Here is a 70,902-nt window from a genome sequence, read left to right on the forward strand (position 1 = left end):
CACATATTTTTTGTTTGAGTTTTTGGCATTAATTTTTTGGCCACAACTTTATTTAAATACAATTTTAAAATGTGAGTGTTGGCTTAGGCATTGGTTAATCTTCTGTCCCCCGCTTGGGACAGGACCAGCTCTGACTTCCCTATCCGTATAGGGAAGTCAAGTAAACACCTCATGGGAGAGAAAGTAGCTGTTTTCCAGGCACTCTCCCCTCGACCAGAAAGCAGTAGGCAAAAACCAAATGGCAACAGCCAATCAGCCAAATGGCAAAATTCCTACTGGGCCCCTGCAAAAGGCGACCCTAGAGAGGCAAAGCAATGTCAGGCTAAACCTTCAGAAAAAGTGGCGGGCGGGAGGGAGATTCAAACACTTTGCAAAAGTGAAACTGAACTGCAAGACGCTGAGAATATAATGGGCACCTCCTGTCAATCAAAAATGGCAACATACTTTCCCCCCAGCAACCAAAAAGCCCCCAATCACTCACGCTCTTACATACACTAGACCCTCCCCCACCCAGAGGAATATCTTTTGGCCCGGCTGCAACCCTCGCTCCCCCTGATAGGAGAACACACTTTTTCTAGATAACGAGGGGCTGGAACGCATCATGAACTCACCTTTTACTCTTATAATGGCAAAGACACTGACCTGAGAAGTGCCAGAACTCAATTCCGGCTGGGGGGGGGGGGAGCCCTAGACAAAGCACACCTCAACCACACACCTCCACACACAAAGTTTAATGGTTGAAAGGCATGGTGTATGTTTTTGTTTCAGTGATGTAGGTTGAGATACAAATTGTTTTAATTAGCTAATAATTAATAAGGAAAATCAAAGCTATTCAGCAGTTCCAATATACATATGTAACTTTTAACTTGGAACATCAATAAACTTTGGCTAGAATTGGAGTTATGTGCTATGTCTGACAAGAGAGTTAAACCACTGAGCCTAGGGTTTGCTGATCACAAGGTTGGCGGTTCGAATCCCTGTGATGGGGTGAGCTCCCGTTGCTTGGTCTCAGCTCCTGCCAACCTAGCAGTTCGAAAGCACGTCAAAATGCAAGTAGATAAATAGGAACCGCTACAGCGGGAAGGTAAACGGCGTTTCCATGTGCTGCTCTGGTTTGCCAGAAGCGGCTTTGTCATACTGGCCACATGACCTGGAAGCTATACGCCGACTCCCTCGGCCAATAATGCGAGATGAGCGCGCAACCCCAGAGTCGGTCACGACTGGACCTAATGGTCAGGGGTCCCTTTACCTTACTAAAGAGATTTGTCTGTGAATTCAAAAGATCAAAAGATATAAACCCCATTTGGTGTACCTCCAGGCCTTCTTAAGAATTGCTGATAGCAAATACAGGTAGTGACTTGCTATATTGTATTCCTTGGCCTGAATATGATTACTATAATGAATTCTCACCACTTCCCTGGTGGGCATTTGTCACAGATCCTAACCCTCAGCCTCCTTCCTGGCCAGCCAGACCTGCCTGGTCTCTGGCCAGTGGGGAATTTCCCTTGGTCATGGCAACCATGGGGGTGTTACCTCCCAGTCAAAGGCCATGTTGAAATGGGCCAATATGGGCCCAGGTCTTGGGGAGTTCCTTTGCTGGTGGCTGGGCATTGGCCACAGCCATGACCAGCCATGGCATCAGTAATGCCCCAGTATTGAAAGACTTGCTATCCTGTCTTACTGCTCTGTGCACATGTTGACCTGACCCCATTCTCCCCACCACCTTGAGAGAGTTACAGAGGAGCCAATACAATCAACATAGGGAAGACATGAACACTGGCTCCACACCTGAAACAATTCTTCCCTAAGTACCATCTATTTGGACTACTCAGATCTATACCCACACAGCTGGCTTGCTGTCTATGAGCCACCCACTGTCTTGATATTCTCACAAATTTGGTTTATTGGTTTTTAATATCAAAGGTCTATGCCACCAATTCATATATTATCTTCTTTTTTAAAAAAATTCAATGCAAAATTACAACATAAATTATACATATAAAACCAAAAAGAAAAAACAAAAAAAACAAAGAAAAACCGTAACATTCACAATACATAACAAAACATACATAGACTTTGACTTGCTTCCACTGTTTTGGGACTTCAAATTTTCAGTCTTCTTAATTGTTGTATTATATCTATATTGCTTCTAGCTTTATACTTATTACGACCATTTCTTCATTTCTTTGACCCTGCAGAACTTCACTCATTACATACCGATATTTTTACTCCAGAACAATGTTTTTTCATATATTATCATAGGATGGCGTACAATATATACCATGAAATTTCAAACACCATAACAGCAAGGACTTGTGTAAACATCAGGTGGGAATTTTTCTACCCATCCACCTTTACTGATCAGTAAACTTGATCTATAATTTAAAATCAGTAGCATTGGAAAATAGAAATGGGGAGGGGAGGGAGGGAGGGAGGGAGGGAGGGAGGGGGAGTTCCGAGCCCTCCTGGTTTCCCACCCTGCCCCACTCTTAATCTCTCTCCTTTAGGTATTATGTCTAAGTAGACATGTGGTGAATTACCCTAGATCTGATCACTGAAACAGTTGCAGATGAAAGATACAATTTTAAAAGTGGGTGAAGAAAAGCAAATGGATGAATTCCATGAATAATAAGGTGAGGGGGTCACAGAGCAATGGCATTGCAGGGCCAGCCATTCACAGGAAGAAGTGCATACGCCGTTTTTATAGATGATATAGGTATAGAAATATATTTATCTATTTTTAGAGGAATGCCCAAAATCTAAGAGTTTCCACAAAGCAGTCTTGATTTCTTTGTTTCTCATGCTATAGATGAATGGATTCAACATGGGAGGAATTACAGTATAGATCACAGCAAAAGCTATATCCAGATCAGAAGAAGCATTCGTGGGAGGCCTTGCATAGGCAAAGAGTGCAGTGCCCATAAACAAAGAGACAACAGTGAGGTGGGGAAGGCAGGTGGAGAGGGCTTTTTTCTGACCATGTACTGAAGGAATTCTGCGCACTGTAGCAAACAGCTGCATGTATGTTATGATAATGAACATGAAGCATCCTAGTCCCAGGCAACACCCTAACACAATAACCCCTACTTCGACAAGGTAGATATCAGAGCAGGAGAGCTTCAGTAATGTGGGAACTTCGCAGAAGAACTGTTGGACCTCATTTGAACAGAAGGTAATTGCAAAAGTGCTACAAGTGTGTAACGTGGCAAAAAGAAGGCTAGCAATCAACACAATGACGGTTATCTGAATACAAGCTCCTTTGTGCATAATTGCCTCATACTGTAATGGGTTGCAGATGGCGACATAGCGATCATGTGCCATTACTGTTAGAATGGCAAAATCTGCTGCTACAAAGAACATATAGAAGAAAACCTGGGCCACACACCCAGAGTAAGAAATAGACCTGCTGTTCATGATGGAATTGGCTAAGGATTTGGGCATCATGACAGAAGCAGAGCCCATGTCCATCATTGCCAAATTAGTTAGGAAAAGGTACATTGGTGTATGGAGGTGATGGTCTAGCACTATTGCAGCAATAATGAGAAGATTCCCAGTCATGGTGGTCAAGTACAATCCTAGGAACAGAAAGTAATGTAAGATCTGTAGTTCTCGTACACCTGAGAATTCCCACAGCAGAAAGGTAGACATGGAAGTAAGATTGCTCATTTTTCTTCAGTATTTGCATTCTCTCTGTTGGAGGAAGAAGCTAAAAAGTGTTAATACTGATTAATGGGATATATTATATTATATTATATATTATTTATACCCCACCCATCCGGCTAGGTTTCCCCAGCCACTCTGGGAGGCTCCCAACAGATTAAAAACAGAATAAAGCATCAAACTTTTTTTTAATGCTTCCTGAAATTTCATTATATATTCCACATTATTTTGCTAATCAAGTAGTGTAAAAACAATTGAGATTAAATATTATGCCAAAATAGCCCATTTGTAAATTGCAGCTTGCATATCTGTTACTATATAAAGTATCTAAAGTATCTCAAACACTTACTTCACTCCAAAATTTATATATTAACTCATATTTTCTATTTCTGTTCAGTCTGCATGCTTGGGGGACTCTAAGTAATCTTACAATAACATGAAGCTATCTGGGGGCTTTTTAACTGCTTCCTTTAGTTACCTTGCCCCACAAAGGAAGCTGCTATTAATGTCACTTGGAAAGTTGACCCATCTCCTGTGGCCTAATTCAAACCCTCGTCTGCTATAGTAATCTTTGAAAAATAAGCATGATATTAAACATATAATTTTATATGGCATTTAGATAGCCTATCACTTGAAAAAGATTGTGTTGGACTGGCAGCTGCCAAACCAGAAACCATCTGTCAATATATATATGGAAATGTCAGGTATTCTGCCAGCATGAATTGTCTTGTCATCACTCTTTTATTCTTCTGACATGGGGGGAAAAACCTACTGCAAATTATCCAGTTACTTGGGGGGGGGGGAAGCTGTGGCCTTGAATGGGATCTTTCTTCCAGCACACAGACTGAATGGATCTGAACACAGCCCAATTCCATCATACACGCAGTTATGAATTATACAATATAGCCCCATCAGCTACATCTATTTGCCTTTGGAACATTAATTAGGAATGTGTTTAACATACCAGGTGGTCATTGTTCATTTTAAAGTTGAGCACTCTAATAAGGACTGGTATTAGCATTCAAGAGTATGTAAGACCCCTTTAAAACTGATAGATGAGAAGAAAATAAAATGCTGATTGACACATCTAGATTACATCAGAGAAAAAAGGAAACTACCAAACCACCTTAAAATGTTTTAAAATACCTTTGGTGATAAGATTCAATTTCCTCTCCAGCTACTTTAGGGTATGGTATGATAAAGATGTCAGAATCCAAGCATCTTCTCAACCAAGCTCTTTCAGCCTTCTTGCAGCACTTGCCACAGGACATGTAACTGTTTCCCCAGCCTTTAAATAGACTGCATATATGAGGATAATAGTCACTATATTAGCACCAGTAGACATGGGAAGAATCATTCTTTTAAGTCTTATTTGTCATCTTGGGATCTTACTCCCAAGAGTCCAGCACAAATGATCTGAAAACATTGTTGAAAGTTACTGCTTCAAATTTCACAGAAGAGGAGGAGGAGGAGGAGGAGGAGGAGGAGGAGGAGGAGGAGGAGGAGAGAAGAAGAAGAAGAAGAAGAAGAAGAAGAAGAAGAAGAAGAAGAAGAAGAAGAAGAAGAAGAAGAAGAAGAAGAAGAAGAAGAAGAAGAATTTATGTAGAAATTATACAAGAGTGGGGCCCAAAATCAATCTTGTTTTACACCCCTTGGGAAAACTATTGAATCTGAAAGGAAGCCCACAAGTCCATGCAAAATTTTAGTGCAAGGATCAGAGGAGAGCTAGAGTATAACAAACATTTATCCAGCGAAGTGACAATGGCCACTTACCCTTCTTCCACGGTGAGTTGCGGTTGCGGCCTGCCACGGTGCCTCCCTAAGCCCCTGGAGACTCGCCAGGTTGACCTGACTGTTGAGTTCCTCCCCGGCCACTGCGGAGCATGTTGGGCACTGTCAGGCCCTCCGTTTGAATTCTGCCAATCCGTGGTGGCCTGGGGGGTGGAGTTTGGGGGAGCAGACCTGAGTTTTGCAGACTTCACTCAGGTCCACTCCCCGGACTTATAATTAGGCTGACGCAACTCACTGTCAGCCTTGTAGTGTCACCCACCCTGCCCACCCTTTAGCATTGCTGTTATTTGTCTGCTTTTCTTCTAACATTTTCCTTTCCAGCTTAGTGGGCTTCCCTATGATTCCCTACAGTTGCTGTTTTTCGAGGAATTTTCCCTGATTGTCAGGTTTTGCCTTCCCGGTAGCACTAGTCACAATTTTGGCGGGTTAGTCCTTGGGCAGGATCCTTTAGTCTAACTTCTGACTTGGGGGGTGGAGTGGTGATCCACCCCCCCCCCCACACAGCAGCAGGACCTACAGGGTACCCTGTTAAAAGAGCCAGAAGCGGTTGGCCAGTGGGCCATAGAGCTCCCCCCAACATTTGGGTTGCTCCATCTCTGAACTGCCCTGAGATCTCTGGGTATAGGGTGGTATATAGAGGAGGAGGAGGAGGAGGAGGAGGAGGAGGAGGAGGAGGAGGAGGAGGAGGAGGAGGAGGAGTGTTTTGCTATGGACCCTTCCTCCCATGCATACCCTGTCATGCCTCGGTTCCCCACCGGGGGCTGAGAGGGATACACGCCCAATGCCTATGCCAGGGTTTACCTACATCTGAAATTGATAAAGTTGTGGCCTTTTAATCCCATTACAGTTGTCATGTCTATTCATTCATACCACCAGTCAGCTAGGCTCCCTGGGCACAGGTACTCCGTGGCTGGGCACACAACTAGTCCTCCAATCACAGCCATAGACATTGTTGGTTAATGGAGTCAAAGGCAAATGAGAGTGAGACCAATTAATACAGCACCCAGGTTGTTTTTGTGTGTTTTTTCGTTTTGTTTTTTGCTAAAACACTTTTGAATAAGATAAGGAAAAACAACCCATTGATCAAATGTGCTATATCTACTGTGGATACCAGCTACACCTTAAGCAAAGCACCTTAGATACCAACTAAGTTTGCCATTGGTATGAGCTTTCGTGTGAGCTTTCTTTGGTATCTGAAGAAGTGTGCATGCACACGAAAGCTCATACCAATGGCAAACTTAGTTGGTATCTAAGGTGCTTCTGGAAGGGATTTTTTTTATTTTGTTTCGACTACGTCAGACCAACACAGCCACCTACCTGTAACTATGGTTAAAGGAGAACACTGGTTCTAAGGCAATTCTGCAGAGGGGAAGAATCTGCATTCTCCATGAAGCCTAACCTACCTTGCAGGCCTTTTCTAAGAATAAGGTGGAGTAATCCACCTCCCCCATTTTCCCCATTGGGATAGACGGAAAACAGTGCAACTGGGCAACCCTAGGTTTCTTTCTAAAACTTATGCAACAGAGTGCAGCATAGGAAATGACCTGCCTCCATGAGGCATAGAGATGTCACCTTTCTCCAACCCTGCCAACAAACTGATTTTGATGCACTGGCTCCAGTTTCCCACCTCAGATACACCATATCATTTTTACAGCAATTTTCATGGGGGGGGGGGGAATGTGTACCATTTTAGCTCAGACCTACACAGGAGTAAGGGAACAGTAGCGCAGGAGGAGGAACAAAACAACTACTAACACCCTTGTTTGAACCATATCACAAGGTGTGCTTCCACATGGCAGTTTATTGTGGACTTGGTGCTCCTCATGCTCAGAAAGTTGAATATACAATCCCATTTTTTAAAAAACCCTCAAAATATATTTTTAGAAGAATGCCGAATAAGAGTTTCCACATAGCAGTTTTTATTTCTTTGTTACTCATACTGTAGATGAATGGATTCAATGTGGGAGGAATGATGGTATAGACCACAGCAAAAGCTATGTCCACATTAGAAGCAGCATCTGTGGGGGGGCTTTGCATAAGCAAATACTCCAGTGAACATAAACACATGAGGTGGGGAAGGCAAGTAGAAAGGGCCTTTTTCTGACCATGAACAGAAGGGATTCTACGCACTGTAGAAAAGATTTGAACGTATGTTATGATGATGAAAATGAAACAACCGAGCCCTATACTCCATCCTAGCACAAGAAACCCAACTTCAACTAAGTAAAAGTCTGTGCAGGAAAGCTTCAGTAACCTTGGGATTTCACAGAAGAATTGATTGACAGCATTTGAACAGAAGGTGTTTGCAAAGGTGCAACCAGCATGTAAAGTGGCATTAAGGAGGCGCATAATCCATACAATGGCTACCAGCCACATACAGGCTCCTCTGTTCATAATTAACTCATATTGGAGTGGGTTGCAAATAGCAACATAGCGGTCATGTGCCATTATAGTTAGGAGGGCAAGATCTGATGTTCCAAAAAAATATGAAAAAAAGACTTGAGCAACACATCCAGAATAAGACATGAACCTGCTGTTTAAAAGGGAAACGGCCATCGATTTGGGTACCATGACAGAAATTGTTCCAAGGTCCATCATGGCCAAATTCATGAGAAAGAAGTATATGGGGGTGTGAAGGTGGTGATCGAAGACAACTACTACAATAATGCGAAAATTCCCCATTATTGCCAACAACAACATATGTTTAAACTAATTACAAGTTCTATATACTGATTCATTAGGCAACACAATCCTTAAGATAGGGCCGATGACTACGAGCTCAATTAGACCGACGAGGTATTATTGGAGAGGCAGCCGGGCTAAGTGAGCTTGAGGAACTGCCCGCCACAGGAGCTGCAGGTGAATGGTTTGAGTCTGAGGCTTCTGCGTCAGCTATTGCAATGGTAGCTTCAGTCTGTGGTTGTACAGGAGGCTCCGTCCGGGGTGCTGGTGAAGGTGAATCTGAAGAAGTGTGCATGCACACGAAAGCTCATACCAACGGCAAACTTATTGGTCTCTAAGGTGCTTCTGGAATGAATTTTTATTTTATTTTGTTGCATATGTGGTTAGAGTGTGCAATTACAACTAGTTACTGGATACTGGATACAGAGAGCATGGTTGTGGCGATCAGTTTAAAAATTAGCCAGGCTGTAGAGGGTTAACCCTGTTAGAACCCTAAGAACCCAAGGGGGAGGGCTCTGGGGGAATATAAAAACCCCAACCCTGGAGTCAGTTGTTGTTGAAGGGAGTTGTTGGTTGAAGTCAGTCAGGTTAGAGTTGGTGTGAAGATAAGAGCTGGTTAATATTGAGGTGGTTGTTAAACAGGGAGATAGACAGGATACAGTGTGATGAGAATAGTGATAGATAATATTAGTTATTTTTAGAGGTAATAGGCCGGTAATTCAGATTTAGAGGTATTAGGCCGGTATAGGAACCATCTGTTATTTGAACCCGTTTAAGCTTTGTACCGTAACCATCACGCATAAGAACATTCAAATAAACTATCTTGTTTTATTTTAAGATATCCTGGTCTGAGGTGTGTGAGTGACTGAACGTATTTGTTTGTCGTAGGCACATCACCAATAGACCGTCAAACGTCCGGGGGTGATGTGCAGGTCAGAGTGACCGCGACAATGGTCTATGATAATATTTTATTATTTTCCTAATTGTGCTGTTTTAAATGTGCATTTTGCATTTGATTTCCTTTGGTGGTGTTTTATTTTGAAATCTTTTAGATAATATTTTAGTTTCCTGTTAATTATGTTAGCCTGAAAGTAACTGCAAGGGTTTTTGACAGCAGTATCTCTTAGAGTGGGGAATGGCACTATTTAGTGGGAAGAAATCCCAATGGATTGAGCCAGAGGTAGATCCTAAGAACTCCAGAGGTAGAGGCAGTCTCCAGGGTGACTGATGGGAAGATGGAATATGGCAAGGGAAATGTTTCTAGCAATGAATATTATCATCGTAAGAGAAGGAAGATTGCAACATCATAGATTTTTTAATCAAAAGTAAGTTTTGTAATTTAGAATTGTCACAATCAAAATGTCTGATTCTCTCTACAGTAAAACTGAAAATTCTGATGGGAAAATGACACAGGTTGGCTATATTTATGTCAGCTGTAAGTGAAATAAACAATTTTAAAAATAGGGTGAAATGACAATGAATAACATGGAGAATTTTGTGGGGAAACCGGGGGGGGGGGGCAGAGGGATTATGTATCACAGAATTAGGAGCACGGTAAACTGTCTTCAGACAGTTCAGAGGCAGGGTATCATTCCTGCCTCTATCTGGAGATGCCAGGGTTAAACTGAGAACCTTCTGCATCCAAAGCTGATGCTCCATCCCTGGAGATGTCAGGGATTATCAACATGCAAAGCAGATGTTCTACCAAAAGCTTATAGTGCAAGGTAAAAAATGGCAGAGCCAAATATCAACACACCGAAATTGCAATATTCTGAATGAGAATAGTTACAGGTAGGTAGCCGTGTTGGTCTGACATAGTCAAAACAAAATTTAAAAAATCCTTCCAGTAGCACCTTAGAGACCAACTAAGTTTGTCATAGGTATGAGCTTTCGTGTGCATGCGTATCTGAAGAAGTGTGCATGCACACGAAAGCTCATACCTATGACAAACTTAGTTGTTCTCTTAGGTGCTACTGGAAGGGTTTTTTTTATTTTGTTCTGAATGAGAATATTTGTCCATTTAGCTCTGTAATGCCTACAATGGCTTTCAGTGGCTCTCTAGGGCTTGAGACAGGAAACAATTCCTTCACATGCCTTTTGAATTAAAAGGATTTATTTTACCAAAAGTTATAATTCTGGGTTTAAAAAATTGCATATTAAAAGGGTATGAAGGGTATAGAATTGCAGTTTTATAGAACTCTAAATAGAGTTTTAAAAGGTAAAGGTAAAGGGGCCCCTGATCATCAGGTCCAGTCGTGTCCAACTCTGGGGTTGCGGTGCTCATCTCGCTCTATAGGCCGAGGGAGCTGGCGTTTGTCCACAGACAGCTTCCGGGTCATGTGGCCAGCATAACAAAGCTGCTTCTGGCGAACCAGAGCAGCACACAGAAATGCCGTTTACCTTCCCGCTGGAGCGGTCCCTATTTATCTATTTGCACCTTGATGTGCTTTCGAACTGCTAGATGGGCAGGAGTTGGGACCAAGCAACGGGAGCTCACACCGTTGCAGGGATTCGAACCGCCGACCTTCTGATCAGCAAGCCCTAAACTCACAGCGCCACCTGGGTCCCTTAAAATATAGTTTTAGAAGGCCCGAAATCTAAGAGTTTCCACAATGCAGTCTTGATTTCTTTGTTTCTCATGCTGTAGATGAATGGATTCAGTGTGGGAGGAATAATGGTATATATTCCAGCAAAAGCAATATCAAGATCAGAAGAAGCGTCATTTGGAGGCTTTGCGTAACCAAAGATCGAAGTGAATATGAGCACACATACAACCGTGAGGTGGGGAAGGCAAGTGGAGAGGAGTTTTTTCTGACCCTGAACAGAAGGGATTCTGAGCACTGTGGAAAAGATCTGCATGTATGTTATGATAATGAATATGAAACAACCTGTTCCTATACTAAAGGTTAGAACAAGAAGCCAAACCTCAACTAAATAAAAGTCAGAGCAGGAGATCTTCAGTAATTTTGGGATTTCACAGAAGAACTGATTGACATCATTAGAACAGAAGGTGTTGGCAAAGGTGCTGCTAGCATGCAATATGGCTGCAAAAAGGCCTACAATCCACCCAATGGCTACCATCTGTAGGCAGGCTCCTTTGTGCATAATGGTCTCATAGTGGAGTGGGTTGCAAATAGCAACATAGCGATCATGTGCCATGATAGTTAGCAGAGCAAAATCTGATAGTCCAAATAAATATAAAAAGAAAACTTGAGCAACGCATCCAAAATATGAAATATACCTGCTGCCTGAGAGGGAAATAGCCATTGATTTGGGTACCATGACGGAAATTGTTCCAACATCCAGCATAGCCAAATTCAGTAGAAAGAAGTACATGGGTGTGTGAAGGTGGTGATCAAGGAGAATTGCAGCAACAATGAGGAGATTCCCTATGATTGCTATCATGTATAATGCTAGGAACACAAAGAAGTGTAAGATCTGTATTTCTCGAATATCTGAGAATCCCAGTAGCAGAAAAGTAAGATTGTGCATTTTGTTCATAGGCCTTATTAACATGCTACCTGTAAAAGGAAGAAGATAAGAGTTGTTAGGGTACAAATATTGATTTACCGGATAGATTTAAGAACAGTGCCTTTTATCTAACAATCAAATCTAGTGGTATTCTTTGCTCAATTGATTAATGTGGAAATGTTGTGACGGCCCTTTTACCCCCTCAGTTTTAGAACCATAGAACAATAGAATTGTAGAGTTGGAAGCGACCCCAACCCCCTGCAATGGAAGTATCTTTTACCCAACATGGAGCTCAAACCCATGACCGAGGTTAAGAGTCTCAAGTTCTACCAACTGAGCTATCCCTGCATGGATATTGTCCTGAGAGTATCTAAGTCCATTCATATATTATTATTTATTATTATTATTATTATCATCCTGAGAAAAAATCTCAGAGTGGTGTACAGCACATCAAACATCAAATAAAACAATCAAGAATAAAACATTTTTAAAGAATGGCAAATATAAAGTATATAGTCAAGGCAACATGATTAACAGGAAACTGAAATATTAGCTTAAAGCTTTCAAAATATACCATTGCAAAGAAAGTCAACTGCAGAATACATATCAGTATTTAACACAAACCAAGTTAACAAATAGCTTAAACATTTCCAAAGAAAACATTGCTAAAGGATGTCAAATATAAAATGCACCTTTAAGACAACATAATTAACAAGAGAATTAAACATTGTCATAGGCATAGAACACATCTGCTGCTGTTGCTGCCAGTCCTGCCTCTACATCTCTCAAATGTGTGCAGAATGGTGTGAGACTATCCCCCTCCACCCTTCACTTACAGTTATGCATTCAATGGAACATCAGACAGGGAAACCTATGTTCACACATTTATATGTGTGTAAGAGCTCACCACACAGTTGTTGGCCCCAATCATGAAGGGTTCTGATTAAGGTGCACCGACTACATGCACAAAACTACATGCTTCTCTTCTGGTGTTTGGGTTGGACATGCAGATGTCAGGGAGAAGGATGGAAGATATGCACAGAAGTTACTCATTGTAGGGGTGTGGAACAGATGTAGTTTAAAAGGGAGCCCAAAGAAGAAAGTTTGAGAACCACTGCTTTAGTTCAATAGTCCTAATGAAATAATGAATGGTCATGGCTAAAATGGTTAAAGGAGAATACTGGTTCAACAGCAATTCTGCAGAGGGGGAGGGGATCTGCATTCTCCATGAAGCCTAACCTACCTTGCAGGCCTTTTCTAAGAATAAGGTGGAGTAATCCACCTCCCCCATTGTCCCCATTGGGATAGACGGAAAACAGTGCAACTGGGCAACCCTAGGTTTCTTTCTAAAACTTATGCAACAGAGTGTAGCATAGGAAATGACCTGCCTCCATGAGGCAGAGAGATGTCACATTTCTCCAACCCTGCCGACAAACTGATTAGGATGCACTGGCTCCAGTTTCCATCCTCAGATACACTATATCATTTTTACAGCAATTTTCATGGGGGCGGGGGGCGGGGAGAGATTTGTACCATTTTAGCTCAGACCTACACAGGAGTAAGGGAACAGTAGCGCAGGAGGAGGAACTAAACAACTACTCACACCCTTGTTTGAAGCATATCACAAGGTGTGCTTCCACATGGCAGTTTATTGTGGAATTGGTGCTGCTCATGCTCAGAAAGTTCTCACATCATCCACACAATTTTGTCATCATCAAAATTCCAGCCTATACTTTTTCTTCCTTTAACCTGGGTTATCTGCGCTAAGGTCTAAAAAGAAACAACTCACCGTGCATCTGCTTTCAATGCTGGTGTGGAAACTCCTAAGCACATTTTTGTTGTGAAGGAAATGAATGGGCTGTTTTTCTCCTGGGTGGTGACTTTTCAGTAAGCAGCCTTTATTCCCACAACCCCACTTCAATTGGCTTCTTTCATGAACAGTTTTCAAAAGATATGTAATCATGAAAATCAATGCTTGGGGCTGCTTGCTCTGATCACAGAGCTGGCTCTGTGCTATGTGATCTGCCCTGGAGCTCCTAAGAGCTAGTCTACCACCCTATTGTGTAGTAAGATTCTGTCCTATCCTCAGTCATTTAGTGGGGGGTAGAGTTGGGATTCAATGTGGTAGGGGATTTCGTTTTGGTTGTTGCTGTTACAGGAATGATAAAATATTTATGCCATCATTTATAACCTGGTTTATGCACTGCCTTTTTAGCCACAATTCCCCATTAAATGTGGTGTACCAGAATTCACAAATATGAAACATACTGGGTTGGATCCATATTTAGTCCTACTTGCAGGAGACCTGCTTAAATCAATGGGTCTGTTCCAAATGTCACCAAGTCTGGACCCAGCCTAACAAAATGACAATCCAGTTAGAAAGAAACTAGACATTTTAAAAAGTAGAGCAGTGTAATGATTGCTTCATTGTTTCATGTATGTATGTATGTATGCATGTATGTATGTATGTATGTGACCCCTTGAAAACTGATAGATGACCATAAGATAAAAAAAAATGGCAAACACCTTGAGATTGCATAAAAGTAATAGGAAACTACTGAACCCCTTACATCAATTTGAAATACCTTTAATTGGGAGCTTCGGTTTCCCCTCCAGCTGTTTTAAGGTAAGATGCAGTTCATATGTGAGACCCGATGCATCTTCTTTCAATCTTTCTGTGGAACTTACCACTGAAGATGTAGCTGTTTCCCCCATTTTAAAAAGGTTGCATATGTGAGAATAATGGTCACTAAAGGTTGCATCAGGTATTAGTGCCAGCAGACATGGCAGGGAGAGTTATTTTAAGCCTGTTTTGCCGTCTTGAGATCTTACTCCCCAGAGTAAACACAACTGATCACACTCCTCAAATACATGTTGGTGGTACTTTGGTAGCAGACACAAGAAAATAGCAGATACAACATGTACTTCAATGCATGAAAAATGATCACACATGTGGTTAAATTCATGGCCATCGATTTGGGTACCATGACAGAAATTGTTCCAAGGTCCATCATGGCCAAATTCATGAGAAAGAAGTACATGGGGGTGTGGAGGTGGTGATCGCAGACAACTACTACAATAATGAGAAAATTCCCCATTATTGCCATTAATTACAACACCAGGAAAACAACAAAATGCAAGATCTGTAGTTCTCGGGTGTCTGAGAATCCCAACAGCAAAAATGTAGACATGAAGGTAAGATTGGACATTTTATTCACAGGACGTCTTCACACATTTCGGTAACTGTACAAGGAAGAAGATAGGATTGTTTGCATACCAATATTGATCAACCAGCTTAATTTAAACACAGTTCCTTTAAACAATCAAATCCACCATACATTCTATGCTTTCCTCCTCAGTATTGTCACTGAAAATTCACTGCCCACACATTCCCATCCCCACCCTCTTGCACATATGTCAAATGTGTGCATGATGTGGGGAAGCTAGCATAGCCTTCAAGTGTCGCAATTTTCCCACGACACTCCTGGAATTACAGAAGCCATTTTGGCTTCTTGTTTTATCCAGGATTGTCCCAATTCCTCCCGCCAATCACTGTTTTGCAACTTGCATTGTGAGCTTCTTCCAGAGCAGTTTTGTTTACACAGAATGATCTGCAGGTCCTTGCATGTGACCTATACAATATTAAGAGTCTGCTCCTGAGTCTGGCAGTGGCTTGCAGCAGCACCTGGGTAAGAACTGGAACTGGAGGTCGTATAAACTGACTGTTATCACTATGCACACATGCACATGCTTTTAATTTGGGATAATTTGCAGCAGGCCTGCACAAGTTGGGTAACCTCAGTAAATTGAAGACAGCACACGTTGTAGTATGAACAGAGGCTCCCTAAAGGTTTTTAGGCCGGTTTCTGCAAAAATAAGGGGTGGGAAACTCAAATATTTCACTCTTAATTTTCTGGCTTATTATATCATGAGTTCATACCCTCCCTTCCTATTGACTTGTGCCTTGTCCTGTGTGTACAGGCATTTAGGCAAAGCAGTGAAGACCGTTGTGTTTAATGCTACCTTTAACTGAGATCATAATTGGGTTTTACTTCTTCTTAAAGTATACCTTTATATCTTGCCTTGCTCTTGATTGCATGTCATAGTTTGAGGGCATGGTCCTAAACAGCTTCTAAGAATACAATGGGTAGGGTAGGGTAGGGTAGGGTGTAGAATGTTGTCCAATTATCCAATTGGTAAACAACAATAAACACAACCCTGTGAGACAGAAGGATAGCAGAGAATCGATCTGCCTACGACAACTATTAGCTGTGTTGTAGAAGCGTTGCAAAAAATACTCAGCCCAGTACGCTTCCAAATATCAAGCCTTGTTTCTAAACGTCCCGGAATTTTCCTTCCCAGTTTAGATAACAGTCCGTAGCAGCGAAAGTCTTATCCAGCTTTCTATGCCTGTGTAAATAAACTCACGTTGACTCCTTGTTCATTAAAACAAAGAAGATTTATTAACTTAGGGCAACTCAGCCGGGAGAGTTCAAACCCATCTCGCTGCAGCTGCGACGAACAGCAGAACAACAGACAGAATGCAAACAGACAGTGTCATATATTACAGAATACACAACAACAACAGGTACTACTTCCTGCGTCCTGTTTACATGACACGTCACAGACCCCATGATCCAGGACGACTGCTGAGCTATTAACCCTCTCAGCCCAGGGGGAGTTCTGAGCCCTCCTGGTTTCCCACCCTGCCCCACTCTTAATGTCTCTCCTTTAGGTATTATGTCTAAGTAGACATGTGGTGAATTACCGTAGATCTGATCATTGAAACAGTTGCAGATGAAAGATACAATTTTAAAAGTGGGTGAAGAAAAGCAAAAGCAGAACAATGGCATTGCAGGGCCAACCATTCACAGGAAGAAGTGTATATGCCATTTTTATAGATGATATAGATATAGATATAGATGTTATAGATATAGATATATATTTATTCCCAGAGACAAGAGGTACTGTAGATGTTCTCTGAATGTGCCAGATACTGTAGAGCATATTCTCTTGTCCACTCCACAGCATGCTGCGTGAACGTGTGTTGTCCCCCCTTCTGGGTGCTCAGCATGGTGGAAATGTTGGATTCTGCCTGTCTTACATTGACCATAAGGTGACTGCGGGAGTAGCTGAGTTCTTGGCAGCAGTGTCTCAAGGAGTAGTTTGATAGGAAGAAATCTCGGCAAGGCCCCAGGACCAGATGGACTTTCAGCAAAATATTACAAAGTATTAAATGGGCAATTGATACCAGTTTTAGTTGAAGTGATGAATAATATACTTGCAGGAGGAAGGATCCCAAACACTTGGAAAGATGCATATATAACATTGATTCCGAAACCAGGTTCAGATGGACTCGATGTAAAAAATTATAGACCAATCTAATTACTGAATAATGACTATAAGCTTTTTGCAGATATAATGGCAAGAAGATTGAAAGAGATTTTGAATGAGATAATACACAAAGATCAAGCTGGATTTCTCCCTGGTCGACAGTTAAAAGATAATGTGAGACATATTATAGATGTAATAGAATATCTGGAGACCAGGATAGATAAACCTGCAACATTAATGTTCATAGATGCAGAAAAAGCATTTGATAATATTTCCTGGCAGTTTATGAAGAATAACCTGGAATTGATGGGAGTGGGAGGATCCTTCCTGAATGGAATTGAAGCGATATATTCTGAGCAAAGAGCGAAATTGATAATAAATAATGTTTTAACAGAATATTTCGAAATCACAAAAGGTACTAGACAAGGATGCCCGTTATCACCGTTACTGTTCATCACGGTCCTGGAGGTATTGTTGAATAGAATAAGAGAAATCCCAACAATTAAAGGAATCAAAGTAGGTGCAAAAGAATTTAAATTGAAGGCCTTTGCGGACGATTTAGTTCTAACTTTGGAAAACCCCAATGAAAGCGTTGCAGAAGCTATAGAAGAGATGGAGAAATTTGGACAGCTGGCAGGATTTAAGTCAAACAAACAAAAATGGTGGTTAAAAATATGAAGATGGAGGAAAAGGAGGAATTACAACAGAGACATGGCATCGTAGTGGCGAAAAAAGTACAGTATCTGGGAAAATGGATGACAGCAAAAAATATCAATTTATTCAATGACAATTATGAACCAGTGTGGAAGGAGATAAAGAAGGACTTAGAAACTTGGAATAGAATGAAGTTGTCATTCCTCGGAAGAATAGCTGCAATCAAGATGAATGTATTACCCAAAATGTTATTCCTATTTCAAGCATTACCTATAATAAAATGAATAGGACAATTCAGAGAATGGCAAAAAGTTTTATAGAGATTCGTCTGGCAGGAAAAAAAAAACAAGAATAAAATATAAAATTTTAGTGGATAGAAAAGAAAGAGGTGGATTCTCCATGCCAGACTTGAGGATATATTATGAGGCGTCCTGTCTTTATTGGATAAGAGAATGGATAACATTGGGAAATACAGATCTTTTGGACCTGGAAGGATATGACAACAGATTTGGTTGGCATGCATATCTTTGGTATGATAAAAAAGAGTTCATAAGGGTTTTACAAATCATGTGATAAGGAGATCATTATATGAAGTATGGGAGAGAAATAAATCACTGTTAGAAACTAAGACCCCATGGTGGGTTTCACCAGTGGAGGTATTGACGGTTAAAAAGATAAATATGGAGGGGAGGAGGGCCACCTACTAGGAGATATTGATGAAAACAGAAAAGGGATGGAAGTTGAAACCGTATGATGAAATTAAAGATTCACTGACTGGATGGTTACAATATCAGCAAGTAAATGATGTGTTTACAAATGATAAAAAAATAGGTTTTGAAGAAAAAAGGTCCAAATTTCAAATAGAACTGTTGGAAGGCAGAACAAAGCTGTTGTCAAAAATGTATGACTTATTGTTAGAATGGTATACGAAAGATGAACTGACAAAAGATGTGATGATAAAATGGGCAAAAGATTTTGCGTATAATATTGAATATGATGCGTGGTTGAAATTGTGGAATCAAACATTGAAATTTACTGCATGTACTGCCCTGAAAGAGAATGTTTTGAAGATGATGTATAGATGGTATTTAACACCAGTAAAATTGGCTAAGATGTATAGGATGAGTAGTAAAACATGCTGGAAATGTAAAGAGAAGGATGGTGAATTTTATATGTGGTGGACATGCGAAAAAATTAAAAGATTTTGGGAAATGATATATAATGAACTGAAAAAGATTTTTAAATACACCTTTCCCAAAAAAGGAGGCGTTTTTATTAGGAATTATAGGACAAGAGATAGTAAAAGGAGACCAAGTATTATTTATGTATGCAACAACCGCGGCTAGGACTTTGTTAGCCCCAAAATGGAAAACTCAGGAGTTACCGACGCTTGAAGAGTGGCAGACGAAAATGATGGACTATGTGGAACTAGCAAGACTGACTAGCAGGATCCGAAACCAGGGAGAATCAAGGTTCCAAAAGGATTGGAGTAAATTTGTGGACTATATGGAGAAGAACTGTAGAAGTCTAAAGACACTTGCAGGACTGAAAAAAATCCTACGAACTGACTTTAAGTAAAAGGAATACAGGAACTGGGAGATAGGAGTGGACAAGAAAACCGAAGGGGGGGAAGGAGGGAAGTCAAAGCTCGGCAGAGCAAAGTAAATTGTAATAATTGATTAGATGTTAAAAAGAGGAAATTTTGTGTTTATTATATGTTGTTGGGTGTGTGGTTGAATGTTTTGTTTTTGTTTAATGTGTTAAATTCCTATCTTTTAAAAAAAGATAGGAAGAAATCTCAGATTATACACACACACACACACACACACACACACACACAAAAACACACACACACAATTAGTGTATGCAGTTTACTGTTGCCTCTTTGTATGCATTTTAAATACTTTTTTATGTGACTCTTTTTCTTGCGGTTCTATTTGTAAAATGCCTAATAAAGGTTTGATAGTCAAAGAAAATATTTATCTATTTTTAGAGGAATGCCCAAAATGTAAGAGTTTCCACAAAGCAGTCTTGATTTCTTTGTTTCTCATGCTATAGATGAATGGATTCAACATGGAAGGAATTACAGTATAGATCACAGCAAAAGCTATATCCAGATCAGAAGAAGCATTCGTGGGAGGCCTTGCATAGGCAAAGAGTGCAGTGCCCATAAACAAAGAGACAACAGTGAGGTGGGGAAGGCAGGTGGAGAGGGCTTTTTTCTGACCATGTACTGAAGGAATTCTGCGCACTGTAGCAAACAGCTGCATGTATGTTATGATAATGAACATGAAGCATCCTAGTCCCAGGCAACACCCTAACACAATAACCCCTACTTCGACAAGGTAGATATCAGAGCAGGAGAGCTTCAGTAATGTTGGAACTTCACAGAAGAACTGTTGGACCTCATTTGAACAGAAGGTGATTGCAAAAGTGCTACAAGCGTGTAACGTGGCATAGAGAAGACTAGCAATCAACACAATGACGGTTATCTGAATACAAGCTCCTTTGTGCATAATTGCCTCATACTGTAATGGGTTGCAGATGGCGACATAGCGATCATGTGCCATTACTGTTAGAATGGCAAAATCTGCTGCTACAAAGAACATATAGAAGAAAACCTGGGCCACACACCCAGAGTAAGAAATAGACCTGCTGTTCATGATGGAATTGGCTAAGGATTTGGGCATCATGACAGAAGCAGAGCCCATGTCCATCATTGCCAAATTAGTTAGGAAAAAGCACATTGGTGTATGGAGGTGATGGTCTAGCACTATTGCAGCAATAATGAGAAGATTCCCAGTCATGGTGGTCAAGTACAATCCTAGGAACAGAAAGAAATGTAAGATCTGTAGTTCTCGTACACCTGAGAATTCCCACAGCAGAAATGTAGACATGGAAGTAAGATTGCTCATTTTTCTTCAGTATTTGCATTCTCTCTGTTGGAGGAAGAAGCTAAAAAGTGTTAATACTGATTAATGGGATATATTATATTATATTCTTTATACCCCACCCATCCAGCTAGGTTTCCCCAGCCACTCTGGGAGGCTCCCAACAGATTAAAAACAGAATAAAGCATCAAACTTTTTTTTTAATGCTTCCTGAAATTTCATTATATATTCCACATTATTTTGCTAATCAAGTAGTGTAAAAACAATTGAGATTAAATATTATGCCAAAATAGCCCATTTGTAAATTGCAGCTTGCATATCTGTTACTATATAAAGTATCTAAAGTATCTCAATCACTTACTTCACTCCAAAATTTATATTTTAACTCATATTTTCTATTTCTGTTCAGTCTGCGTGCTTGGGGGACTCTAAGTAATCTTACAATAACATGAAGCTATCTGGGGGCTTTTTAACTGCTTCCTTTAGTTACCTTGCCCCACAAAGGAAGCTGCTATTAATGTCACTTGGAAAGTTGACCGATCTCCTGCGACCTAATTCAAACCCCCGTCTGCTATAGTAATCTTTGAAGAGATAAGCATGATATTAAACATATAATGTTTATGGCATTTAGATAGCCCATCACTTGAAGAAGACAGTGTTGGACTGGCAGCTCCCAAACCTGAAACCATCTGTCAATATATATATGGAAATGTCAGGTATTGAAATTGGAAACTATAACATACTCCTATCGTGAGGTATAGGTGCTCTTGGTTTTTCAAAACTAAGTAATAGAGTATACATGTGTTTGCGAATAAGACAGAATTCTAAGGCAACAGCCTATTTTGAATGTAGTCACAAATCTACTTCTGCCAGCATGAATTTTCATGTCATCACTCTTTTATTCTTCTGACATGGGGGGGGGGAACCTACTGCAAATTATCCAGTTATTTGGGGGGGGGGGAGCTGTGGCCTTGAATGGGATCTTTCTTCCAGCACACAGACTGAATGGATCTGAACACAGCCCAGTTCCATCATAAACGCATCACAAACGGACCACACAGTTGAATGATAAAATATAGCTCCATCAGCTACATCTACTTGACTTTGGAACATTAATTAGGAATGTGTTTAACATACCAGGTGGTCATTGTTCATTTTAAAGTTGAGCACTCTAATAAGGACTGGTATTAGCATTCAAGAGTATGTAAGACCCCTTGGAAATTGATAGATGGGAAGAAAATAAAATGCTGACAGACACATCTAGATTACATCAGAGTAAAAGGAAAGTACCAAACCACCCTAAATTGTTTTAAAATACCTTTGATGATAAGATTAAAATACCTTTGATGATAAGATTAAAATACCTTTGATGATAAGATTCAATTTCCTCTCCAGCTACTGACATCTTTATATGATAAAGATGTCAGAATCCAAGTATCTTTCAACCAAACTCTTTCAGCCTTCTTGCAGCACTTGCCACAGGACATGTAACTGTTTCCCCAGCCTTTAAATAGACTGCATATATGAGGATAATAGTCACTAAATTAGCACCAGTAGACATGGGAAGAATAATTCTTTCAAGTCTTATTAGTCATCTTGGGATCTTACTCCCAAGAGCCCAGCACAAATGATCTGAAAACATTGTTGAAAGTTACTGCTTCAAATTTCACAGAGGAGGAGGAGGAGGAGGAGGAGGAGGAGGAGGAGGAGGAGGAGGAGGAGGAGGAGAAGGAGAAGAAGAAGAAGAAGAAGAAGAAGAAGAAGAAGAAGAAGAAGAAGAAGAAGAAGAAGAAGAAGAAGAAGAAGAAGAAGAATTTATGTAGAAATTATACAAGAGTGGGGCCCAAAATCAATCTTGTTTTACACCCCTTGGGAAAACTATTGAATCTGAAAGGAAGCCCACAAGTCCATGCAAAATTTTAGTGCAAGGATCAGAGGAGAGCTAGAGTATAACAAACATTTATCCAGCGAAGTGACAATGGCCACTTACCCTTCTTCCACGGTGAGTTGCGGTTGCGGCCTGCCACGGTGCCTCCCTAAGCCCCTGGAGACTCGCCAGGTTGACCTGACTGTTGAGTTCCTCCCCGGCCACTGCGGAGCATGTTGGGCACTGTCAGGCCCTCCGTTTGAATTCTGCCAATCCGTGGTGGCCTGGGGGGTGGAGTTTGGGGGAGCAGACCTGAGTTTTGCAGACTTCACTCAGGTCCACTCCCCGGACTTATAATTAGGCTGACGCAACTCACTGTCAGCCTTGTAGTGTCACCCACCCTGCCCACCCTTTAGCATTGCTGTTATTTGTCTGCTTTTCTTCTAACATTTTCCTTTCCAGCTTAGTGGGCTTCCCTATGATTCCCTACAGTTGCTGTTTTTCGAGGAATTTTCCCTGATTGTCAGGTTTTGCCTTCCCGGTAGCACTAGTCACAATTTTGGCGGGTTAGTCCTTGGGCAGGATCCTTTAGTCTAACTTCTGACTTGGGGGGTGGAGTGGTGATCCACCCCCCCCCCCACAGCAGCAGGACCTACAGGATACCCTGTTAAAAGAGCCAGAAGCGGTTGGCCAGTGGGCCATAAAGCTCCCCCCAACATTTGGGTTGCTCCATCTCTGAACTGCCCTGAGATCTCTGGGTATAGGGTGGTATATAGAGGAGGAGGAGGAGGAGGAGGAGGAGGAGGAGGAGGAGGAGGAGGAGGAGGAGGAGGAGGAGGAGGAGGAGTGTTTTGCTATGGACCCTTCCTCCCATGCATACCCTGTCATGCCTCGGTTCCCCACCGGGGGCTGAGAGGGATACACGCCCAATGCCTATGCCAGGGTTTACCTACATCTGAAATTGATAAAGTTGTGGCCTTTTAATCCCATTACAGTTGCCATGTCTATTCATTCATACCACCAGTCAGCTAGGCTCCCTGGGCACAGGTACTCCGTGGCTGGGCACACAACTAGTCCTCCAATCACAGCCATAGACATTGTTGGTTAATGGAGTCAAAGGCAAATGAGAGTGAGACCAATTAATACAGCACCCAGGTTGTCGTTGTTTTTTGGTTTGTTGCTAAAATACTTTTGAATAAGATAAGGAAAAACAACACATTGATCAAATGTGCTATATCTACTGTGGAAACCAGTTACAGATAGGACCTGCCTCTCTTTGATCCATTTGCTTTCTTCCATATTGCAGGTTTGACATTTTCTTGCTCAGCTTCACGACAACCCCCTCCCCCTCCCACCTGGCCTCACCCCGTACGTAATATGGTTTTGAATATAACAGGCTCTGACAGTGGCAGTTGGTGCTCACTGGACCTGGTGAGGCTGGCAGAAGGTCATGAAGGGGTGACCAAAGAGCAATGTAGCTGTGATAAGTATGTACAGGGTAGCAAACTGAATGGGTGAATCTTAAAAGTGCTACATAGGACTGCTAACAAGAAACCCAATACATTTCCAGACCTATAGGGAAAGATTATCCCCTTCACCCAGCTTATTCACTTCTACATCCTTTTTCCAAAATGTGTAAAAAGTTGTAGAGATATTAAGTAGACTACCGAGAGACGAAGGTTAAACTCAGCCATGAAACTCAATGAGTGGCTTTGGGCCAGTCACAGTCTCTCAGTCTAATGTACATTGCTGTGATGGTATGATTGATTGAGTGATTGATTGATTGATTTAGTTAGTTAGTTAGTTAGTTGATAACCTTTGCGTATTTGACCATAATGTGCAAACTGGATATTAGGATTACCTGTATCAAAAGTGCTGGGGGGGAAATGCAAAGGTGAGAGTGTGTGTGAACGGGAAGTGGGGGCAGAATATCACATTCCATGATGGATTCTTTCATGGAAGAATCAACTATGATAAATTGGTTCATCAGGGAATGCACATTGTTAAGAAGTGTGCATGCACACGAAAGCTCATACCAATGGCAAACTTAGTTGGTATCTAAGGTGCTTCTGGAAGGAATTTTTTTTATTTTGTTGCATATGTGGTTAGAGTGTGCAATTACAACTAGCTGCTGGATACTGGATACAGAGAGCATGGTCTATGATAATATTTTATTATCTTCCTAATTGTGCTGTTTTAAATGTGCATTTTGCATTTGATTTCCTTTGGTAATATTTTATTTTGAAATCTTTAAGATAATATTTTAGTTTCCTGTTAATTATGTTAGCCTGAAAGTAACTGCAAGGGTTTTTGACAGCAGTATCTCTTAGAGTGGGGAATGGCACTATTTAGTGGGAAGAAATCCCAATGGACTGAGCCAGAGGTAGATCCTAAGAACTCCAGAGGTAGAGGCAGTCTCCAGGGTGACTGATGGGAAGATGGAATATGGCAAGGGAAATGTTTCTAGCAATGAATATTATCAAAATAAGAGAAGGAAGGTTGCAACATCATAGATTTTTTTAATCAAAAGTAAGTTTTGTAGTTTAGAATGGTCACAATCAAAATGTCTGATTCTGTCTACAGTAAAACTGAAAATTCTGATGGGAAAATGACACATTTTCCAACACTTTTTCTTTTTAGAATGAATATTTGTTACATTTGATTTTTCTATACTGTATAGGCAACCCTTATTAAGTGGGGGTTACATTCTAAGGCACTGCATGTTTAAGTGAAATAATGTGTATTTGAAACACTTCGTTCCACCCCTTTCTGTGACATTTTTAGGTCACTTCTTGGTTCAGTGTGATGCACTTTTGTGCAATTGCACACATATTGAAAATCTGTAAATGGCAGGTTGGCTGTATTTATGTCAGTTGTAAGTGAAATAAACAATTTTAAAAAATAGGGTGGAATGACAATGAATGACATGGAGAATTTTGTGGGGAAACCCAGGGGAGGGATTATGTATCACAGAATTAGGAGCACGGTAAACTGTCTTCAGATAGGGTATCATTCCTGCCTCTATCTGGACATGCCAGGGTTAAATTGAGAACCTTCTGCATCCAAAGCAGATTATCCATCCCTGGAGATGTCATGTCAGGGATTATCAACATGCAAAGCAGATGTTCTACCAAAAGCTTATAGTGCAAGGTAAAAAATGGCAGAGCCAAATATCAACACACCGAAACTCCAATATTCTGAATGAGAATATTTGTCAATTTAGCTCTGTAATGCCTACAATGGCTTTCAGTGGCTCTCTAGGGCTTGAGACAGTAAACAGTTCCTTCCCATGCCTTTTGAGTTAAAAGGATTTATTTTATCAAACGTTATAATTCTGGGTTAAAACAATTGCATATTAAAACATTCACACATTGAAGGGTATAGAATTGCAGTTTTATAGAACTCTAAATAGAGTTTTAGAAGGCCCCAAATCTAAGAGTTTCCACAATGCAGTCTTGATTTCTTTGTTTCTCATGCTGTAGATGAATGGATTCAGTGTGGGAGGAATAATGGTATATATTCCAGCAAAAGCAATATCCAGATCAGAAGAAGCATCATTTGGAGGCTTTGCATAAGCAAAGATCCCAGTGAATATAAGCACAGATACAACTGTGAGGTGGGGAAGGCAAGTGGAGAGGAGTTTTTTCTGACCCTGAACTGAAGGGATTCTGAGCACTGCGGAAAAGATCTGCATGTATGTTATGATAATGAATATGAAACATCCTGTTCCTATACTAAAGGTTAGAACAAGAAGCCAAACCTCAACTAAATAAAAGTCAGAGCAGGAGATCTTCAGTAATTTTGGGATTTCACAGAAGAACTGATTGACATCATTAGAACAGAAGGTGTTGGCAAAGGTGCTGCCAGCATGCAATATGGCCGCAAAAAGGCCTACAACCCACCCAATAGCTACCATCTGTAGGCAGGCTCCTTTGTGCATAATGGTCTCATAGTGGAGTGGGTTGCAAATAGCAACATAGCGATCATGTGCCATGATAGTTAGCAGAGCAAAATCTGATGTTCCAAATAAATATAAAAAGAAAACTTGAGCAACGCATCCAAAATATGAAATATACCTGCTGCCTGAGAGGGAAATAGCCATTGATTTGGGTACCATGACGGAAATTGTTCCAACATCCAGCATAGCCAAATTCAGTAGAAAGAAGTACATGGGTGTGTGAAGGTGGTGATCAAGGAGAATTGCAGCAACAATGAGGAGATTCCCTATGATTGCTATCATGTATAATGCTAGGAATACAAAGAAGTGTAAGATCTGTAGTTCTCGAATGTCTGAGAATCCCAGCAGCAGAAAAGTAAGATTGTGCATTTTGTTCATAGGCCTTATTAACATGCTACCTGTAAAAGGAAGAAGATAAGAGTTGTTAGGGTACAAATATTGACTTACCGGATAGATTGAAGCACAGTGCCTTTTATCTAACAATCAAATCTAGTGGTATTCTTTGCTTAATTGATTAATGGGCAAATTTTGTGATGGCCCTTTTGCCCCCTCGGTTTTACAACCATAGAACAATAGAATTGCAGAGTTGGAAGGGACCCCAACCCCCTGCAATACAAGTATATTTTACCCAACATGGAGCTCAAACCCATGACCGAGGTTAAGAGTCTCAAGGTCTACCAATTGAGCTATCCCAGCAATGGATATTTTCCTGAGAGTATCTGTCTAGATTCATATATTATTATTATTATTATTATTATTATTATTATTATTATTATTATATTATTATTATTATTGTCAACTACAGAATACATATCAGTATTTAACACAAACCAAGTTAACGAAAAAGTTTAAACATTTCAAAAGAAACATTGCTAAATGATGTCAAATATAAAATGCACCTTTAAGACAACATAATTAACAAGAGAATAAAACATTGTCATAGGCATAGAACATATCTGCTGCTGTTGCTGCCAGTCCTGCCTCTACATCTCTCAAATGTGTGCAGAATGGTGTGAGATTATCTCTCTACACCCTTCACTTACAGTTATGCATTCAATGGAACATCAGACAGGGAAACCTATGTTCACACATTTATATGTGTGTAAGAGCTCACCACACAGTTGTTGGCCCCAATCATGAAGGGTTTTGATTAAGGTGCAGCGACTACATGCACAAAACTACATGCTTCTCTTCTGGTGTTTGGGTTGGACATGCAGATGTCAGGGAGAAGGATGGAAGATATGCACAGAAGTTACTCATTGTAGGGGTGTGGAACAGATGTAGTTTAAAAGGGAGCCCAAAGAAGAAAGTTTGAGAACCACTGCTTTAGTTCAATAGTCCTAATGAAATAATGAATGGTCATGGCTAAAATGGTTAAAGGAGAATACTGGTTCAACAGCAATTCTGCAGAGGGGGAGGGGATCTGCATTCTCCATGAAGCCTAACCTACCTTGCAGGCCTTTTCTAAGAATAAGGTGGAGTAATCCACCTCCCCCATTGTCCCCATTGGGATAGACGGAAAACAGTGCAACTGGGCAACCCTAGGTTTCTTTCTAAAACTTATGCAACAGAGTGCAGCATAGGAAATGACCTGCCTCCATGAGGCAGAGAGATGTCACCTTTCTCCAACCCTGCCGACAAACTGATTTGGATGCACTGGCTCCAGTTTCCATCCTCAGATACACTATATCATTTTTACAGCAATTTTCATGGGGGCGGGGGGCGGGGAGAAATTTGTACCATTTTAGCTCAGACCTACACAGGAGTAAGGGAACAGTAGCGCAGGAGGAGGAACAAAACAACTACTCTCACCCTTGTTTGAAGCATATCACAAGGTGTGCTTCCACATGGCAGTTTATTGTGGACTTGGTGCTGCTCATGCTCAGAAAGTTCTCACATCATCCACACAATTTTGTCATCATCAAAATTCCAGCCTATACTTTTTCTTCCTTTAACCTGGATTATCTGCGCTAAGGTCTAAAAAAAAAACAACTCACCGTGCATATGCTTTCAATGCTGGTGTGGAAACTCCTAAGCACATTTTTGTTGTGAAGGAAATGAATGGGCTGTTTTTCAGCTGGGTGGTGACTTTTCAGTAAGCAGCCTTTATTCCCACAACCCCACTTCAATTGGCTTCTTTCATGAACAGTTTTCAAAAGATATGTAATCGTGAAAATCAATGCTTGGGGCTGCTTGCTCTGATCACAGAGCTGGCTCTGTGCTATGTGATCTGCCCTGGAGCTCCTAAGAGCTAGTCTACCACCCTATTGTGTAGTAAGATTCTGTCCTATCCTCAGTCATTTAGTGGGGGGTAGAGTTGGGTTTCAATGTGGTACCGTAGGGGATTTCGTTTTGGTTGTTGCTGTTACAGGAATGATAAAATATTCATGCCATCATTTATAACCTGGTTTATGCACTGCCTTTTTAGCCACAGTTCTCATTAAATGTGGTGCACCAGAATTCACAAATATGAAACATACTGGGTTGGATCCATATTTAGTCCTACTTGCAGGAGACCTGCTGAAATCAATGGTTCTATTCCAAATGTCACCGTCTGGACCCAGCCTCACAAAATGATGATCCAGTTAGAAAGAAACTAGACATTTTAAAAAAGTAGAGCAGTGCAATGATGGCTTCATTGTTTCAAGTATGTATGGATTAGACCCCTTGAAAACTGATAGATGACCAAAAGACAAAACAAATTGGCAAACACGTAGAGATTACATAAAAATAATAGGAAATTGCTGAACCCCTTACATCAATTTGAAATACCTTTAATTGGGAGATTCGGTTTCCCCTCCAGCTGTTTTAAGGTAAGATACAGTTCATATGTGATAGCCCATGCATCTTCTTTCAATCTTTCTGCTAAACTTACCACTGAATATGTAGCTGTTTTCCCCATTTTAAAAAGGTTGCATATGTGAGAATAATGGTCACTAAAGGTTGCATCAGGTATTACTGCCAGCAGTCATGGCAGGGAGAGTTATTTTAAGCCTGTTTTGCCGTCTTGAGATCTTACTCCCCAGAGTAAGCACAACTGATCACACTCCTCAGGTACATGTTGGTAGTACTTTGTAGCAGACACAAAGAAATAGCAGATACAACATGTACTTCAGTGCATGAAAAATGATCACACATGTGGTGAAATCCATGGCTAATTTATTTCACAATATTCAAATACTGTATCCATTTATAGATAGAGATAGATTTCCATAGCAATCCATGTTGAATTGTGGTATTGCATTATACATAGGGCTGCCCTTCAGAAGCCTCAGTTAACGCAGAAACTGTCTGCAGTATTTATAACTGAAGTGGTATGACGGATAGTGACACCCCCAACCTTTTTGGAGTCTTAATGCTTTGAAACCCTCCAATGTAGCCTCAAGTTGTATTTATGTGTAAATAAAGCATATATCATAAAGACACCACAGTCTCTGTTGTCCCTCATTCCAAAGGAAACACAAACCTTGGGTAAATTTCTGGAACCCCTGGAATCTCACACCACCCAGAGATTGGAGTGGCAAGCAAAAATATAATAAAATTGATATTTATTTTGGGGACATACATTTTATCCTTTTGAACTTTCATTTTCTCACTAAAGGCATTGGAAATAGTATTTGCTGATACAGTTATATCTAATTGTACTCTACTTGTATCAGTAGCAAGTAAAAAACATTGTTTGAGAGGAGATGGGTGAAGAGGATGAATAAATGGCAATGAATAGTATGAAGAATAAGGTGAATAAATTGTAAGACTATTTGCATTGCAGAGTGAGGATCACAGGAAGTTACTTTACAGTGAATCAGCCCATTGTTCCATTTAACTCAGTATTGTTGACACTGATTGGTAGTGGCTCCTTATAGCTTCAGATATGGAATCTTTCATTCCTCTACCTGAAGATGCCAGGAAACTTCTACAGCAGGAACTTCCTACATGCAAAGCAAATGTCCACCCCAAGGTTCTAGTGCTAGGTTAAAAATTGTATACCCAAAGATTCACATTGAATATACAATCCCATTTTTAAAAACCTCAAAATATATTTTTAGAAGAATGCCGATAATCTAAGAGTTTCCACATAGCAATTTTTATTTCTTTGTTTCTCATACTGTAGATGAATGGATTCAGTGTGGGAGGAATGATGGTATAGACCACAGCAAAAGCTATGTCCACATTAGAAGCAGCATCTGTGGGGGGCTTTGCATAAGCAAATACTCCAGTGAACATAAACACAGAGACAACCATGAGGTGGGGAAGGCAAGTAGAAAGGGCCTTTTTCTGACCATGAACAGAAGGGATTCTACGCACTGTAGAAAAGATTTGAACGTATGTTATGATGATGAAAATGAAACAACCGAGCCCTATACTCCATCCTAGCACAAGAAACCCAACTTCAACTAAGTAAAAGTCTGTGCAGGAAAGCTTCAGTAACCTTGGGATTTCACAGAAGAATTGATTGACAGCATTTGAACAGAAGGTGTTTGCAAAGGTGCAACCAGCATGTAAAGTGGCATTAAGGAGGCTGATAATCCATACAATGGCTACCATCCGCATACAGGCTCCTCTGTTCATAATTAACTCATATTGGAGTGGGTTGCAAATAGCAACGTAGCGGTCATGTGCCATTATAGTTAGGAGGGCAAGATCTGATGTTCCAAAAAAATATGAAAAAAAGACTTGAGCAATGCATCCAGAATAAGACATGAACCTACTGTTTAAAAGGGAAACGGCCATCGATTTGGGTACCATGACAGAAATTGTTCCAAGGTCCATCATGGCCAAATTCATGAGAAAGAAGTACATGGGGGTGTGGAGGTGGTGATCGCAGACAACTACTACAATAATGAGAAAATTCCCCATTATTGCCATCAAGTACAACACCAGGAAAACAAAAAAATGCAAGATCTGTAGTTCTCGGATGTCTGAGAATCCCAACAGCAGAAATGTAGACATGGAGGTAAGATTGGACATTTTATTCACAGGACGTCTTCACACATTACGGTAACTGTACAAGGAAGAAGATAGGATTGTTTGCGTACCAATATTGATCAATCAGCTTAATTTAAACACAGTTCCTTTAAACAATCAAATCCGCCATACATTCTATGCTTTCCTCCTCAGTATTGTCACTGAAAATTCACTGCCCACAAATTCCCATCCCCACCCTCTTGCACATATTTCAAATGTGTGCATGATGTGGGGAAGCTAGCATAGCCTTCAAGTGTCGCAATTTTCCCAGGACACTCCTGGAATTACAGAAGCCATTTTGGCTTCTTGTTTTATCCAGGATTGTCCCAATTCCTCCCGCCAATCACTGATTTGCAACTTGCATTGTGAGCTTCTTCCAGAGCAGTTTTGTTTACACAGAATGATCTGCAGGTCCTTGCATGTGACCTATACAATATTAAGAGTCTGCTCCTGAGTCTGGCAATGGCTTGCAGCAGCAACTGGGTAAGAACTGGAACTGGAGGTCGTATAAACTGACTGTTATCACTATGCACACATGCACATGCTTTTAATTTGGGATACTTTGCAGCAGGCCTGCACAAGTTGGGTAACCTCAGTAAATTGAAGACAGCACACTTAGTATGAACAGAGGCTCCCTAAAGGTTTTGTAGGCTGGTTTCTGCTTGGGACTGCAAAAATAAGGGGTGGGAAACTCAAATATTTCACTGTTAATTTTCTGGCTTATTATATCCATGAGCTCATACCCTCCCTTTCTATTGACTTGTGCCTTGTCCTGTGTGTACACTCATTTATGCAAGCAGTGAAGACCGTTGTGTTTAATGCTACCTTTAACTGAGATCATAATTGGGTTTTACTTCTTCTTAAAGTATGTTGTATATTTGCTCATGTACCGGTAGCTATTCTACCTTCATATCTTGCCTTGCTCTTGTTTGTATGTCATATTTTGAGGGCATGGTCCTAAACAGCTTCTAAGAATACAATAAATTAATAGAGGGCAAGGCACCTTGTACACACAGCCCTAACCTCCCAACCTCACTGCCACTTCCCCAACCCCCAGCATTTGCTGCCTGAGGTGGTCACTTAGGGTTGCCAGACTCAATAGAGGACAGGACTTCTGTGCCTTTAATTGCCCTGCTCTCTTTTGAGTTTGGAAACCTTAAAGAGAAACCAGCAGACTCTTTGCTTGGAAATTAAACAAAGGGTCTGCTGGTTTCTCTTTAAGGTTTCCAGACTCAAAAGAGAGCAGGGCAATTAAAGGCACAGAAGTCCTGTCCTCTATTGAGTCTGGCAACCCTACGGTCACTTGACTTGGCCTAATGGGCATGTGGGTTAGGGAGGAATGATACTGATGTAGAATAGAATGTCCCTATTTTCATGTGAGGAATGTTGGAGGGTATAGGCTATATCCCCACAATCCTTCTAACATCTGTGCATTTGATGGAACATCCAAAGAAGAAGCCTATATGCACATACTGTACATGTACATAAGAACTCACCACACAGTATTGGTTTTGCTGTTATTACTGCCACATGAATAATAAAATACTTATATCAACTTTCATCACTTGCTTTGTGCACTTCCATTTTTGTCATAATTTCCCTTTCAATGTGGTGTACCAGATTTCGCAATTATACAACTATGATCAAACATATTGGGCTTGGGCTGGACTCACATCTAGGCATATACTTGCAACAGACCCTCTGCAATCAATGGGTCTACTAATAGCATCACCAAGTCTGGATTTAATTGAACAAAATTATAATCCAGTTAGAAATTATAATCCAGTTAGGAAAAGCTGGCAAGCAATTGAAATACCTTCAATTGTAAGATTCATAGCAGATGATATGCTTCAGATGCGAAATCTCATGCACCTTCTCAGCCAAGCACTTTCAACCTTACCTTGGCACTCATGCCCAAACATGTAACCGAGTAATTTCCCCCCTTTTAAAAGATAGCATATTTAAAGGAAATAGTCACTAAATGTAGCATCAGCTTGTTAGTGCCAGCAGGCAAGGGAGGAAGTGTTAGTTAATTCTGTATAGGTATCTTGGGATCCTACTCCCAAGAATGCAGCAGAGCTGAACTGAATCCTCAAGGCAATTTTGCTGCTTCGACTTTGGTAGCAGAAATGAACAACAACAACAACAACAACAGATACAACATGTGCTTCAGTAAATGAAAAATGATCACTCTATGGCTATTTATTTAGTTATATCCAAATACTGCAGCCATTTCAAGATAGAGACAGAAGAATAGTTTGGATTTGATATCCCACTTTATCCCTGCCCTAAGGAGTCTCAAAGCGGCTAACATTCTCCTTTCCCTTCCTCCCCCACAACAAACACTCTGTGAGGTGAGTGGGGCTGAGAGACTTCAAAGAAGTGTGACTAGCCCAAGGTCACCCAGCAGCTGCATGTGGAGGAGCGGAGACACGAACCCGGTTCCCCAGATTACAAATCCACAGCTCTTAACCACTACACCACACTGGCTCTCACAAACTATCCATTTCCTGGTAAGATCCTGGCTGAATTCCTATATTATACAGTCGTGCCTTGGGTTACAGCCGCTTCAGGTTGTGTCTTTTCGGGTTGCGCTCCCGGCTGAACTTGGAAGTATTTCCAGGTTTCGGTGTGCACACATGCACAGAAGTGCTAAATCATGCTTTGCACATGCGCAGAAGCGCCGAATCATGACCCACGCGTGCGCAGACGTGGGTTGTGAACACTGTGGGTGTGAGCGTGCCTTCTGCACAGATCACTTTCGCAACCCGAGCGCCCACTGTACATGGGGCTGCCCTTCAATATGACTCCTTTAGTGCAGAACCTGGCTGCAATAATTCTAACTGAAGAGAATTCTAACTACCATTCCATTTTTATTGTTTGTTTGTTTGTTTGTTTGTTTGTTTGTTTGTTTGTTTGCCCTCATGTTTTAAAGGGTCACATGCCTCTATCTGCAGTACATTTCCAGACCTATCAGAAAAGATTGTTTCCATCCCCCAGTTTACTCCCTTCTAAATCATTTTTCCAGAATGTGGGGGAAATATTAAGTGGAGTAGGTCCTGAGAGACCATGGTTAAAATCAGTCATAAAACATACTGTGTGTCTTTGGGATAGTCATTGTCTCCCAGACTGTCCTATCTGACACGGTTGCTGTGGGAATAACCTCTGTTTATTGGTTTCATTTAACAAAGTTTATATACCACTTGATTGTAATAAAGCCTCCACATGGCTAACAAGAAATATATAAATATTAATAAAAACAGTTTAAAACAATTGAGCTCTCTTTTTTTAAGTCCTAAATTATGTGGCACCTGTAACATTGCCAGTTCCACAGACAAAAACAGTCAGATGGGCATAAAAGGGGTATAGCAAGCCTACAACTAAACTGATCTCAAGCCTTCACAGTATAGTCCATGGGTAGGCAAACTAAGCCCCAGGGGCTGGATCCGGCCAAATCGCCTTCTAAATCTGGCCTGTGGATAGTCCAGGAATCAGCGTGTTTTTACATGAGTAGATTGTGTCCTTTTATTTAAAATGCATTTCTGGGTTATTTGTGGGGCCTGCCTGGTGTTTTTACATGAGTGGAATGTGTGCTTTTCTTTAAAATGCATCTCTGGGTTATTTGTGGGGCATAGGAATTCGTTCATATTTTTTCCCAAAATATAGTCCGGCCCCACCACAACCTGCTGAAAAGGTTTGCTGACCCCTGGACTATAGTACATGTGGAATGGCTATAAATGTATAAATTTAAATGTATAAATGAAAAGAGTGGAGATGCTAAAGATTTGTTGTGTTAATGTTCTGGTTGGTTGTAAATGTTATGCATATCTCTGTCATAATAGCCTATAATGATATAAGATTATGCTTAGTAATTTCTGAATGTATAAATTTTATCACATTGCCACATGCCATCCCAATTTCAAAGTAGTGCAAGATTAATCTCCTCCCAGTCCTGCGCTGTGATGTGTGAAAATTTGCTCCGCACAAGTTTTATAATTTTGTAGAATGATCAAGTACAAAATGCCCCACAATGTCATGTTCTGTTCAGAACATTTGGGGAAAATGATACATTTTATGTTCTTCAACTTTCTTTTTCTAAGCAAATGTTTACATCGAATATTTGTTAATATGGTTACATACATTGTTGTATAAATGTATCGTTTGTAAGTGAAATACACTGCCTTGAAAAGATGGTGAAATCAATGCATGATCACGATGAATGATATGCAAAATAAGGTTGAGGAATTATGGAATGATTTGTATCCCAAATTCAGGAACAGAACAAGCTGGGTCACACTTATTTCACTGGATCCATTTAGTTCAGTATTGTCAGCACTGACTGGCAGTAACCCTCTATGACTTCAGACATGGAATCATTCTCCCCCAGCCAGGAGATGCCAAGGGTAAAGGCAGGAACCTCCTGTATGGAAAGCAGATGGTCTACAAAAAGTTATGTTGCTGGGTTAAAAATGGCATTGCCAAACTTTAACATATAGAAGAGTATACAACACAATTTTTATAGAACAGTTTCCACAAAGCAGTCTTAATTTCTTTGTTTCTCATACTGTAAATAAATGGATTTAATGTGGGAGGAATTATGGTATAAATCACAGCAAAAACTATATCTAGATCAGAAGAAGAATCAGTGGGAGGCCTCGCGTAGGCAAAGGCACCAGTGAACATAAGCAAAGAGACAACAGTGAGGTGGGGAATGCAAGTGGAGAGGGCTTTTTTCTGACCATCTAAAGAAGGTATTCTGAGCACTGTAGAAAAGATCTGCATGTATGTTATGATGATGAAAACAAAGCATCCTACTGATATAATAAAGGCTATCACAAGAACTCGAACTTCAACTAAGTAAAAGTCAGAGCAAGAGATCTTCAGTAATTTTGAGATTTCACAGAAGAACTGATTGACAGAATTAGCACAGAAGGTATTGCCAAAGGTGCTCCCAGTATGTACCACGGCAGCAAGAAAGCCTGTGATCCACCCAATGGCTACCATCCTTATACACGCTCCTTTGTGCATAATTGTCTCATATTGCAGTGGTCTGCAAATAGCAACATAACGGTCATGTGCCATTATAGTTAGGAGAGCAAAATCTGATATTCCAAAGAAATGTAAAAAGAAAACCTGAGCAACACATCCAAAATAAGAAATTAACCTGTTGTTGTAAAGGGAAATAGCCATTGACTTGGGCACCATCACTGAAACTGTTCCAAGATCCATGATGGCCAAATTCATTAGAAAGAGATACATAGGGGTGTGAAGGTGGTGATCAAAGACAATCACAATGACAATTAGAAGATTCCCTATTATTGCCATCAAGTACAAGGTTAGGAACACAAATAAGTGCAAGATCTGTAGTTCTCGAATATCTGAGAATCCCAGCAGCAGAAATGCAGGCATGGAGGTAAGATTGTGCATTATGGTCACCGCACTTATCCACATGTTACCTGTACAAGTAAGAGAAAATGAGCATTAGTGTACAATTATTGATTCATCAATTTAATTTCAACTGAGCTCCTTTGATCTAGAAATCAAGAAGAAGAAGAAGAAGAAGAAGAAGAAGAAGAAGAAGAAGAAGAAGAAGAAGAAGAAGAAGAAGAAGAAGAAGAAGAGGAGCAACAAACACTCTGTGAGGTGAGTGGGGCTGAGAGACTTCAAAGAAGTGTGACCAGGGCCGTCTCAAGCAGGTCAGGCGCCCTGGTGCCGAGGCGCCGAGATCGCTACCGATTACGAGTCTACAGCTCTTAACCACTACACCACACTGGCTCCACACAAATCCACCAAATATTCCTTTGCATAGTCAGCAATCTTGTGATGAGCTCTTTGTCCCCTCTGTTTTCTCATCAGATAATCCCTGTCCACTTGTGCTCCCTACACCTCTTGCAAATGTGGGCAAGGTGTGGTGAGTCTATGCTCCCTAAAATTCTTCCCCTGGCATCTATGTATTCGGTGAAGCACCAGAAAGGGGAGTTACATTTATATGTACATAGGAGCTCAACAATCTGTTGCTGACCCCAATTATGCAGGGTGCCAGATAAGGTGGACAGACTAAAGACACACAATGTACACAATATATTTTGACTGGGTGGAAGTCCTAGTTTAATCTGGATTAAAAAAACAACAACTGGTGCAAACATTTCTCCAGCCAGCTAATTTCCACAAATCTGCCTATGCCCTGTGAGCAATATACTGTTGGGAGACTGAAGTTAATCTGAGACCACTTCTTCCCTGGGTGGGTAGGTGGAATAACAATTTGCAGTATTCTTAGATTTGTCATGTTTCCAGTTTAAATGTACAAAGATACTTTAGTGTTACCACCTTATCTTCCGAGTCTGATTCTGATACGTTCCACAGATATAGAAATGCCGGTTAATGTAACATGCTTTGTTTTTTTCCCCTTTTCAATTTATTAACCTCAATGTCTGAGAAATCGTTTAGGTCAAAATGCAGTGTAAGCAGTGCATTTTTCTTAAAAAAAAATGTTTGGGTACTCTCATTTTCCTGCTCATATTGAAATACTGCCCCTCAAGGAGGCCAAACTTAGATTCGCAAAATGTTTAGGGGTATGCGTACCCCCGCCCCCCCCAAAAAAAGCATGGAGTGTAAGAGTAACATGCAGAAATATATAGGTGTGGTGATGAATAATGATGAGAAGAAATAAGGAGTTACAGTTTTCTCACCACAGGTACCGTTAAGTTCACAGCTTAAAAAAAAAGCCCAACCACTTACCTATTCCTTTTAAAACAGTTTCAGCTTGGCTAAGTGAAGTTTTTCATTTCACTACTATAGGCCATGACTGGTCAGACATTCATTGAGACATCTGAGATGATTTCTTCTTCTTCTGGCACATGCCAGAATATTGTATAACAGATGTATTTATAAACCGGTTTTTAAAAGATGTGTGAGTTAGAAGGAACTTAATTGGATATGTGCTTTGGCGTGGCAAATTGCTCCCATGAGTCCAGAACAGTTTATCAGAACCAGAACTCCCCAATTATTGTTTTCTCTGTCTCTGTCACAAACATAAGCAACTAATATATGTTCACTGTCTTGCAGAGGATTCCAGATCGCACTGCGTTTACAGAAAATTTTTCCATTTTGCCCCTTGCAGACCTATGTGCACATTGGAACATGAATATGTGGAGTTATCTGCATATCTACGAATCAATCCATACATGGGTTCCACAACAGTACTTAGGAAGATGTCAGATGACTGTCTTCTTTCTTTCCATGTCTTTTTTTAAAAAAAGTTTATTGGATTGCCTAGTAAATTACCCACCATACAGATAAAACTTATTGTTATAAAAGTTGGGTGCCTCCCTCTCTATCTCTGCTGAGCGGTGGCAGGAGCCCATGCGATTCCAGGCATTCACTCAGGATCTGTGACCACTTATCCCTTAAAGTGGGAATAAATTAAATTCAAGACATGTTTTAAACAAAACTGGTATTTTATTTATACACACCCAATGACAGTTACAACTTAATGATCATTTTGGTAAAGTACAAGCTTGATCAGTGTAAGAACTTTACTTATGACTTTAATAGTGTTCCTAAATAAACTGATTTATCCTAGAATGTCTCTTTGTCCTACCATGTAGTAAAACACATTCACCCCCCTTTTATGATATAATATGTTATAATTGTTTTATGAAATAATCTGGTTTACCCTGCCTAGCAAACCCCTAGCTGGCCAGCTAATCTCCCATCCAAGCCTGGTTTTACTCTTTACCTTTCCACTCCCTCCTGATTGTCTGACACTTCACGTAGCTGTGATTGGCTCCTGGAGGGTACCCAGGAGGGTGATCAAAGGACTGTCCACTACACACAGCTTTTCCTGACCTCACTGAGAAAAGTTCAGTAAAATAATCTTCATCCTCATTATGAAGCTTCCAACCATGGGGTTCAACCTTTTTTTTTTTTTTTTTACAATCCGATGCCCCCACACAAAGGCCCAACTGTGCAACTTTGCCCAACTTCTTACAAATCCCTGACAGGGAGCCATCCAACCTCGCCTCCAATGAAGAATAGTCCATCACCATCTCAGCCTCTGGAAAGCAGACGACTAGCCTGTCAGCCCACACTGCAAAAGGGCAGGAGGATGAGTGCTGAATAAAGAAGAGGTAATAGTGCAGGGCAGAGCAAGCTTAAATAGCCTGTCACCACCTTGCCCCATTGGACAAAATCGCCCATCAGGCCATAACATTCTCCCCTAGGCAGATAGAACCTCTCCTCTTCTTCCAGGGGAGGAGGGGTGTGGCAAAGCCTCTCCTCTTCGCTGAAGGGAGGGGTTATGAGTGGGACTCACTTTCCCGCAGTTCACAGGGGGGAGGCGCGGTTAGGCCCCCTGCATCATAGGGATCTCGGCATAGCTGCCAAGTTTTCCCTTTTCTCGCGAGGAAGCCTATTCAGCATAAGGGAAAATCCCTTTAAAAAAGGGATAACTTGGCAGCTATGGATCTCGGTCCTGCATCACGCCTTCAGCCAGCCAATCAGGCTGGCTGGAGGGGGCGTGGTTTGCCACATTTAAGCGGCCACGGGACCGGCGCTCAGCCCGTTTGCTTCCTGCACACACAGATCTCCCTTCCTCCCTCCCTCCCTCTATTTTCATGCATTCATCACCTGACCTTGCTATGGACCTCAGTTGGTCGCTGAAGGGGCCTGGTAGGATTTTTTTTCCACTTGGCAGATTAGTTTTTCTCCTACCTCATAGCAAATCATCACAACTTTATAAGATTTGGCAGTTAGGCATTGGAAAATGCATTGTGTGTTGGAGGGGAGGTTGTGGCCATCACCTACCCCTCCCCTTGAAGGGTATTCCGTAAAAGGAATCCGGTGGTTGTGTTTCGTGTCTGAAACCCAGGTGGTGGCTAGGGCCATAGCACAACCATCTGATGACTCTAAGGGGAGCTTCCATTCATGTGCATCAAGCTCCCCCTATAGGTGGTTAACCCTTGTGAGACTCCCTGCATGGCAGGCAGGAGTCAGATATAGTTGGTTCGGATCCAGTGCCTATGCCAATGCCAATACCACTCACATTCTGTAACCAATAAAGTTGTGGCCATTTTTAGCCCATTAACCAAAATTACTGGTGTCCACATGTCTTATTTCATCAGGAAGCAGGAGGCAGGGCCTTGACTCGCAAATATGCCCCTTCCAAAAATGGTGGGAACAGCATTGTATGAATAGCAATACACTTGTTTTTGTTTAGGGTCATTTTATTTCTATGCATACCTGTAACCTTGGAATGAAAGCCAAGTGATAAGGAATCGTTCTAGTCAACATGTTATTCCTCTTCTTTTCCATGATCATATGTTTCTCATGAATTCCCTCTGAGAAGATGTGTCTGGCACCATTTACATGTCAGGTTTGCTTGCAAAATTCATTCCTTCTTCTCCTGCTCATTATACCTTCACCATTCTCAGTTTAACAGCCTAGTTGAAAGATCTGCTACAATGAATTTAAAGAGCAGCGGTAATTCATGCAACCGTCCTCCACATTAATATTGTGGGAAGTGTGCATGGCTGGAATTTGCAGGTGAGCTATGAGACTTCACAATGCTGGAATAAGGCACTATGGGGAAAGCTTTACCAGGATCATTTTCAGCGGTACAGAAATGATGCTAATCAATAAATCATTGAAATATTATTGTTCTTAAAAAGGGGGGGGGGAAATAAGGAAAAAGATTCTATTTCTGCATTAGAAATTGGGATTGAATAATTTTAGGTTTTATGTAGTCAAAGTACTCAAGATGCACAGGAAAGCAACAAACGACACTGAAGGAGAACAGAGAGAAATTCATTTATAAAAATGTTTGCTGAAAAGTGAACTGTGTATAGCACTATGTTAAAAAGTACATCCACATACATAAAAGCATGCAAACTTACTTTTAAATAATAACTCTGGAAAACGTTTTAAATGAATGTCCAAGATCTAAGAGTTTCCACAAAGCAGCCTTGATTTCCTTGTTTCTCATACTGTAGATGAATGGATTCAATGTGGGAGGAATGATGGTATATATCACAGCAAAAGAGATATCTGTATAAGAAGAAGCATCACTGGGAGGCCTTGCATAGGCAAAGACTCCACTGAACAGAACCACAGAGACAACAGTGAGGTGGGGAAGGCAAGTGGAGAGGGCTTTTTTCTGACCATGAACTGAAGGGATTTTGAGCACTGTAGAAAAAATCTGAATGTATGTTATGATGATGAAAATGAAACAACCTAGTCCCATACTCCAGCTTAGTACCAGGAATCCAACTTCAACTAAGTAGTAATCAGAGCAGGAGAGCTTCAGTAATGTTGGGACTTCACAAAAGAACTGATTGACAGCATTAGAACAGAAAGTGTTTGCAAAGATGCTACCTGTATGTAACATGGCAAAAAGAAGGCTCGCAATCCACAGAATGGCTACCATCTGATTACAGGCTCCTTTGTGCATAATTGTCTCATAGTGGAGTGGGTTGCAAATAGCAACATTGCGGTCATGTGCCATTATTGTTAGGAGAAAAAAATCTGACGTTCCAAATAAGAAATAAAAGAAAACTTGAGCAACACACCCAGAGTAAGAAATTGACCTGCTGTTTAGGAGGGAAATAGCCATTGATTTGGGTACGACAACTGAAATTGTTCCAATGTCCATCATGGCTAAATTCATCAGAAAGAAGTACATGGGTGTGTGAAGGTGGTGATCAAGGACAAATGCAATGATAATGAGAAGATTTCCTATTATTGCCATCAAGTACAAGGCTAGAAACACAAAGAAGTGTAAGATCTGCAGTTCTCGAATGTCCGAGAATCCTAGCAGGAGAAATGCAGGCATGGAGGTAAGATTGTGCATTATGCTCACAGGATGCGTTCAGATGCTTGCTGTGAAAATAAGAAGGAAATCACTATTAATATACAAATGTTTGATTCATGGTTTATTTTAACCAAGATTCCTTTAATCTAGCAGTCACATATACCAGATAGGCAAATGTTATTATGGGCTCTTTGTTCCCTTGGTATTGTCACGAGAGTACTACTGTCCTTTCATTTTCCCTTTCCACTTTCATGTTTGTTGAAAGAAGCTGTCCCATCCGCAGTCTTTAAGTGGTTAATAGGGTGGGGACAACTCAGCTTTCACCTCAGCCATCAAAATGTTTTGGATCAACCCTGGTTGACTGGGTTGCAATTGTAACCTGATCTGGATTTGTGTCCCCCAAATACAACAGAAATAAACTGATCCAATAATATTTCTTCAGTCAACTAAGTCCCCAAAATAATTCATTACCAGAGTGTCTACTCCTGTGAGCAGTATACAGCTGGAGGACTGAATGTAATGTGAGGTGACTTCTTACCTTTCTTTTTTCTTCTTCTGTTTGTCATGTTTCTTGGTCAGGTGTACTTGTGGTGTTACTTCCACATCTTCGAATTCTAATCCTGGTGTTTTCCACAGATATGATAATGTCCCAGTTAATGCAAGATGCTGTTTTTTATTATACTTTCAATTCATTGACTTCACTGCGAGAAAAATTTCTAACGGAGAAATGTAGTGTAAGAGTAACAGTCAGAGAGGGTTGTAGGCTGAGAGAAAGGGATTGATGAGAAGAAAGAAAAAATAGTCATAGTTGTTTCCTCCCCCCCCCCATCATGGGTAGTGTTAGATTCACAGTTTAAAAATAAAATAAAATTTACCTTGCTCCTTTGAAAGCAGTTGGGTTTCAGTGTGGGTAAATGAAGTATTTCATTTAGCTGCTGCACAAGCACTTTCCAGAATATTGTCTAGCAGTTTTATATCCAAACTGATTTTTCAAGCTCTCTGTGTAGGAAGGAAGTTAATTGTATATCTACTTTGGCATTTTGGCAAATTGCTCCCATGAGTCCAAAACAACTTATCAGACCCAGAACTCCCTCACCTCAATTATTACTTAATCTGTGTCACAAACATAAACAAATAACTAATATGGGCGCACTGAGAATGAGAGGAGCAGGGCAGGGGCATAGCAAGGGGGGCGATGGGGGCGGTCCGCCCCGGGTGCCACCCTGGGGGGTGACACTCGGCGCACCCCTCCCCTGGCTTGCCCCTGGCTTCCGCCCACACAGGCGCAGTCCGTACAAGCTGCCACTGGCGCGTGGTAGTTTGCAGGGTGCCACGCGAGCAGCACCCCATTAAGGGCTGCCGCTCTTGCACAGTACCCCGTTACGGGCTGCCGTGTGCCATTGGTGGTCCGTACGGACTGCGTCTATGCGGTGCCCCGTGCAGACTGCACGCACGTGGAATGCCGCATGAGCACAGTCCGTACGGGGTGCCGCACAGGTGCCACACCCGGTACCAGCTGGGCTAGGAACTCCACTGGAGGAGGGTTCATTCCTGTGCGATACAAGGCATTCTCATGCAAGTGTCTTCCCTCCAGGGAATGTGTTTGCAAAGGAGCGTCCCAGAGAAATGAATCCCAAATATCTCGCAAGCAGACCTCCTCATGACCAATTCCCCGAGTCCCATTGCCATGGAAACCACCCAGGCTTACATCCAGGCATAGTACACTCTCTACAGAAGGACTCTGCTAGCTGTGGCTCCCAGCGTGCTTTCAGTCATCATCTGACCGGCTGGCCACCTGCAGTAGAGCAATGTCTGTTGGTAGGACCAGGTGGTTCCCGTGTCAATTGTGCCTTGGAAATGGGCTGTGAGAAAGCTAGGGGTCAGAGTTTGGATTATGCAGGACATCTTTACAAGCAAAGGAGCACAATGACAAAGGAGCCCCCTGCTCCCCAGAGGGTCAATTGAAGTTGGATAATGGAAGATCCAGTCCTGCTTGACTGTGCTTGGAATAAATGCACATTTAAGCTCCCGACCCCCCATACCTGTGGAACGTGCTCCCATCAGATGTCAAAGAGAAAAACAGCTACCAGATTTTTAGAAGAAATCTGAAGGCAGCCCTGTTTAGGGAGGCTTTTAATGTTTAATAGATTATTTTATTTTATTTTTCGGTTGGAAGCCGCCCAGAGTGGCTGGGGAAACCCAGACAGATGGGTGGGGTAAAAATAATATATTATTATTATTATTATTATTATTATTATTATTATTATTATTATTATTATACAGGGTTTAAAATATATCTACTCTATGCATTCAGCATTTTGATTTATACTTGGAAAGTGTCTAAAAGCTATGTAGTGTATCCAAGTACCCAGAGAAGGACCGCACATAAGTCTTTAAAGTCAAACTACATAATTTAGTCTATTATGCCCTCATAAATTTTATGTTGCTGCAAGTCTAAGACACAGTTCATCTGAAGTTTGCAATTTTATATATACTTACTTTGGAGGCAATCTCTTTGAGGTCAGTAGGGTTGGCTTCCAATAAGACACGCACAGGATTGAACTGTGAGTGTATTTGATTGAAAGGTCCCCTAGCTGACTGCAATGTTGGTTGTTTTCTCCTTGCAAAATGCAGTGTTAATAATAATAAAGAGAAGTGTCTCTGCCTGTAAAGACAAAGCTGAAGTCACTAGGGTGTTCTATACCTGTAGATGTTTCCAGGACATTAAATCAGGCAGATAAGAATGCAGTCAAGACTTAAGCATGTGTGTGCGTGCGCGCGTGCGCCTTATGTGCCTGCAATTAAGTGCAGTGGTACCTCTGGGTAAGAACTTAACTTGTTCCGGAGGTCCGTTCTTAACCTGAAACTGTTCTTAACCTGAAGTACCACTTTAGCTAATTGGGGACTCCCGCTGCCACTAACCCCAAGTACTATTTCTGGGTTTGCAGAGTCTGTAACCTGAAGCGTCTGTAACCCGAGGTACCACTGTACATTCCTCCATGGTAGGTCCAGCAGGCTGTTCCGTGTGCTCCTTGAATCAAAACATGTTGTCATAGATCTGGCACTTCAGAGGGACATCTTGGGAAAGATCTTGAGATTTTATCTGATCTCATTAATGTCAAAAAATTCTGCAAAGGATGTGCTGATATTTTTAAACAATATGTTGCAATTACATTAACGCAAAAAACGTCTATAAGAGATTATGTCATAAATTTGTCAGTGCCCCTTGTTTAGAGATGGGGGGGTTTTCTGGCTGGGATGGCTGGATCTATCCCTGCCCACCCCCCCGCACAACCCCCCCCCAACACCACACTGTACTATTATGATTGGAGTTGGGTTAAAGGAACTAAGGCTGTATTGATATGGGGGTTATTGAGGCAAAACAGGTATTGCCAGCTCCTGGCCCACCGTGAATAGCCCCCAGATAATATGTAGTGATGACACATAATGCTCTCTGCTCCATTGGTACAAGGAGAGGCATGTAAAGTACTGAACTGGTGTCCAGACTCTTGATGTGGGCCCAGACAATGAAATGAAATCAAGGCAAGATGGAGTTGTTCTGGGCATGTGGTTCCTAAGTCTGGGAGTTGGAAAAACAATATGTCCTGTCTAGTGTTCCACTCTCCTTAAATGAGCAGGTTCATAACCAAGCTTCAACTGGTGCACAACTTATGCCAAGCTTCAACTGGTGCACAACTATTGTCTTTAATGGACAGGGATAGCTTGGCTACCATCACTCACACTCTGGTAACCTCCAATTGTGCTATTGTCCAAGAAATAAGAAATAAAATCCCACCATATTATGTAGAAACACTCTGGGTCCTCCATCCTCCTGGAGACCTGCAATTTATGTGATATTTGTCTTGTAACAGAGCATGGATTACTTCATATTAAAGATGTGTGCAGTGAATTCAGACAAATATCAAAGTCATCCTGAGCCAAAGTAGGGTGTCTTGAGGGAGGCAGCAGGGTGGGTTCTGGACTTCCTCAAGTTGACATGGGATCTGTATGATGCTTCCCAAGTCAAAGCATGGCCTTCCTGCTGTTCCACACTGCAATTGCTGGCAGTCAGAAAGCTCCACAAACAGAAAGGAATGTGCCTTCCCTTTTCCTCAGCACCTCTTGTTAGAGCTATTAGAGTGGAATTCCCTGATCTGGATCTTGTGCAACATTAGAAGTGAATAAGCTCCACCGCAAGAATGAATTCCAAAAAGTTTTACTGCAAAACTGTTTAAAACTAGTTACAAAATAAAACGTTACAAAATGCAAAGTAACACATTTCTCTAAACAAACTAGCAATAAGTTACAGTCTTCTTTAAAAACCTTGACATTGTCCAAAAACCATTCTCGCTCTGGTCCCAGAGAAAAATCCTATCTTAGTTGTGCATTTTTCAAACCATAAATTTAATTCTCCATAATTTTTTTTGCAGCAATTTGCTATTAAAAATAAAAATCTCATGACATTTCATCAGCATTTCAGTGTGCATACCTTCTAATAAATATGTTTTATGTGCAGTTTTTACTAATGCACACATTTTTCAAGCATTTTTGTGTTAGTTTCCCTAATATATCCATTTATTTACATAAATTCCCTGAATATATGGATTTTTCTAAACATTGGTTTATGGGCAAACATCATAGGAAAATTCAGAGAACTGAATTTGTGGTTAAGTTCACATATTGAAAGTGTGAATTTGATAGATTCAGATTAAATTGAGAGTTGAGGTGAAATTCTCACCCATTGCTATTGGTAGTAGCAAGGGACAAGGCCTACAACAGTGTTTAGAAAAGGAAACCAATCAATAAAGTGTAGACAATATTAGAATGCCATGTTGATTTCTGTATAGATTAGAACTCAGCTGATATTAGATTGAATGTAGCTGAGCTATGGATATGAAAAATAATGGATGAAAAAACTCAATGTAAGCTAGAGGATAGAAGTAATGTGTGCTCATCAATGGCTCCTCTTCATCCTGGAGAGAAGTGGCTAGTGGGGTGCCACAGGGTTCTGTCTTGGGCCCAGTCTTATTCAACATCTTTATCAATGACTTGGATGATGGGCTTGAGGGCATCCTGAGCAAGTTTGCAGATGACACCAAATTGGGAGGGGTGGCTAATACCCCAGAGGACAGAATCACACTTCAAAATGACCTTTACAGATTAGACAACTGGGCCAAAGCAAACAAGATGAATTTTAACAGGGAGAAATGTAAAGTACTTCACTTGGGGGGGGGATATGAAAGGCACAAATCCAGGATGGGTGACACCTGGCTTGAGAGCAGTACACGTGAAAAGGATCTAGGGGTCTTGGTAGACCACAAACTTGACATGAGTCAACAGTGTGATGCAGCAGCTAAAAAAGGCAATGCAATTCTGGGCTGCATCAATAGGAGTATAGCATCTAGTTCAAGGGAAGTAATAGAACCACTGTATTCCGCTCCGGTCAGACCTCTCCTGGAATACTGTGTCCAGTTCTGGTCACCACAGTTCAAGAAGGATGCTGACAAGCTGGAACATGTCCAGAGGAGGGCAACCAAAATGGTCAAAGGCCTGGAAACAATGCCTTATGAGGAACGGCTTAGGGAGCTGGGTATGTTTAGCCTGAAGAAGACAAGGTTAAGGGGTGATATGATAGCCATGTTCAAATATATAAAAGGATGTCATATAGAAGAGGGTGAAAGGTTGTTTTCTGCTGCTCCAGAGAAGCAAACACGGAGCAATGGATTCAAGCCACAAGAAAGCATATTTCGCCTAAACATTAGGAAGAACTTCCTGACAGTAAGAGCTGTTCAACAGTGGAATTTGCTGCCAAGGTGGAGTCTCCTTCTTTGGAGGACTTTAAGCGGAGGCTTGACAGCCACCTGTCAGGAATGCTTTGGTGGTGTTTCCTGCTTGACAGGGGGTTGGTTTGGATGGCCCTAGTGCTCTCTTCCAACTCTATGATTCTATGATTCTATGCTGGTTACTGAAATGTTTATGGCACTTTATTTATAGGAAACCATTCACATACAGAAGAGCACAGAATCCCATTTTCACAGAACAACTCAGGAGAAAACTTTAGAAGATTTCCCAAAATTTAAGAGTTTGCTCAAAGCAGTTTTGATTTCTTTGTTTCTCATGCTGTAGATGAATGGATTCAATGTGGGAGGAATTATGGAGTACATCACAGATAAAACTATATCCAGATCAGAAGAAGAATCAATAGGAGGCATTACATAGGCAAACACCCCACTTAAAAGAAAAAGAGAGACAACAGTGAGGTGAGGAAGGCAAGTGGAGAGGGCTTTTTTCTTTCCACGAACAGAGGGGATTTTTAGCACTGTAGAAAAGATCTGCATATATGTTAAGATGATGAAAACAGAACAACCTAGTGCTATACCAGAGCTTAGCACAAGAAGCCCAACTTCAACCAGGTAGAAGTTAGAGCAGGAGAGCTTCAGTAGTGGTGGGATTTCACAGAAGAACTGATTAACAGCATTAGAACAGAAGGTATTCGCAAAGGTGCTCCCAGTATGCAACACAGCATATAAAATACAAATAGTCCACACAATCGCTACCATACGAATACAGGCTGCTTTGTGCATTATTGTCTCATAGTGGAGTGGGTTGCAAATAGCAACATAGCGATCATGTGCCATTATAGTTAGGAGAGCAAAACTTGATGTTCCAAAAAACATAACAAAGAAAACTTGAGCAACACATCCAAAATAAGAAATAAACCTGCTGTTTAGGAAGGAAAGAACTATTGATTTGGGTACAATGACGGAAATTGTTCCAATGTCCAGCATAGCCAAATTCAGTAGAAAGAAGTACATGGGTGTTTGAAGGTGGTGATCAAGGACAATTGCAACAACAATGAGGAGATTCCCTATGATTGCTATAATGTACAATGCTAGGAACACAAAGACGTGCAAGATCTGCAGTTCTCGAATGTCTGAGAATCCCAGCAGCAGAAATGTAGACATAGAGGTAAGATTGTTCATTTTTTCCACTGGGAATATTCACATATTACCTATACCAGAATAAGAGAAGAAGAAATGTTGAGTAAGCAGTTTAATTTAAGCAGGACTCCTTCTGTGTAATAATCAAATGAAGCTGATATTTCTTTGCTGAAATATGTAATGAAGACATAGGATGATAGGCTGTCTGACCCCTCTGTATTGTCATGAGAGTATTCTTGTCCACTCATTGAGCCTCTATATCTGTTGCAAATGTGTTCAGGGCAAGGTCTGACTATATCAATAATCTCTTCGCCTGACATCTATGACATCTATGCATTCAGAGGGACATCAGAAAGAGAAGCCAGCATGCAGGAACATCCATGTCATAGGAGTTCACCACCAAGCTATAGGTCCCAATGATTCAGGGTTCACAGTTAAACTACCAGACTATTTGCATACAATATACACATATAGCCTTCATTTTGGGTGTTTGGCTGGACGTGCAAAGAAATATGAAACTTAAAGCATCCTGAGAAGACAGGGTGGGTCAACTATTTCCATTGGTGATGCAGATACAGATACATTTCCTTCCCACAAACTGTGTGGACACATTTGCCCCAGTTCCTCTGCCCGCCCCAGAAAGGTCACCATAACAGCAGGTCCTTTTCACAGTTAGCAGGTCCCCCCCCCCCCCAATGAAGAAGGAACTGCTACTCAATATTCTGTCAGGTCCCATTAGAAGATGGAGGACCCTCAGATGAATGCAGCACCACAGTATCATAGCCCCACATAAACATATCTGAAGACTAATACAGGGGCTCACTATATCACTGTACACACAAATATTAATAGCGTACAAGCCACCACCCAATTGTCGGAGGGCCTGCACTCCAGATTTGTGTAGTGTTTACTTCTAAGCCTTTTCATCTCCCAAAGAAATCCTGCAAGGCAGCAGAGGTTTAGGATTCGAGTTTTTATTCTTCTGAATGGGCTACCTTCCCAGGCTGACAAGCCCCACCTGCCCCACTTCCCTCTACAGCACCTGCAGAAACCACCTTCTTGACCATTGACCCCACTATTGGTCTTGTTTGCTCAATACACCAGATTGAGATCCACTAAATCTTTGCATGCAGGCAAAGTCCTTAATTCACCAAGGGTTTGAGACCCATTGGCTACCCTCACCTGGTTTAGCTGGCCAGGCCAAGCTCTTCCCAGTTTGTGCCCACTGTCACATGCTGACAGCTCTTAGGAGCCACAGGCGAGAGCTGAGTGCAGGGTGGGGGCCAAAGGTTGACAAAGGAGCATGGCATATCCCTCACCAGAGATACTGCCCCTCCCCTAACACTTCATGTACCCCATTATTATTTAGCTGCCTTAGTAGTTAAGAAATCATTATGGTACTGTCTTACCCAATGTTAGCCCCTTGGTGAGGAGGTGACTTGCTTGAAAATAAGAAAAATAGCTGCTAATTGGGAGAGTGAGCAAACACTATTGGAGGATAAACCAAGTGTGTGTCATGTGACCTGCTTTGTATGTGCCTAAACTAGATGCTGCCTCGTTCTTGGTCTTTAAGTAGGGAATTGAGTGCCGACTTATATGTTGCTTCAGCCAGAAAAATGCCTTGGATCAGCCCCAATTGACTTGCTGGTCCTCCTGCTAGCCTACTCTGGATTTGTGTTCTGGTGCCGTCAGCTTATGCAAACAAATAATTTATCACATCAGTGTCTACTCAAGGGAGAAGTAGGAGGCTGAATTGGTTGTAAGACCACTTTTTCCCTAACTGAAACAACAACAATTGCTTGCAATTTCATTATTTTTCTTTTGGACAGATTTCTCAGTTAGCTGTACAAAGATGCTTACATGTTACTTCCACATCTTGGAAGTCTCACTTTGATGTTTCCCACAGACATAGTGCTGCCCCCGCCCCCAGTCAAGGCATAGTGCTTGTGTTATTCCACTCTAATGACATTGACTTCAGTGAATGGGAAATTTCAAAGGGAATGTGTTGCTGTGTAAGAGAGAAATGTGGATGGTGTGCCAAGGAATAAGGAGGGGGAAAGTGTCAGACTTTTATTAAATTTACTTTAAAAAAATAAAAATAAAACTTACCTAGCCCCTTTAAGATCAGTTGGCTCTCAATGTGCATAAATTGCATTTTGGGGGGTAGCTGCTTTAGGTTCTGACTGGTCAATGCATCCTTTGGGTCATCTGAGAGTCTTTCATCTTCTTTTCACATTTGACTCAATATTGTGTAGCAGCTCCTTTCTAAACTGGTTTTTAAAGATGTGCATGTAGAAAGGAGGTTAATTGGATGTGCACTTGGTACTTTGACAAATTGCTCCCATGTGTCCAAATTTTGGTTCACTCTACATTTTGGAGTGAGCTTAAACGTTTTGTCCCTCTGGGTCCCATGTGCAGAATGCAACAGAGATATGGAGATGAATCTGCTTTGCATATCTAAACATTTATGTATTCATAAGATGATGCAGAGTCTCACTTATTTCTTTTAAAATGTTCAAAGCAGATAGTAAGGTGACTGTCATGTGGATAAAAAAGTCATATAAAGTGCTTCCAGTGGCCACATGTCATAACAATGAGTTATAGATACATATGAATGTAGGCAGCCATCTTTCTTCAGGTAAAGGTAAAGGTAAAGGGACCCCTGACCATTAGGTCCAGTCATGACCAACTCTGGGGTTCCGGTGCTCATCTCGCGTTATTGGCCGAGGAAGCCAGCATACAGCCTCTGGGTCATGTGGCCAGCATGACAAAGCCACTTCTGGCGAAGCAGAGCAGCACACGGAAACACCATTTACCTTCCCGCTGTAGCGGTGCCTATTTATCTAATTGCACTGGCATGCTTTCAAACTGCCAGGTTGGCAGGAGCTGGGTCCGAGCAACGGGAGATCACCCCATCGCAGGGATTCGAACCGCTGACCTTTTGATCGGCAAGCCCTAGGCTCTGTGGTTTAACCCACAATGCCACCTGCGTCCCTTCAGGTAGAGACTGGCTATTATGATGTCCGTTTGCTTCCTGGGAACATTTTAAAAGCTGTGCAACTGTGAACTGCCCAGAGTGATGTCTCACAAGTCTGCTCACATTTCATGGTGGGCAGCTTTGTAGCCAGGCAGCTGGGTCACAACAGTATGCCTGCTTAGGGGGCAGAGGGGTGCTGCCTCCATCCTGTGTCATGCCAGCCGTGTTGTCATCATTGGGGTTCTGCCCTTGTTGGGCAGCCCCAGCCAATCAGAACTCTGTGTGGGTGCGGCCACAGGAGATTTAACTGTAGCATGGCTGGCTGGCATCCTCTCTTTCTCTCCATCGCTGGCCTAAGCCACTCACATTTGTAACCAGTAAAGTTGTGTCCTATTTGAACCCATAAGCCCAAATACTTCGTTTCTGTTTCCTTTATTGTTCTCCTGGGAACTTTGTGGTTCAGGTGCCTTGGCACACAATTCCATTCTTTTGCTCTTGATGAAGAGTACTTGATGAAGAGTATGAGTAGTACTCAACTTTTTGAAAAAGCTCACCTGCTTCCCCTTGTACAGGAGAGACAAATGTGCATCAAACATTTGAATTGCACCACAACATAAGTGACAAGAGTAGAACAATAAAATAAAGCAACTGACTGCAAAATATACATTGCCATACACTTAACACGTACAGCTCACAGAATATTGCCAACAGTAACTATTTCTGAACTCAAATAACTTAAGTTGTTTAGCAATCCCACAGTGCCTCCTTCAGTTTGCAATGTATCAGTGATTTTGAGGAACAGAAGTTAATTTAAATTGTTAAAGAAGTTAGCTGGAGAGGGCATGCTTTCCCCCCCCAAATAGCAACTGCACTACAATATGCACTACAAAGGTAATTCGTTGTGCTGAGCTGACCCCCCCCCCCCGGAAAAAAACAAACGCATTTGTCACAATGTAATTAGTTATAAACTGTGTGTGAATAAGGAGAATGCCAGTTTCACAATGAAAACCACAGTGGAAACCAAATTATATTGATGAGACAATGTAACTTTCTATTTTGGAATTCTTGTGTTTTCTTATGTTGCAAGGAGCAATGCCCCAAGAGTGCTTATCCCCAAGCTCTACCTCTATAGATAATACTAAACACTGCAGACATCCCCAAAACACACACACACACACACACACACACACACACACACAAAATAACAATTGTATACACAAAATTTATTCCTCTAGAAGAGAACATGAGGACTGAAATACTTAGATTTCTCTCTCCCCCTTTGCTTTCTCTTTTCCCTTGGTTTTATAATCTTCAAAGATTTCTGCTTCGATGGAGTCTCCAAATGAATACCAACATTCCTACTAACTCCCATATCACATCTTCTGAAGCTTGAAAGCCCGGAGTTAAGAGTCTGCTATTTAATTAACTGCTTAAAATCCTAAAACTCAGACAATTGTTTTTGTTTCCTTCACACACACACACACACACACACACACACACACAAACTGCAAAAGTGGCTACCTAGATAAGTGCTGTCAAATGAGGGAATCAACGTTTTCTCCATCTTTAAATCAGGTACAAGCAAAAAAAAAAAGATTTCATTTTCTTGTTATCCGTTCATGGCATCTGTGTGCATGGTATGAATTTAATGCCATTTTGTTCCAATCATCTGTGAATAATATTATCTTGTGTGAAATGTTTTAGCTTTGTAGGGTTCATCCTTTTCAAACTGGAGTAACATATGACTAAATGCCATTAACCTTATGTTTTTATAGCAAAGAGTAGGGAGGGATACCATAGCGGTTTATAAAGTTTGTCTAACCACCTTAAAGCCATCCAAATTGGTGACCACCACCACATTTTGTGGTTGCAAACTTCCATAGATTACTAACCATTTTCTGTGTGAAAGCTTTTTAGCTGTCCCGATTCTCCCACCATTCATTGGTTGGCCTCAAGATCTAGTATTATGAGGGAAGGAGAAGAATTCTCTTTTTTACCCCATTTCCTGACTAAAAAGCCACAACAGTGTAACCTTTCCTTGAAGGGAATTTGCTCCTGCTCTCTGTTCATTTTGGTTGCCCCCCCCTCACCCCTTTCTGAACTCTACAATATACTTTTTGAAGTGTGGCAAACACAGCTGTACACACTATTCTAAAAGTGGTTGCACTATAAATATTTTTGAACCATTACAAAATTGGTGGTTTTATTTTTAATCCATTTCCTAACTGATCCCTCATATGGGATTTGGCTTTTTCTCAGCTGCTGCTCACTAAGTCAACATATCCATTGAGCTATCATGATGAGTGCAGGTTATCTTGGGCTTGCTGATCCAAAGGTTGGCGGTTCGAATCCCTGTGACGGAGTGAGCTTCCATTGTTCTGTACCAGCTCCTGCCAAACTAGCAGTTTTAAAGCATGCCAGTGCAAGTAGATAAATAGGTAGGAAGGTAAATGGCATTTCCATGCGCTCTGGTTTCCATCCTGGTGTTCCGTTGTGCCAGAAGCGGTTTAGTCATGCTGGCCACATGACCCGGAAAGCTGTCTGTGGACAAATGCCGGCTCCCTTGGCCAGAAAGTGAGATGAGCGGCGCAACCCCGTAGCCACCTTTGACTGGACCTAACCATCCAGGGGTCCTTAACCCTTATCTTTATTGGTCAGTCATTGCCTACTATGACCCCATTGGGTATATGTGTGCAGTCAGGGCTTCTTGTCTCAAAGTGCATCACCTCTCCCTTATTAACAGTGAACCACATTTGCTATTTTGTTGCCCATTCAACCAGTATAGAGACTCCCATTAGATGTTTGTCACAATCCTTTTTCTGGTTTAGCACTCACATGCTAGTCTAGACCAGGGCGGGGATTCCCACAAATGACACTTCTTATCTGAAGAAGTATGCATGCACACGAAAGCTCATACCAATGACAAACTTAGGTTAAGGTAAAGGAACCCCTGACCATTAGGTCCAGTCGTGACTGACTCTGGGGTTGCGGCGCTCATCTCACTTTATTGGCCGAGGGAGCCGGCGTACAGCTTCCAGGTCATGTGGCCAGCATGACAAAGCCACTTCTGGCGAACCAGAGCAGCACACAGATACGCTGTTTTCCTTCCCGATGTAGTGGTACCTATTTATCTACTTGCACTTTGACGTGCTTTCGAACTGCTAGATTGGCAGGAGCTGGGACTGAGCAACGGGAGCTCACCCCGTCGCAGGGACTCGAACCGCCGACCTTCTGATCAGCAAGCCCTGGGCTCAGTGGTTTAACCCACAGTGCCACCACTTAGTTGGTCTCTAAGGTGCTACTGGAAAGAATTTTTTTTAAAAAAATCTGGAATGTTATAGAAAATGTTTTGTTTTATTTATTTATTTATCTATTTATTTATTTATTTATTTTAGGCACAACTTTTTGGCTCAGGTTGTTTAAATCATTTTTCTCCTTTCTACTTGTTTGTTTTTATTGTATTTCTCTATTCCTAAGTCACGTCATAACTATAGCTCTACAGGCAATTTTCAAAAACAAAATGCTTAAACAATTTAAAATTCCCCATCAACAAGGATATAATTAGCTAAAGCAGCGCTAGAACTATTATTATAAATCAGACCAGAAGGCTAAAATTGACACATTCAATATATACAATGGTTTAGTCTCAAGTTCATAATGCGTAGCAGTAATGTCACATTGTTGTTTCTTTCATCGGGGTCTTTTGGTTACAGTTCAATGATGGCACAATGATCCTGTATGAAAAAGAAAATATCTCAGGAACAGTTGTGACAGAGTTCGTGCTGATTGGATTCTCTAGTCTGCAGATGATGCAGCTGCCATTGTTCTGCCTCTTCCTGGTCATATATGTGTTGTCAATAATTGGCAATGGTCTGATCATCCTCATAATCCGCCTCGACGCCCGCCTCCATACCCCTATGTACTATTTTCTCAGCAACCTTGCCTGGTTGGAGATGATCATCACCAGCACAGTCACACCTAAGATGCTCAGCCTTCTCATCACAAAGAAAAAAACCATCTCCTTCTTTGGATGTGCTGTTCAGCTAACACTGTACTTCCTTTGTGGGACCACAGAAGTTCTCCTACTAGGAATCATGTCTGTGGATCGCTACTTGGCCATCTGCAACCCACTCCGCTACACGGCCATCATGAGTAACCAGGTCTGCATGCTGATGATGCTTTCCTGCTGGTTTGGAAGTTTCTTTTGTGTTGCAATTAGTGCCATTTTCAAGACAGGCCTCCCCTACTGTGGCCCCAATGTCATTGATCATTTCTTCTGTGATACTGGCCCCTTGTTAAAGTTGGTCTGTGCAGACACCACTCTGGTTGAAACGGTAGAATTTTCCTCATCCTGTTTCACACTCCTGAGTTCCGTTTCTGTGACAGCTGTCTCATACCTGAGCATCATTTTCACAGTGATCAGGATGCCTTCAGCGCAAGGCAGGAGGAAAGCCTTCAGCACATTCAGCTCCCACATCACTGTGGCCACCCTCTATTATGGCAGCTCCATATTCATCTATGTCAGACCACCAGGAAGCTCTTCTATGGATTTTAATAAGGTGGCCACTGTGTTCAACTCTGTGGTAACTCCATTCCTTAATCCACTTATCTATAGCTTTAGAAACAAAGTGGTGAAGGATGTGCTGAAAGAGGCAGTGAAGAAAATTGGTGCAATATTTAGGAAAACAGTCGATTAGACATCTCCTGCTTCTTTATCACTCATGTTCCTAACTTAACTTAGAACCTTCCTTGTCAAATGTCATCCTTTCTTAAGTACTTGTTAGAGGAGAAGGAACTGCAAAAGTGCTTTGGATAATAAATATCAGATTTTTAGTGTCTGCTTCCTTAGCTGCTGCGAACAGAGCACCATTTTGATGGCAGCACATCATGTACAAGCCAACTCTCACTTCTGGGGTCACTAGCACCATCAGACAGAGACCTAGCCCTCACAAAATGAGAAGACTGGAGTTTTAGTCCCAACTGTGATCAATAACACCTCATCAGAAAGCCCAATATTTATGATTGAGTTATCATTCTCATGGACATTGTCATTCTTCAGTACAGTGGAACCTCGGTTTATGAACACCTCGGTTTATGAATTTTCGGTTTATGAACACCGCAGACCCATCTGGAACGGATTAATTCATTTTCCATTACTTTCAATGGGAAAGTTCGCTTCAATTTATGAACGCTTCAGTTTATGAACAGACTTCCGGAACCAATTGTGTTCATAAACCGAGGTACCACTGTAATTGCTTTCTTTTAATATCCAGAGTACCAAAACATTCTTTAATAGCAGGGCATGGTGTTTTAGTCTTAAATAAAGCCATAAACCATGTAAAAATGTTGAAATAGTTCATTTCTTCACAGCTTCTTTTCAATTCCTTTAAGTTCTGGAGATGGGGTGAAATATCTTAATGAATGCACTTGGTTTCCCAATAAATATAAGAACTACTCATGTCAGAAGGCTTGCAATAGACATTGCACCCAGGCAACAGTAATCTGGTAAATGATGTAAATCAGGCAGGCATTCCCACAGGACTTTGATGGCCATGAGGTTTAACTGTATGAATTATTGTTAAATGCCAATATTCACTGGGTTTATGACATGTTAACAATTAATATCCAAAATCTGCTGAATGTCACCCATACTAGTTTTCTTTAAAAATGTTTATAGTAAATAATAATAATAATAATAATAATAATAATAATAATAATAATAATTTATTGGCCAAGTACATTTTCCAATGTACTTGGAATTTGTTTCAGCTACATTGCAATGTAAACATACACACACAGTTCCACTCACAATACAAATAAGCAAAGAAACCCACCCATAATTGACCTCCCCTTCAGCTACACATCTACAAATTTAACAATTTAATGGCACAAGGGGGAAAAACTGTTCCTGTGCCTGGCCGATTTTGTATATGAAGACCTGTAGCAATGTCCAGATGGGAGTAAATCTAGTAGATGATGACCGGGATGTAAAGGATCTGCTGCAATTCTCTCTGCTCTCTTCTTAACTCTGGTAGCATAGATTGACTCTATTGTAGGCAAGCTAGCACCAATTACCCTTTCTGCAATTCTTACAGCTCGTTGGAGCCTTTTCTTGTCTGTCTTGGAGGCTGTACCATACCAAGCAGTAATAGAATTACAGAGAACAGTTTCAATGATGCTTCTGTAAAATTGGATCAACACTTTCTGGGGCAATTTAAATTTATATGAGCATTCATATACTGTATCTGACAAGTAGGGAAGTGTGCAGCCAAAACCTTGACATTCATAGAAATTGGGAGGGGGGAATTGCATGTAAATGTTGATACCAACCCTCATCAAATTTGGACATTTCCCACATGTGGGGAAAACAATAAGAGCTGTGAACCGTTCATGAACAATAGCTCTCTGTAAAGGAAAGGAGAATGGCTAAAAACACTTATCATCCACTTCAGATTTCCTACCCCTATACAATAATTAAAGTTCTAGATTTCAATTATCAAGGAACAAATGCAGTAGAAACAATTGGAAGCTTGATAATTCCAATTATATAATTGTTGGGCCTATAATTTAAAATATACTGGGCTAATATCTAAAACAGCAGATTCTAAAATACGGTATCCACACCAACAATAGCATCCTAAATATAAAATGTTATCGTGATGTTGATTGTTAATTTTTTTTAACAAATGTTACAGAATAACTAGAAATAACCAGCATATTATCAGTTTGTTTTAGTTTAATTCAAATACTTATGGTCTCCTAATACCCTTGGGAACCTTGGAGTTCCAATGTTGTCTAGAATCTCTAATAGTTTCTGCATTCTGTATTCATTCCAACTTATTTGCTTCCCCTCCCCATGAGAATCATTAATTTACTACAACTTCGTTTCAATTCTATCACTGCTTTTCATTAAAATGCATTGCTTTATACATTCATTAAGATTTTCCACAACCCTCTTGACTGCAAATTCTTTTGAGAAATGTAGGTAAAGACAATTGGAGTAATTGTCTTCAAGGGGTTTAAAGGGGAATGATGCAGCAGTCGGGCATGTTGAATTTTTCAACTTTCATATTCCAAAAAGGAGGGGTGCTAAAAGGTTGTAACATGACTTGGGAATACAAACGGTATTTTTATTAAATTGATATAATTTAGTTTTGCTTGGTGAGCAAAATGTGTGTAACATTCTATAGGAATCATTAAAAAAGATTGTCAAATACTTGCAGTTTGTTGTTGTTGTTGTTGTTGTTGTTGTTGTTGTTGTTCAGCATTAGCTGACTTTTTCAGAAGGTAAAATGGAAATTCTTTGGTTTTCTAAAAGCAGTTTATGTGCTTCTTCATCAAACATAGGTTTGCCAAGCAAAATGTGCAATCACTGAAATAATAGCGGATTTGAATTCCTTGCTCCTTAAAACATATTTTTAAGACCCCTCACTGAAGAAATTTGCAAAAATGATGTTTTATCCCTTAAAATGACACTGCAGTGCAGCAGCCTTTCACTGCAGCTAACCAGTTATGTGTATGGAAGCTCAATTTAGGATGCCTGGTGTTCCAACATGAGAGGGATGCAAAATACAAATATAAAACATGCAACAACCACTTGTATAGCGTATGCTTTTCATAGGACAAGTCCCAGATACAATCTCTGAATATTACTGGGAAAGATCCCTGGGGAGCCTCTGTTAGAGCCTCACCTAGACAATGGTGAGAAAAATGGATTGACTTGGCATAAGGATACCAGCATTGTCCATGAGGATATAACATAGCTCCCCCTCTTCTCTAAAGTACTTTTCCGGTACTATGTACGAGAGGTATTTCTGCACATAACAAGTGTCCTTTCTTGAAACCCATTTTGCTTCAGGATTTTTGTAAAAGGTGCATCTACTCCTTGTATTAATGCCAACAACGTTTTCCTCCTGGACACAATTGATGTTCTCCTGTATAAACACGTAATGGGCTTGAAGAATAAATTGTATCACTAGTCAAGGCACTTATTTGACCTTCAAACTTCCCATTGCAGACAGTGGAATGGATTCCATTCCCTCATTGGGAGGTTTTGAGCAGAGGTTTGATGGCCATCAATCATTGCAAGTGATTGGACTAGATGACCCTCAGGGTCCCTTCAAACAATTCTGCAATTCTATGATGCTATGTCAGAATATTCTGATGCTGAACACTGTTTTTCTATAAAGTGCTCATAAACACCATAATTTACAAACAATTACACCTATGCACCCCTATTTTATACAGTAGTAAGAACCACATAATGTGGTGAAAACAGAAAAAGGAGACTGCTAGTACAATGTTCAAACCTGTTTCCATTTTATTTGTGAAGTAAAATATGTTAAGCATCTCTTTGCATAACTGGAGAGTAGCTTAGTTGCTTCCTTGCCACAGGAACCAAGGATTGGAAGGGGAGCAGAAGAGCACATGCCCTCCCAGTGACTTCTCCATGAAAGGGAAAATGCTATTTGCTCCAAGGATTTTGCATCATGGGGTGGTGAGTCAGTAAGCACCTACAGTACCTGCCAGAGGGGGTGCCTGGGCTAAGCAGAGCATTTACAAGCACACACACAAACCTGGCCAACAAGAGTGCAATTTATATAGACAGGGGATTACCTGCACTCCTTCATGTTCATGTAAATTTTGCTCCCCTCTACCCACCAAGGAGTTTTGGGGCATACTGGGGCTAGTGTGATATAAATGAGCAAGATGGCACTTCCTGTGTGTGTTGTCCCCACCGCAGCCACAATGCAAAATTTTGCAATGGCGGGGAATTCAGCAGCTGTGGGTAACCTTCAGGTCAACCCCAACTGGCCTGTGAGTAGCCCACATGTTCTTTAGACTTTTGCCTCTGTGGTGGTGAATGGAAAACACTGGCACCTGGAGGCTCTGGGAAGCCCAGTCTATCTCTGGTCATGGCAGTGAGATAAGACATCAAGGTTTTCACACAGCTGAATCTCAAGGGTTGTGATAGGAATCCCCATGTGATTGTCCTCACTTTAATGATCTACAAAGAGAATGAAATAGGCTACTATAAGCAAGTACAGTATGTTGTGTTTAAAAGCTGCTCTAGTGGGCGATTAATTAACAGTTCAGGGTGTATATGGATATATCCTCTTTTTGCTGCATATAATTTTGTAATTCTCACTAATTAAATCAGGATTTTCTTTGATAGGCTATGACTTGAGAGGCAAATAGTGATGATGAGATACCTCAACATAGTTTATAGCTTTCGGTTTATGGTATTGAAGTTGGAGCCATACAGAAAAGGACATGGCAAGAGCTGCTAAACAGCAAAGATAAGCTAAACTGTTTCTGATTTGAGCAGCTTTTGAGGTTCTCATCTAGAAAATCTGGAACACATTTTCTTGCCTTCAGGTGTTGCTCCACTCCAACTGCCTTGTGTCACTGCAGTGCTGTAAGTATTGATGGTTTCATATAGTCATCCATTTTAGAATTCATTCAGAACACGAGGCTAATTCCCTGCCTCGTCTCTGTTTTGTATGTTAGCAACAATGAATGAAAAGGGGGGGAAAGGCGGGGGTGAGCAATGGTTTCCATGATCAATAATATTTTAGTAAGCTCTTTCTTTTTTGGGGGGGGGGGTTTAAAGCAGGTACGGTATTGGGAACCTTTCACCCTCCAGATGTTACTGAAATACAACTTGGATCATTACTGGCCATTGACCATGCATGCTGGGGCTGCTGGGAGTTGTAGTTCAGCAATATTTGGAGGACCAAATATTCCCCATATCTGGTTTATAGCATGTTTGATTAATGGGTTCCATGCCAATTGGATCTTCCTGACTTTAACTCAGCAACAGTAAAAGCAGTCTGTGGGTTAGCTGGCTATGGGGTTGTTCATAACCAATGATAAAATGCATTTCATTGATCTTTTGTTCTTCTTTCAAATTTCTATATGAATCCTCATATTTACTTTGATTTGTGCATTAGAAAAAAAATTATGGCAAATGATTGATGGGCACGATGATAGTAGCCACAAATGTTGGGTTCGTGGAAGTTTATTGTATGGCTTTAGGGGGGGAGTGAAAATAAACTTCCATATCTACCATGACATTTACATAAAAATTCTGAAACAATATCAGCGGGCACATGTTTACCCAGCATTAACAAAGCATGAGGCATTATAAAGGTTTCCAAAGACATTTTCAATTTAATAGGAGGGGACAAAGCAGCTTATTTCTGTCATATTTCAGTTTTGCTGACATTTAATCATAGGTATGCCCTACCCCATTTTTTTTTCTGAAACAGTGCAATATTTATATTTATATTTACATCCCATCCATGTGTCTGGGTTTCCCCAGCCACTTCTGTCTTTAAAAGACAGAATATACAGACTACAAATAATCCAATAAATCAATAGAAAACAGCAGCAGCAGCAGCAGCAACAACAACAACAACCAGTTTATAGTTATACCCAAGTTAAAATAACCACCAACCCCAAAATTTAATCAACTCCAATCCAGCAAAAACAAAACAGAGGAACCAAAATTAAAACAATAAAGTTTGAATATAAATTGTATGGATTTTGTATGCAATTTGTTGCATTTTCTCTTTTAACTAAAAGCTGTCCTAAGATCTTGAACACTCTAACAAAAATAAAACAAAAAACAGCCTCCATGCAGCAAGTCTTTAGTTAGTTGGTGATTGTGTGCATTGAAGTAAGATTCAATGTTCTGTTTTCTGAAAGAGGAATCTTACAAAAACTACTTTATCAGAAATGTTGGTCCCAGATTTCTTATATCATTCTTCTTCTTTCACACTCTTTATTGTGTCCAGCCTCTTATGCACAATCCTTAGTAACATCACACTTTTGTGGGGGATTTCTGGTTACAGTTCCATGGCACAATGATCCTGAATGGAAAAGAAAATATCTCGGGAACAGCCGTGACAGAGTTTGTGTTGCTTGGCTTCTCTAGTCTTCAGGGGATGCAGCTGCCACTGTTCTGCATCTTTCTGGTCATGTATACATTATCATTATTTGGCAATGCTCTGGTCATCCTCATAATCCGCCTTGACTTCCGCCTTCACAGCCCCATGTACTATTTTCTGAGCAAACTCTCCTGGCTGGAGATTATCATCACCACCACAGTCACACCGAAGATGCTAAGCCTTCTCATCACAAAGAAAAAAACCATCTCCTTTTTTGGATGTGCTGTCCAGATAACACTGTACTTTCTTTGTGGGACCACAGAAGTTCTCCTGCTTGGGGCCATGTCTGTGGATCGCTACTTAGCCATCTGTAACCCACTGCGCTACACGGCCATAATGAGTAGCCAGGTCTGCATGCTGATGGTGCTCTTCTGTTGGTTTGGAGGCTTCATTTGTATAGCTCTTGGTCTGATCTTCAAGTCGGGACTACCTTACTGTGGCCCCAATGTCATTGATCATTTCTTCTGCGACACAGCCCCGTTGACACTGTTAATCTGTGCAGACACCACCCTGGTTGAAAATATAGAATTTGCCTCTTCTTGTTTTACACTCCTGAGCTCCGTCTCTGTGACAGCTGTCTCCTACCTCTGCATCATTGTTACTGTGATCAGGATGCCCTCAGCCCAAGGTAGGAGGAAAGCCTTCAGCACCTGCAGCTCTCATATCACTGTGGCCTCCCTCTATTATGGCAGCTCCATATTCATCTATGTCAGGCCAGCTGGAAACTCTTCTATGGATTTTAATAAGGCGGCCACTGTTCTTAACACTGTGGTTACTCCTTTACTTAATCCAATTATCTATAGCTTTAGAAATAAAGTGGTCAAGGATGTGCTGAAAGATGCAGTGAAGAAAATTGGTGCAATATTCAGGAAAACAGTTGATTAAGCATTTGGATTGAACTCGTGACCCCTTAGCACCCTTGATCTTAATATAGTAACCTTTCTGATCTGCCTTCTCCATTGTCATGCCTTCTCAAGTATTCATTCAGCTAGAAGAGATTGATAAGGCCTTTGGACAATAAATATCATATGTTCAGTAGCTGCTTTCTTCAGTTCTCTCTTCTTGTTCAACCAGACAGAGATTCTGCACCAGCAAAATGAGTAGGCTGCAGTGTAGGAACTCAAATGTGTATGAGTAATTCATTTGTAAACTGAGCAGGCAGGGTCAACAGTATAGGGGAAACAGGAGTGTTTTGGTGGAATATTGATGGAGGGGATGAACAAACTGTACCCCAGAGGCAGACTTCTGTAATCTTTCGTAAAATGGCACCCTGCCCAGAATTCAGCACCTTTTTTTCATGAGAACTCCATTCTGGCATCTCTCAAGGGTGCGCCCTTGCCATTATAAGAGAACAAGCTTTCATTCATTCATTCATTCATTCAGCTAGGTGTTTATGGTCAGTGTTTGAAACTCCCATTGTTCTAGGTGCATTTTGCTACAGGGAATTTCATTAGAATGAGCAGTTTCTGATCTCTGGATGCAGTACTGCACCTAAGATTTCAGATTAAAACTGCAGAGTGGGAGGAAATGAGAACCCTTTTTCTGCCTTCCCACTTCCAGCTACTCTCTGAAGACTGGAGAAGAGACCTTATTCAGAATATATGGGGAAGGACTAGACCATGTGAAAAATGAACATAATATTTTAGCTGCAGTTCATTCATTTTCAGCTTTGTATTCTTCTTATTAAAAAGTGTGCCTAGACATTCTGTTTATGGTTTATGGTGCCTAGGTTTAAGGCAGTCATGGGCAACCTTTTGAGCTTGGTGTGTCAAAATTCGCCAAAAAACAGAGCATAACTCGGGTGGTGTGTCACTTCAAGAAAAAAACCATAATTTTGCGATATTTATAGTTTAAATAACAAAAATGTATAATTGTAATATATAACTGTCCTTAATAAATCAAAAACTAATTATTTAACCAAACCAAACCAAAAACCCCTTATTTATCACAAAGTGCCCAGAGTTGTTGAGCTTTTTGGGAGGAGCTGCTGACCAAAGTTTGGGAGGTTTTTTTGGGGGGGGTGCAAAAGTTGCTTTGCTTTTTTGGGGGGGTGCCCCAAAGCTGCTGCGCTTTTTTGGGGGGGGGAGAGAACAGAAATAAATGACAAATAATACATTTTCTGGAACTAACACGAAGCACTGACATAGTCTGCCAAAGCGCCAAAAAAACCAGCACAGAACGGGTTAAAAATGAACGCTGTTACACCCAATCATCGTCTGCCAAAGCGCCAGAAACAACAGCACAGAAAGGGTTAAAAACCAATCTCTGGCTACCAGCAACAAAAGACACACAAAAAAGGGATCCGGGTTTTAACACAGCGGAGACAAGCTGTAGCGTGAGGAGGAGCGGGAGAACAAATTGGGGGGGGGGGACAACAGTGTGAATGGGCTGATGGGGCGCGTGCCAGCAGTGAGGGCTCTGTGTGTCACATCTGACACACGTGTCATAGGTTCGCCATCACTGGTTTATGGTGTCATTAGCTCCTAGCTTTCGTATCTCAGTTTCTAACACGTTTTTTTGTGCGTTCTGGCACCTCTTTTTCTAGAAAAATAGCACCATCCTAAATTGGAGCTTCTTTACACCCTTCCATTTCTGTGCAGATCGCGTCTGTGCATCCAACGCCACGGAACCCAGATGTAAACACTTCTGGGTCCGTGGCGTTCGTAAACGGAGGTGTTCGTAAATGGGACTGTTTGTAAACCACCGTATTGGAGATTCATCTACATCACAAAAGTTTGAATAGGATTTTACAGATACAGTAGTTTGCAGTTCAAAACCACAGTTTAATGACTGTACACTAAAAATATGATTGGGAAGCTGTGGAATTTATCTATTTGTCCACCTGAATCAGATGGCACAAGGTTATAACACAATATCAGGTCTCCCAATAGCATACAGCATCAACTTTAATACATCACCTCTCAGCTTTTTCTTCCAGACAGCTACAAATCTGAGTATAGGGTGTTCTAGTCTGACTTCTGTATAACTTACTGTCACACAGATTGATAAAGCACCAACCTCATTTTCTCCTAAGCTGAGATAGGAGCCTTCTCCCATAACAACCCATTTAAGAACCATGAATTGATTACAGGAAGACAATAATGTACAAAAATGGTTACACTAAATGATGTGCAGACATACTGCCAATGTATTCGTTTTGCTGTGTTTTTATTATGTTGGAAGTAACCCAGAGTGACTGAGGCAATCCAGTTAGATGGGTGGGGTAAAAGTAATAAATTGCTGCTGTTTTCAATTATTTGTACGCCTAGTTTGAAAGTCCATTCAATTCAATTTAAATGAAATTTAAATGAATGAATTTAAATGAAAAAGTATTAAACCGCTGAAGAAATCTATGAATTTCTCAGACCTCACCAGTTCTGGGCACCACAGTTCAAGAAGGATACTGACAAGCTGGAACGTGTCCAGAGGAGGGCAACCAAAATGGTCAAAGGCCTGGAAACGATGCCTTATGAGGAACGGCTTAGGGAGCTGGGTATGTTTAGCCTGGAGAAGAGAAAGTTAAGGGGAGATATGATAGCCATGTTCAAATATATAAAAGGATGCCATATAGAGGAGGGAGAAAGGTTGTTTTCTGCTGCTCCAGAGAAGCAGACACGGAGCAATGGATTCAAACTACAAGAAAGAAGATTCCACCTAAACATTAGGAAGAACTTCCTGATAGTAAGAGCTGTTGGACAGTGGACTTTGCTGCCAAGGAGTGTGGTGGAGTCTCCTCCTTTGGAGGTCTTTAAGCGGAGGCTTGACAGCCATCTGTCAGGAATGCTTTGATGGTGTTTCCTGCTTGGCAGGGGGTTGGACTGGATGGCCCTCGTGGTCTCTTCCAACTCTATGATTCTATGATTCTATGGGTTGAATGTTGGTGGGTTTCATCCTGCTTCAGTTCCCTCCCTCCTTTGTTCTGGTTTCTTTCTCCTTTATGCACTCATCTCACTCATCTCCCCTCCTGAAGCCATATATATATGACAATGAAATATATTTTATTCAAATTCTGTTAAATGATGACAAAAATGATATGCAAAAAGTGTGAAAAAACAGTTCATTATTGGTAGCTCTGCTTCTTTGTAAAATGTTATGTGATTTCTGGGTAGGAGGATGAGTTATAGTCACTAACTAAATGTCAGGAATGCTTCTGTCACAAAACATGTGATGGACATTGCAACATGACCCACTAATAGCTGACATTCACAGATTTCTTCAGGGGTTTCATACTTTTTCATTTAAATTTATTCATTTAAATTTCATTTAAATTACATTGACTCTCATCAAATTTCTTTTTTTATAATGTGTATGCAAACATAGGGGAAGGGAAAAAGAAACCCATTTAAAATCTAAAATTTAAAACTACTTTTAAAAATAGTTCTAAATCCATTCCATTTTGCCTTTATATACAGGAAGGAAGAATGAGGACAAACACACACGGCCCACTTCAGATTTCCTTATTGGAGCCAAACATTAATGTATTATTAGCCTATTTTAGTTCATTTTGATGATATTTGGTCTCCTAGCTCCCTTGAGAGTAGTGAGGCTCCAACATTATTATCTACAACCTCAAATATTTTCTGCATTCATTCAAAGCACCAAATTATTTGTTTTAGCCCTGTGGGATTAATTAATATACCCCAACTTCATTACTATTCTATCAGGACAGTTAGTTCATTAAAATGCATTGTATTAAGATCCTACAGAACTCTCCTAACAAAAAAAGAAGCTTATTTTGAAACCTGATGATCATCAATAGAAAATGACCAAAAGCAACTCAGCTGATATTAACAATAAGAATATTCCACCAAACCTAATTTAAACATATAGATCAATATTGATATTTCATAAGTGAAAATGAAGCCTATTGTCACAGTGGCCTGGGTGGGCTACTTCAGAGTAACGACTCCACACAGCTCTGCATTTTATCTTTTTATTGGTGCTGTGTATTTACAGTGCTAAAGGCAGTGCTATTTACAGAGATACATCTTATCCGCTTTCTTCAGTACCTCCGAATGGAGTTTGGCGCGTTTTTCTCCAACATAACAACTTGGGGAGACCCAGCCTCTTCCCCCGACGTTTCTTGCGCAATTCCGGAGTCGGTGGGATTGGCCTTCCCCCCTTGCTCCCCCCTTCCTGTCCCACCTTGGGCAATGGCTCTGCTACCTTGCCTGAGCCTCGGACACCACTTCCTGCTTCTCTACTTGAGTCGGAACTCTCCCTGCTTTCCCCAGCGCTCGGAGATGGGCTGGAACTCAAGATGGGAGGGACCTCCCGATATCCCTTGTCCCTCACATCCACCCCCCTCCCAAGCCCTCCTTCTCCCCTCCCTAGGGGCCCCGAGGGTGCCGGGGACGACTGAAAACCTAAAAACTCCGTGTTGTCGGAGCCCGTGGGTGTGAACACCTCCCCCCAATCCAGTGAGCTTCCTCCTTCCCCCTGAGAAGACGGAAAGCCCAAAAATTCCGTGGCATCAGAGCTGGTGGGAGTAAAAATATGCTGCCAGTCCTCCCCTGCCTCTGACGTGGTGGACCTCGGAGAAGCCCACACCTCTTCCTCAGGATCCTCAAACTCCGCTTCCCACCTCCATGGAGAACTGCTCTCTGCGACCTCTTCCTCCGGCCCTTCCCCCTCTCCATCCCTTTCCATGTGCCAGGGCTTGGGCCTGTGGGGGAAGAGGGCGTGGAATTCTTCCACTAAGAATTCCTCCTGTATTTCCGTGGCTGCTACCCATTCATTCTGGGACGGCGGGGCATCGTCCCACGCCATGAGGTACTCCAGGCCCCCCACCCCTCTTCGTGAATCAAGGATGGACGTGGCTTCATTGAGTTGCTCCCCCCTTCCTGTCCCACCTTGGGCAATGGCTCTGCTACCTTGCCTGAGCCTCGGACACCACTTCCTGCTTCTCCACTTGAGTCGGAACTCTCCCTGCTTTCCCCAGCGCTCGGAGATGGGCTGGAACTCAAGATGGGAGGGACCTCCCGATATCCCTTGTCCCTCACACCTATAATTTTCCCCAGCATTCATATTATTTAATGTCAGATCCACGTTGGCACAAGTAGTCTCTCATATGTGAGTAACAGAATGAATGAGCCAATTACATGTATTATTTTTTCCCAATCTGCACTTTGGAAACAGAAGTTATTGCATTACCGAATTGGCCATTACCCCTTTGTCTAGTCGGGGGGGGGGGGGGCAAACAAAAATCCATTCCAAAAGAGAAATATAGTTGTGGTGTACTATGGGTTGGTGTAAGACAGCTGTACCTCTGATAGCTTCTATTTATTTCTACACTCCAAAAGTGGAGACCAAACAACATCTGTAAATGAGTTCCTAAATCCTTGAGCACTGATCATCTGTTTTTAACACTCAATGAATGAAATATATCAGCTTAGAATTCCAAACCAGTAAAGAAGAACTCACATCAATATCTCGGAAGAAATATATCACCCAAGCTACTAACTTCTACTTCATTCTCCTTCCTAAGTACTTCCTGCTGTTCAGTTCAGTCCGCATGACGATTATATAACATTTAGGAGCAAAGATACAGCCCAATAAACCAGCACTAGAGGCTAAGATGGAGAAGATCTCCACAGCCACCATGTATTTTCCCTTTGTGCTCAGGTAGGTTGGCACAAAAGAGACCCACACACTGCAAAACACTAACATGCTAAAAGTGATGAACTTGGCTTCATTGAAAGTGCTTGGCAACTCCCTAGCAAGAAAAGCCACAGCAAAGCTGACAAGAGCCAGAAACCCCAGGTACCCAAGAACAGAATAAAACATAGGGACAGACCCTTCATTACATTCAACCACAATTTCTTTAGCCAAAGTGTCCATGTCCAAATGTGGGAACGGAGGAGCAGTAAGGAGCCACACAGTACAAAGAGCTCCTTGAATGATGGTGCAGGAGAAAACAATAGAAGCTCCAGTCTTTTCCCCACCCAGTTCCTGATCCTGGATCCTGGCCTTGTGGCCATGAATGCCAAAATCACTGTGGTGGTTTTTGCCAACACGGAAGAAACAGCCACAGTGAAGACGATGCCAAAAGCTGTTTGCCTTAGGAGGCAGGTCACTTTCTGAGGTCTTCCAAAGAACAGCAAAGAGCAGAGGAAGCAAAGCAAAAGGGCGATGAGCAGAGTGTACGTGAGACCCCGATTGTTGGCTTTAACAAGGGGAGTTTCCTTGTATTTAATGAATATTTTAAGCACGAAAGCAGTGATCACAGAAAATGAAAATGCCATGAAAACTAAAGTGATGCTCAAATTTTCATCATGGGACAGAAAGTGTAACATCTTGGGGAGACATCCATCTTGGTCTTCATTAGGATACTGATCTTCTGGGCACATTATACAATTGTCCATATCTGGAGAGGAAAAGACATGATCACAACTCAGTCAATGGACATGGGCAAATGTCTGAACTATACAGAGTACTGGGTAAGCAATGTTCACAATCATGCAGAAAGAGACTTCGACATGTACATATGCCTACAAAATTCCCATATCTATAAATAAAGTTTAGCACTGCAAGCTTTATCATCTAAATCCACACAAACTTTACAGAGCCACTGGTGCTGAGGGTGGAATCATGTTCATATGATAACATGGTTAACACTTGCCTTCTGGATTAGAAATCTTCCCTTCTGCACATGGGTCACAATCGTAGCAACAGAATGGCTCTCCCTCCTTCTTTTTTCTCACAAAACCTGGATGACACATGTCATTACACACGGAAGAAGGCGGTATCTATTCAGAAATGCAATGAAGGAAAGGGCTAGTATACTGAGGGTGTGCATTAATTGGTTGTGTGCTACCTAGATTACAAGGCAAATAGGAGTGGTTTGAGTTTTTCTCATGCCCCAAATTAGGGTGTATTGAGCTGGATCATGAACTCTCTCATGGTCTGAGTCACTCTGGTACAGTCATACCTCGGTTTAAGTACACCTCGGT

General features: G+C 41.2%; 11 protein-coding genes across 11 annotated transcripts; 2 read left to right on the plus strand and 9 right to left on the minus strand.

Moving 5' to 3' along the window:
* Nucleotides 1-2,730: 2,730 nt before the first annotated feature.
* Nucleotides 2,731-3,666, minus strand: LOC118094713 (olfactory receptor 14I1-like). Its single transcript, XM_035135321.2, has one exon. The coding sequence runs from the start codon at nucleotides 3,664-3,666 to the stop codon at nucleotides 2,731-2,733; it is 936 nt and encodes a 311-aa protein (XP_034991212.2).
* A 3,612-nt stretch (nucleotides 3,667-7,278) lies between these two features.
* Nucleotides 7,279-8,070, minus strand: LOC132592941 (olfactory receptor 14A16-like). Its single transcript, XM_060281186.1, has one exon. It carries the CDS (start codon nucleotides 8,059-8,061, stop codon nucleotides 7,279-7,281), a length of 783 nt encoding a protein of 260 aa, XP_060137169.1. The 5' UTR covers nucleotides 8,062-8,070.
* A 2,631-nt stretch (nucleotides 8,071-10,701) lies between these two features.
* On the minus strand, nucleotides 10,702-11,634 carry LOC132592942 (olfactory receptor 14A16-like). The gene has a single exon (XM_060281187.1). The coding sequence runs from the start codon at nucleotides 11,632-11,634 to the stop codon at nucleotides 10,702-10,704; it is 933 nt and encodes a 310-aa protein (XP_060137170.1).
* A 3,184-nt stretch (nucleotides 11,635-14,818) lies between these two features.
* Nucleotides 14,819-20,507, minus strand: LOC132592943 (olfactory receptor 14I1-like). Its single transcript, XM_060281188.1, has 3 exons — nucleotides 19,606-20,507; nucleotides 17,219-17,247; nucleotides 14,819-14,847 (listed from the first exon to the last, which is right to left on the minus strand). Exons 1-3 carry the CDS (start codon nucleotides 20,505-20,507, stop codon nucleotides 14,819-14,821), a joined length of 960 nt encoding a protein of 319 aa, XP_060137171.1.
* Nucleotides 20,508-25,744: 5,237 nt separating this feature from the next.
* On the minus strand, nucleotides 25,745-26,686 carry LOC118079227 (olfactory receptor 14A16-like). Its single transcript, XM_060281190.1, has one exon. The coding sequence runs from the start codon at nucleotides 26,684-26,686 to the stop codon at nucleotides 25,745-25,747; it is 942 nt and encodes a 313-aa protein (XP_060137173.1).
* A 3,651-nt stretch (nucleotides 26,687-30,337) lies between these two features.
* On the minus strand, nucleotides 30,338-31,276 carry LOC118094711 (olfactory receptor 14A16-like). Its single transcript, XM_035135319.2, has one exon. It carries the CDS (start codon nucleotides 31,274-31,276, stop codon nucleotides 30,338-30,340), a length of 939 nt encoding a protein of 312 aa, XP_034991210.2.
* Nucleotides 31,277-33,623: 2,347 nt separating this feature from the next.
* On the minus strand, nucleotides 33,624-36,700 carry LOC118094710 (olfactory receptor 14A16-like; the record flags this gene model as incomplete). The annotated part of the gene is made up of 2 exons (XM_035135317.2): nucleotides 35,799-36,700; nucleotides 33,624-33,645 (listed from the first exon to the last, which is right to left on the minus strand). Coding segments are annotated over exons 1-2 (924 nt in total), but the record flags the coding sequence as incomplete, so codon positions are not given.
* A 4,468-nt stretch (nucleotides 36,701-41,168) lies between these two features.
* Nucleotides 41,169-42,119, minus strand: LOC118095409 (olfactory receptor 14A16-like). The gene has a single exon (XM_035136653.2). It carries the CDS (start codon nucleotides 42,117-42,119, stop codon nucleotides 41,169-41,171), a length of 951 nt encoding a protein of 316 aa, XP_034992544.2.
* Nucleotides 42,120-48,124: 6,005 nt separating this feature from the next.
* Nucleotides 48,125-49,063, minus strand: LOC118077616 (olfactory receptor 14A16-like). Its single transcript, XM_035101261.2, has one exon. The coding sequence runs from the start codon at nucleotides 49,061-49,063 to the stop codon at nucleotides 48,125-48,127; it is 939 nt and encodes a 312-aa protein (XP_034957152.2).
* Nucleotides 49,064-55,726: 6,663 nt separating this feature from the next.
* Nucleotides 55,727-56,695, plus strand: LOC118094707 (olfactory receptor 6M1-like). The gene has a single exon (XM_035135313.2). The coding sequence runs from the start codon at nucleotides 55,727-55,729 to the stop codon at nucleotides 56,693-56,695; it is 969 nt and encodes a 322-aa protein (XP_034991204.2).
* Nucleotides 56,696-62,866: 6,171 nt separating this feature from the next.
* Nucleotides 62,867-63,835, plus strand: LOC118094705 (olfactory receptor 6M1-like). The gene has a single exon (XM_035135308.2). It carries the CDS (start codon nucleotides 62,867-62,869, stop codon nucleotides 63,833-63,835), a length of 969 nt encoding a protein of 322 aa, XP_034991199.2.
* The last annotated feature ends 7,067 nt before the right edge of the window (nucleotides 63,836-70,902 follow it).

The sequence above is a fragment of the Zootoca vivipara genome, chromosome 13 (assembly GCF_963506605.1).
Source record: "Zootoca vivipara chromosome 13, rZooViv1.1, whole genome shotgun sequence".
Taxonomy (NCBI): Eukaryota; Metazoa; Chordata; class Lepidosauria; order Squamata; family Lacertidae; genus Zootoca; species Zootoca vivipara.

What these genes read in the sequence shown, in the direction of transcription:
- LOC118079227 (XM_060281190.1), bottom strand. Translation starts at nt 26,686, where the DNA reads ATGAACAAAATGCACAATCTTACTTTTCTGCTGCTGGGATTCTCAGAC.
- LOC118094713 (XM_035135321.2), bottom strand. Translation starts at nt 3,666, where the DNA reads ATGAGCAATCTTACTTCCATGTCTACCTTTCTGCTGTGGGAATTCTCA.
- LOC132592943 (XM_060281188.1), bottom strand. Translation starts at nt 20,507, where the DNA reads ATGAGCAATCTTACTTCCATGTCTACATTTCTGCTGTGGGAATTCTCA. An exon ending in AAGACTGCTTTGTGGAAACT is followed by an intron (nt 17,248 to 19,605) that starts CTTACATTTTGG and finishes TCCTCCCACTCC; the next exon opens with CATCAATTCCAGGTTATTCT. An exon ending in CAGGTTATTCTTCATAAACT is followed by an intron (nt 14,848 to 17,218) that starts GCCAGGAAATAT and finishes TTCCTTGTACAG; the next exon opens with TTACCGAAATGTGTGAAGAC.
- LOC132592941 (XM_060281186.1), bottom strand. Translation starts at nt 8,061, where the DNA reads ATGAATTTGGCCATGATGGACCTTGGAACAATTTCTGTCATGGTACCC.
- LOC118094705 (XM_035135308.2), top strand. Translation starts at nt 62,867, where the DNA reads ATGATCCTGAATGGAAAAGAAAATATCTCGGGAACAGCCGTGACAGAG.
- LOC118094711 (XM_035135319.2), bottom strand. Translation starts at nt 31,276, where the DNA reads ATGTCCAATCTTACCTCCATGTCTACATTTCTGCTGTTGGGATTCTCA.
- LOC118094707 (XM_035135313.2), top strand. Translation starts at nt 55,727, where the DNA reads ATGATCCTGTATGAAAAAGAAAATATCTCAGGAACAGTTGTGACAGAG.
- LOC132592942 (XM_060281187.1), bottom strand. Translation starts at nt 11,634, where the DNA reads ATGAACAAAATGCACAATCTTACTTTTCTGCTACTGGGATTCTCAGAT.
- LOC118095409 (XM_035136653.2), bottom strand. Translation starts at nt 42,119, where the DNA reads ATGCACAATCTTACCTCCATGCCTGCATTTCTCCTGCTAGGATTCTCG.
- LOC118077616 (XM_035101261.2), bottom strand. Translation starts at nt 49,063, where the DNA reads ATGAACAATCTTACCTCTATGTCTACATTTCTGCTGCTGGGATTCTCA.